General features: G+C 41.8%; 3 protein-coding genes across 3 annotated transcripts in view; 2 read left to right on the forward strand and 1 right to left on the reverse strand.

Moving 5' to 3' along the window:
* Positions 1–74, forward strand: part of LOC311100009 (very long chain fatty acid elongase 2-like) — a gene marked incomplete at both ends in the record, with an annotated part of 18,897 nt that extends 18,823 nt beyond the window's left edge. Inside the window, one exon of the mRNA XM_084140741.1 lies at positions 1–74. This exon is cut by the window's left edge and continues 52 nt beyond it. Within this exon, the coding sequence (XP_083996867.1) occupies positions 1–74 (74 nt within the window).
* A 5,576-nt stretch (positions 75–5,650) lies between these two features.
* Positions 5,651–22,309, reverse strand: sycp2l (synaptonemal complex protein 2-like; the record flags this gene model as incomplete). Its single annotated transcript, XM_084140750.1, has 31 exons — positions 5,651–5,752; positions 6,062–6,137; positions 6,270–6,328; positions 6,783–6,882; positions 7,135–7,229; positions 7,535–7,644; positions 8,520–8,654; positions 8,994–9,048; positions 9,587–9,663; positions 10,124–10,229; positions 10,604–10,888; positions 11,241–11,289; positions 11,571–11,623; positions 15,531–15,591; positions 15,693–15,736; positions 15,920–15,953; positions 16,054–16,090; positions 18,290–18,350; positions 18,446–18,594; positions 18,723–18,783; positions 18,938–19,030; positions 19,254–19,299; positions 19,460–19,512; positions 19,665–19,807; positions 19,909–19,943; positions 20,405–20,493; positions 20,773–20,858; positions 20,965–20,986; positions 21,621–21,721; positions 21,841–21,961; positions 22,163–22,309. 31 exons carry the CDS (start codon positions 22,307–22,309, stop codon positions 5,651–5,653), a joined length of 2,685 nt encoding a protein of 894 aa, XP_083996876.1.
* Positions 22,310–24,728: 2,419 nt separating this feature from the next.
* gcm2 (glial cells missing transcription factor 2) lies at positions 24,729–29,099 on the forward strand (the record flags this gene model as incomplete). Its single annotated transcript, XM_084144378.1, has 5 exons — positions 24,729–24,824; positions 25,220–25,472; positions 26,253–26,365; positions 26,902–27,027; positions 28,179–29,099. The coding sequence occupies 5 exons, from the start codon at positions 24,729–24,731 to the stop codon at positions 29,097–29,099; spliced, it is 1,509 nt and encodes a 502-aa protein (XP_084000504.1).
* Between the last annotated feature and the right edge of the window lie 42,990 nt (positions 29,100–72,089).

Raw genomic sequence — 72,089 nt, forward strand, 5'->3', positions numbered from 1 at the left:
GCCACATCAAGTCCAGTCATCCAAATGGCCACTCCGTCTTCACCAATGGCACCAGCCTCAAGAAGAGGCAGTAGTCTTTGGACCTGGCTGTTGAGACCACGACAGACTTCAACTACCACCAGAATCTATATATACTGTGACACTACTGCTATAAAGCTCAAAAACAGGGCTGCACTTCAGTACATATGTTGCGTTTTTGTATAGAATACTTTGTACTTCATTTTTGTATCAAATTCTTGTTTTGGTTTCCTTGAAGCTTTACACTGAATATGTGTTACACTACTGTACACAATGCTCATTTCCACTTTCCGGAAAAGTGGTGCTTGCATATATATTCACCCCCTTTGCTATGAAGCCCGTATATAAGATCTGGTGCAACCAATTACCTTCAGAAGTCACATAATTAGTTAAATAAAGTCCACCCTTGTGCAATCTAAGTGTCACATGATCTCAGTATATATACAGTGGGGGAAAAAAGTATTTAGTCAGCCACCAATTGTGCAAGTTCTCCCACTTAAAAAGATGAGAGAGGCCTGTAATTTTCATCATAGGTACACGTCAACCATGACAGACAAATTGAGATTTTTTTTCTCCAGAAAATCACATTGTAGGATTTTTTATGAATTTATTTGCAAATTATGGTGGAAAATAAGTATTTGGTCACCTACAAACAAGCAAGATTTCTGGCTCTCACAGACCTGTAACTTCTTCTTTAAGAGGCTCCTCTGTCCTCCACTCGTTACCTGTATTAATGGCACCTGTTTGAACTTGTTATCAGTATAAAAGACACCTGTCCACAACCTCAAACAGTCACACTCCAAACTCCACTATGGCCAAGACTCAAATCCTGCAGTGCCAGACGTGTCCCCCTGCTTAAGCCAGTACATGTCCAGGCCCGTCTGAAGTTTGCTAGAGTGCATTTGGATGATCCAGAAGAGGATCGGGAGAATGTCATATGGTCAGATGAAACCAAAATATAACTTTTTGGTAAAAACTCAACTTGTCGTGTTTGGAGGACAAAGAATGCCGAGTTGCATCCAAAGAACACCATACCTACTGTGAAGCATGGGGGTGGAAACATCATGCTTTGGGGCTGTTTTTCTGCAAAGGGACCAGGACGACTGATCCGTGTAAAGGAAAGAATGAATGGGGCCATGTATTGTGAGATTTTGAATGAAAACCTCCTTCCATCAGCAAGGGCATTGAAGATGAAACGTGGCTGGGTCTTTCAGCATGACAATGATCCCAAACACACCTCCCGGGCAACGGAGTGGCTTCGTAAGAAGCATTTCAAGGTCCTGGAGTGGCCTAGCCAGTCTCCAGATCTCAACCCCATAGAAAATCTTTGGAGGGAGTCGAAAGTCCGTGTTGCCCAGCGACAGCCCCAAAACATCACTGCTCTAGAGGAGATCTGCATGGAGGAATGGGCCAAAATACCAGCAACAGTGTGTGAAAACCTTGTGAAGACTTACAGAAAACGTTTGACCTGTGTCATTGCCAACAAAGGGTATATAACAAAGTATTGAGAAACTTTTGTTATTGACCAAATACTTATTTTCCACCATAATTTGCAAATAAATTAATAAAAAAATCCTACAATGTGATTTTCTGGATTTTTTTTTCTCATTTTGTCTGTCATAGTTGACGTGTACCTATGATGAAAATTACAGGCCTCTCATCTTTTTAAGTGGGAGAACTTGCACAATTGGTGGCTGACTAAATACTTTTTTTCCCCCACTGTGTATATATATATATATATATATACACACACACACACACACACACATACATACACACACACATACATACATACATACATACATACATACACCTGTTCTGAAAGGCACCAGAGTCTGCAACACCACTAAGCAAGGGGCACCACCAAGCAAGCGGCACCACCAAGCAAGCGGCACCATGAAGACCAAGGAGCTCTCCAAACAGGTCAGGGACAAAGTTGTGGAGAAGTACAGATCAGGGTTGGGTTATAAAAAAATATCCGAAACTTTGAACATCCCACGGATCACCATTAAATCCATTATTAAAAAATTGAAAGAATATGGCACCACAACAAACCTGCCAAGAGAAGGCCGCCCACCAAAACTCACGGACCAGGCAAGGAGGGCATTAATCAAAGAGGCAACAAAGACACCAAAGATAACCCTGAAGGAGCTGCAAAGCTCCACAGCGGAGATTGGAGTATCTGTCCATAGGACCACTTTAAGACATACACTCCACAGAGCTGGGCTTTACCGAAGAGTGGCCAGAAAAAAGCCATTGCTTAAAGAAAAGAATAAGCAAACACATTTGGTGTTCACCAAAAGGCACGTGGGAGACTCCCCAAACATATGGAAGAAGGTACTCTGGTCAGATGAGACTACAATTGAGCTTTTTGGCCATCAAGGAAAATGCTAGGTCTGGCGCAAACCGAACACCTCTCATCACCCCGAGAACACCATCCCCACAGTGAAGCATGGTGGTGGCAGCATCATGCTGTGGGGATGTTTTTCCATCGGCAGGGACTGGGAAACTGGTCAGAATTGAAGGAATAATGGATGGCGCTAAATACAGGGAAATTCTTGAGGGAAACCTGTTTCAGTCTTCCAGAGATTTGAGACTGGGACGGAGGTTCACCTTCCAGCAGGACAATGACCCTAAGCATACTGCTGAAGAAACACTTGAGTGGTTTAAGGGGAAACATTTAAATGTTTTGGAATGGCCTAGTCAAAGCCCAGACCTCAATCCAATTGAGCGGAACCCATCCAACTTGAAGGAGCTGGAGCAGTTTTGCCTTGAAGAATGGGAAAAAATCCCAGTGGCTAGATGTGCCAAGCTTATAGAGACATATCCCAAGAGACTTGCAGCTGTAATTGCTGCAAAAGGTGGCTCTACAAAGTATTGACTTTGGGGGGGGGGGGGTGAATAGTTATGCACGCTCAAGTTTTGTTTTTTGTCTTATTTCTTGTTTGTTTCACAATAAAAAAATACTTTGCATCTTCAAAGTGGTAGGCATGTTGTGTAAATCAAATGATACAAACACCCAAAAAATCAATTTTAATTCCAGGTTGTAAGGCAACAAAATAGGAAAAATGCCAAAGGGAGTGAATACTTTCGCAAGCCACTGTATATTGTCATAGAGTACAATCAGCAATTTTCACAATACTTTATTTGACTTTTTACTTTGTATTGGCACCCTTGCACAATTCTCAAATAATTTCCTATTTCTTCTAAAATAAGTTTAAATTATAAACAACTTATCAGATTTTCAACATTGCAGAACCAATTTTATTTCTTTAACAAAATGGCATGGACAAAATTATTGGCACCCAGGAGCTAGTACTTGGTTGCACAGCCTTTGGCCAAGACAACTGCCAACAAATGCTTCTTGTAGCCAGCAATGAGCTTGCTGCACCTTTCTACTGGCATTTTGGCCCACTCTTCAGCAGCAAACTGTTCTAATTCTTCAACATTTGAGGGGTGCCCTCCAACTGCTGTTTTCAGCTCTCTCCATATGGATGGGATTTAGAATCTGGGCCAGGTTTCCCAAATGCATCTTAAGTTTAAGTTCGATAGAACCATACGTCCTAAGATGAACTTAGCCTTAAGATGCTTTTGGGAAACCGGGTCCTGGACTCTTCACTGGCCACTCCAGAACAGTCCAGTGTTTCTTCTTGAACCATTCCAGGGGGCTTTTTGTGTGTGTTTGGGGTTGTTGTCCTGCTTTGAAGAGAGTTTTTGGACACTGTCGAACGTTGCACTCAAAGAACTGCGGATTTCATGATGTCTTGCACACATTTAAGGCCTCCAGTACCAGAGGCAGCAAAGCAACCCCACAGCATTAACAAACCTCGCCCTAATTAATTGTAGGGAGGGTGTTCTTTTCTTTGAACGCTTCATTTGGTTGATGGTAAACACAGGAAGACCCCACTGCTGATGGAGACACAAAAAAAGCCTACTTCAAAGAAAACTACCGAAACAAGCCTAAACACTGCAATGTTCAAATGTTCTGTGGACCAAAGAAACCAAATTAGTGCTCTACGGCAATACAGATCAGCACTGTTTACTGACGACCAAATGAAGCGTTCAATGAAAAGAACACCCTCCGTACAATCAAAGACGGGGTTTGAGAATGCTGCAGGGTTCCTTCGCTGCCTTTGGTACTGGGGTAAGGCATCATGAAATCAGCAGATTATTAGTGGTGGAGTCCAATGTTGACAAAACTAGGTCTCCATTAAAGGTTGTGGATCTTCCAGCAGGACAACGACTCCAAACACATAGCAAAAAGCACCCAGGTGATGCTGGACTGTTCTGAAGTGGCCAGTGACGAGTCCAGATCTGAATCACATCCAAAACCTATGGCGAGATCTGAAAACAGCAGTTGGTGGAGGGTAACCCTCAAACATTTAAGAATTTGAGCAGTTTGCTGCTGAAAAGTGGGCCAAATTGTCAGTAGAAAGGTGCAGCAAGCGTATTGATAGCTACAATAATCATTTGTCTGCCGTTATCTTGGCCAAAGACTTTGCAATCAAGTACTAGCTCCGGGGTGGCAATTTTGTCCATGCCAATTGCCTGTATTTTCTAAAAACATTTTTTTTGTAAACATAAGTTTACAAAAATAAAATTGGTTCTGCAATGTTAAACAAATCCAATAACATTGGGTTGAACATTGCAAAAGTTTCATAATTTGAAAAAAACGTATTTTATAAGAAATTAGAAATTTAAGAAAAGTGCAAGGGTGCCAATATATTTGGCCACAACTATGCCTTTATAGAATATAGCCTCATGTATATGGTGTACTCACCAAAAATATCACTCCAGAGCATTCACTCAAATTATTGTTAAACTAAAGATGCCTTAGAAACACTGCAAAACCTACCTGATATCACAATGTATTTGAATGCAAGTTTGTGTGCAAAACATGGTGAACATTTGACTGGTTCTTTAGAAAAAAACTATTCTACAGGTTTTCCTGACGTCTTTCGTAGACTTTATACATTGATCGAGAAATGCAACCACTGATCAATGAATGTCTTTGAATGGCTATCGACAAACATGACAAAATAAAAAAATTCATCAACAAAAATAAACAAGCATGGACTGCCTTGCTCTACGATGTCCAACCAAGTCCCTGAAATTCATCAGCCTATTATCCTTTAGCTATTAATGTATTAGCTCTTATTTTGTGTATTTTGAACAATGCCAGAAAGGAAAAAAATTAGCAAGATGGAACATTGCCTGGGTGAGAACCTTGGTCACGGTCTATCAGCCATTACACATCTGTATGACGTTACTCATGGTTCAATGTCAATATAAAGGTCCAAAGTGGTGTTGGTTTCATCAGGAACTGGAGTGTCTTGGCTTCTATTTCCTTTGTCACCAGCTCTCTACATTGGAGGTTCCTGGGGAGAGGAAGAGAGAATAAGTCATATTTTTTGAAGTCTTAAAGAGATAAGTCACTTTATTGAAGTTGTACTTGCCTATGATATTGTTGAAGTTCCATCAAAACAATTTAAGATAATTGGCTGGTTATTTAGCCACATCCAGAATCTCCCAACTTCAAAAAAGTGAACTATCATTTCACGCCACCGTAATCCCATGTTGAATATTGTTACAGACCTAGAAATCCAAACAGCCATAGCTACACAGACTGTGCTCAGGCTGGGAATATTGTCTTTGATACTCTAGGAGTCAGGTGGGTTATGAAGTGCTGCTGCTGGCTCAGTTCTGCTTGGTTCAGTGTGGTCCGTAGTTCATCCTGGGGAGCCCAAGTACATCCGAGGTCCACTAACACAGTAACTCTGTGACCATGATTCACACCACAACCAATAACACTGCTACAGAGATGACTAGTTCTCCTGCTTCACCCTGGCTAGATTTGCAGTGTACAAAGTGTTTTTACTCTCGTTTTGAGTGATCCGTGTCTGCGATTATAGGTTATAATACAATATCTCATTTGCCATTTGAAAAGACGACAAGAATGATGTCCAAGGACAGGATGGACAGCCTACTCCACGGGGACATGCCATGTGATGTATGTTATAGACTGTGTGGGTCAGAAGGGTACCGGTGGTGCTGCAGCCTCCTCCCTCTGTGACATGCTGCTCCTCCACCCCTCTCTGGGCTCTCCTAGTGACTCTAACCTGGAAGGCGATGGGAGAGCATGACTTTTCAGCTGACATGGCTATTATTTTCATTATTAGATACATGTGATGTGACATGTACCATCTCCCTGCATTAAGGTTAGGTCAGTTGGCCGTTTTGTGCTTACTTACCTCTGCTGCTGTCGGTCACAGAACGACCGCACGGACTGAGACTCGCTCTGCCAAAAGTTCTGAAAAATGAAAGGAGTTAACAAAACAATGTTAACCCTTTGAATCCTTTTGAACCAAACCCTAACTCTTAGGAGTGGGCCAGAAAGCATTATGGTGTAGTGGAAGCAAGAGTGAACCCTAGTGGGAGGAAGGCAGTACTGTCAACTGGTTCTTGTGCAGTTTGCCTGCCCTACTTTCCAAGTAATCTCTGTAGCAGTACATACATCAGCCACAAACTCTCTCATTATGAACATAAGGCAGCCTGGGTCGTGTTCATTAGGCACCGGATGGCAGAAAACAGGAGTTCAACCACCCATCCATAAGAAATGTAATTTTTGTTATCTGTTACAAAATCTTTTCCGTTGCTTGCCCTAACAAACACACGGCCCAGGTTTAAGTAAGGGTAACATCAAATGAAGTAATGCGTTTCAATGAGGACGGTGTGCTAGTCAGAGAGACAGAAGAAAGACAGACCACAGTTTCCCTCTCGATCTCTTTGAGCGAGATGCAGTCGTTCTCCAGGCGGCCCAACTCCTGGACTACTGTGGCCTGGAAGCGCTCCAGGTGGACCAGCCTGCACAAACAGGAAGAAAGTCACTGTAAACCACATCCTCGACCAATCACAGGACCAGAGAGAATCTCAGCGGAATCTTCCAACAATCATAGGACACAAGAATAGGTGGCATGTCCAATCACTATGTATAAACATCACCCATGGATGAGACGAGCTCCCAAGTGTAAAGCGATTTGAGATTAATCTAAATGAATCCATCAATTATTAATTAATCCATTATTATTTAAGACTGGTCCAGGTGATGGTCTTTACCTGTTGTCATGGACAGCACCCAGGAGAGAGGTGACGTTTTTCTGACAGTCCGTCAGAGACTGCAGGGAGCGGGCTTCAATCTTCTTGTATCTGGACTGTAGGAACAATAGGAAAGGGGGATTAGTCAACTGAAACATGAATGGTAGCAACCTTTATCAAATAGCTCCATAGTCAAATGTTTTCTAGTGTCTAGTTTTAAAGGTCTTGATGGGTAAGCGATTGGAGGAATCGTGTGTTAGTGCCGGGCTGATCTCTGGTGACAGTAGCTGGCCAGCGCACGCAATATTTTTTCTTCTGGGTTCGAGATTAGAATGGGGCAAGCTGTAGCTCTCCAGGACCAGGGTAACAGTAGTGACCATGATTGTATGTTGTGTTGCATGAGTCCGTGTGATGTGATCACCGAGAAGTGCGCTCTCAGCTGGCTCTTGAAGGTCTGGAAGGCAGCGATGACTCCAGAGCCCATCTCCATCTCAGACTCCACCTCCTCATTCAGCACTCTGCTCATGGATTCTGGAGAGCAGGAAACAGATGGGGTTGGAACAAAAGCCTGCACATCCAGTAGCATACAGTGCCTTTAGAAAGTATTCATACCCCTTGACATATTCCACATATTGTTGTTACAGCCTGAATTTAAACTGGATAAAAATAAATGTCACCCATCTACACACAATACCCCATAATGAGAAAGTGAAAACCTGTTTTTAGAAATGTTAGCTAATTTTTTTACAATGAAATACAGAAGTCTAATTTACATAAATATTCTACGGACAATTCTGTCGACCTCATAGCTTGGTTTTTGCTCTGACATGCACTATTACATTTGTCATTTTAGTCATTTAGTAGACGCTCTTATCCAGAGCGACTTACAGTTAGTGAGTGCATGCATTTTTCATACTGGCCCCCCGTGGGAATCGAACCCACAACCCTGGTGTTGCAAGCGCCATGCTCTACCAATTGAGCTACACGGGGCCCTTATATACACTATCAACTGTGGGACCTTATATAGACAGGTGTGTGCCTTTCCAAATCAAGTCAAATCAGTTGAATTTACCACAGGTGGGCTCCAATCAAGTTGTAGAATCATCAAGGATGATCAATGGAAACAGGATGCACCTGAGCTCAATTTCGAGTCTCATAGCAAAGGGTCTGAATACTAATGTAAATAAGGTATCTGTTTTATGTAGTTTTATAAATTTGCAAAAAAATCTAAAAACCTGTTTTCACTATGCCATTATGGGGTATGGTGTGTAGATTGCTGAGGATTATTATTTTTTAAATCAATTGTTGAATAAGGCTGTAACGTAACAAAATGTGGAAAAAGTCAAGGGGTCTGAATACTTTCCAAATGCACTGTATGCATGTGTGTACGATTTACGATGTATTACCAGCAGCCTCCTCTAGAGGGTCTGAGGGGAAGAGGGCCCTAGGTCTTAGCCTTGGATCCGAGGGATCCCTTTCTAGCTTCCTCTCTGGCAGCACACTCTTCTCCTCCGCTGCACCTCCCGAGTCAGCACGCTCTGCTGAGTAATAAGACCACAACATGGCCATTGACCACGGTCAGCACCAGTCCACACCTTTATGCTAATTTCTCCTTCACTGAGGGCCATGTTTTATCAAGTGTTCTATCGTATTCATTAGGTTGCATAATAGTAAAACATTTTGCAATTGAAAACGAACGCAAGCTCTTCTTATAGGACAAGTTCAGGTAGTCCCTCCCCGTTTGTCCTTTTAATTCAGTTTGATGCCTAATGAATACGACCAAGGTAAGTATTTGAAAACAAATGCTCTTTTAGACATATAAAGACCAGATTGGTCAACAGTACATGTCAATTCATTGCAGAGGGACTTCAGAGACATACCTGAGGCCCAAGGCCTCTTCCTAGGAGTTGCAGCCTCCTGATTGGGAACATGGTCCTGAAATAATGATTTCACATTATGACCAGTGCTTGACTTGGACTAAAATAGGTGCCGGTACTGTTTATATTTAGGTGCAGGAGCTCCACAACACTTTTGAGCTAATATTCTACTATAGGAACAGGAGCTCAAGCAGTAGAAAATGGAGGTGCCGGTACTCAGCTCCGGTGAGCTCCTGCCCAAGTCAAGCACTGATTATGACAGATTACATTTATATTATAATAACATATACATGTTATAACATGTATTACATATGTTAGAACCAACAGTACAGTAAACACCCAACAAAACAATAGAATAACTAGCACCAGGGTACAAATGTAGGGTTTCTGTTAGTAAATCTTCCAAGAGAAGATTTCGGAATAGGAGAGGGATTCTCCTATTGGAGAGGTGAAACATATTTTGTGTTATTGGGATGTACCATGATAGCCTGGTGCCAGATCTGTTTGTGCTGTATAGCCAATGCTTACGGTCGTAGTCTATGGCGATGGCTAAACAGCACAAACAGATCTGGCACCAGGCTAGTACTACGGGGTACCTGAAGTGTAGATTCATCTTGTTCCTCCCGGTGAAACACAGATTTGTCCCAATCCTCACCAGTCACATCAGGGAAGCCTGCAAGAAATGCAATGTTGTTAGCTAATGTGACACCTGTATGGGACTTTTATTTTGACACGCAGTGGTCTAAGGCACTGCATCTCAGTGCTTGAGGCGTCACTACAGACCCCCTGGTTCGATTCCAGGCTGTATCACAACCGGCCGTGATTGGGAGTCCCATAGGGCGGTGCACAATTGGCCAAGCGTCGTCCGGGTTTGGCGTCATTGTAAATAAGAATTTGTTCTTAACTGACTTGCCTAGTTAAATAAAGGTAAAATAAAAAATACCTGTATTGAAGGGAAAGTCCCATACAGGTTTCACATCAGCTACAGGTCTCAAACTATAGCACCATGATCCATGAGTTCAAAATTCAACCATAGTTAACATTGCCTCTATGAGCCCAGGCAAAAATAGTGCACTATATTGAATAGGGTGCCATTTCAGATGCAGCCTTGTTCTGATGAATGTATAGCTTGCCTGAATCTCGTGAAATCAGGTTGGACGGAGGAGAAAACTCCAGAGTTTCTTTCTCTTTGAGCTGGTCGAATAGCTGCTCTGCAGTGCTTTTACTTGGTGTACGGTGCTGTTCAAAACAGAAAGGGGATGTGGTGGACATCAACTGTCAAACAGCAATAACATTTCATATCACAGTCCCGAGGTAAAGAGGCACACCAAAAACTGGACCTATGCTATTAAAGCTACATCCTAGGATTCATTTTTCACTTTATATTCTTCAAGAATAAATGACCACAGAAGAGATTCCTAGATCCCATACAGTACCTTTAAAACACTATGGCATAACCAATAATTTCATCCAATTTGATAACTGCCCAAAATGTTACTGACAGTCAGTTTGTTTTAAGGGGTGGTACTGTCTGGTAGCCTAGGTGAAATAGGGCTATGGCTGCCACCAGCTATAAAATTACTAACCTAGAATAAAGGAGAGACGCGTGTTACCTTGACGGGGGAGGCCTCTTCCGTGCTGCTGGGAGAGGACAGGGGGAGAACTGTAGAGAGAGTGAGGGGGATACTGGCTACAGCAGGGTGTCTACTAGACCAACGCAGCTCAGAGCACTCAGACACAATGAGTGGGTGTGAGGGGAAGCGGGACGTGGCATGCTCACTCTTCAGTTTGCTCTTGGTTTTGGGCTTCTTCCTGGTGTAGTCGTGTTTGGCCCGTTGGGACAGGGTCACACTGCTGCCAGCCTCGGGAGGGGGAGGAGGAGAGGCCTTTGATTTGGACTGTAGAGGATATCAATAAAGTTCAATACCTTTATTCATTCATACGAATATGAGATTTCAAAACAACGCCACTGGCTACAGCAGTGTTTCCCAACTCCGGTCCCCCATACCCTCAATAGTACATATTTTTGTTGTGGCCCCGGACAAGCACACCTGATTCTACTAGTCAACTAATCGTCAAGCCCTTGACAAGTTGAATCAGGTGTTTTTGTTTACAACAAAATGTGTGCTGTTGGGGGTCCTGGAGGACTGAAGTAGTTACGATACCACAAATGACAAATGGTTAGCAGCGAATCCCATTGAGTGCAATACCCTAATACTTTGATCAAATCGTGAAAATTGTTTTGCAAACCTTTTGCTTGTGTTTCTCCTTGTTGGTTGGGGTGGAGTGTGTTGATGACCTGAAGAGGACACGAAGACATGGAGATAGAAATCAATTAACTATAATTGCACTAGTCCTCTGCAACTAGTAGTGTCCATTCGATTACCAAGGGGTTTTCTTTGGTCTTGCTATTTGTGAGACAACATCAACTATAGATACAGTTTAACAGTTTCAACAGACATGATTACAGACAACCGACTAATATAACTGAGTGAACATTGAACTGGTTTGTGAGTTAACAGGAACAGAGAGGTGTCCTGTAGAGGTCTTTCGGACAAGTGTTTGGGACTGTGGCTTTACCCGCCAGAGGAGAGACACTGACTGCTGAAGAGCCTTGTTTTCGCCCTGGCCACCTGCAAAACAGACAGACAGCATAGAGACACTGATGTTTAAATGTAGAGGGAAATATGGCCAAACAGATACCCTTGAGAGGAAAGTGGTTTAGTACTTTACCCTCTAAACATACACAATAGACAGTCTATAGACATTTCTCCATCTACAAACTGACCTGGTACCTCTTCAAAGCAGTCAAGAATGTAATACTCTCTTGCTTCCTGACATGTGACAAGTCTGTATACGTGGCACCAATAGTCTCAGTTACTTCAACAGTGACCTGAGGCAGTCAGACGTTAACACATGCAGCGATGGTAATGCCAAGGCCCAAGACATCACAGACGTTTTCAGTGACATGATCTGACTGCACAAGCAGTGTTCCTGTGGTCTCCAGAAGGTGGCAGGTTTTCATCATGATCTTGGACATACACTCCCCTCCGTATTTATTTTGACAGTGAAGCTAAATGTAAAACATTTGAGATCAAAATGTTCATACGATACGACAGTACAGAATGTCACCTATTTGAGGGTATTTTCATAGATATCCATTTAACCGTTTAGAAATTAAAGCACTTTATGCATCTAGTCCCCACATTCTACGTTTTTTCATAAGCATTTGGACAAATTCACTTATTGTATTAAAGTAGGCCCAAAAAATATTTGGTCCCATATTTCTAGCACGCAAAGACTACATCAAGCTTGTGCCTCTACAAATTTGTTTGATGCATTTGCAGTTTGCTTGGGTTGTGTTTCTGATTATGTTTTGCCCAATAGGAACTGAATGGTGAATAATGTAGTGTCATTTTGGAGTCACTTATTGTAAATAAGAATGGAAGACGTTTCTGAACACGTCAATATTCATTTGGATGCTACCTACCATGATTATGGATAATCATGAATGATTCTTGAATAATGAAGAGTGAGAAAGTTAGCGGAACAAAGATCATACCCCTCCAAAAACCGCTACCCTCCCCTGTTACTGGTAATGGTGAGAGGTTAGCATTTTAGAATAAGCCTGTAACAAAATGTGGAAAAGGTCAAGGGGTCTGAATACACATATACATACATACATACCTACGTCAAAAGTTGACACCTACTCATTTAAGGGTTTTTCTTTATTTTTGCTCATTTCTAAATTAATTATTGAAGACATCAAAACTATGAAATAACACATGGAATCATGAAGTAACCAAAAAAGTGTTAAATCAAAATACATTTTATATTTGAGATTCTTCAAAATAGCCACCCTTTGCCTTGACAGCATTGCACACTCTTGGCATTCCCTCAACCAGCTTAACCTGGAATGCTTTTCCAACAGTCTTGAAGAAGTTCCCACATATGCTGAGCACTTGTTGGCTGCTTTTCCTTCACTCTGCGGTCCGACTCATCCCCAACCACCTCAATTGGGTTGAGGTCGGGGGATTGTGGAGGCCAGGTCATCTGATGCAGCACTCCATCACTCTCCTTTGTAAAATAGCCCTTACACAGCCTGGAGGTGTGTTGGGTCATTGACCTGTTGAAAAACAAATGATAGTCCCACTAAGCCCAAACCAGATGGGATGGCATATCACCGCAGAATGCTGTGGTAGCCATGCTGGTTAAGTGTGCCTTGAATTCTAAATAAATCACAGACAGTGTCACCAGCAAAGCAATCCCACACCATAACACCTCCATGATTTACGGTGGGAAATACATATGCGGAGATCGTCCGTTCACCCACACCGCATCTCACAAAGACATGGCGGTTGGAACCAAAAATCTCCTATTTGTTTCTTGGCCCAAGCAAGTCTCTTCTTCTGATTGGTGTCCTTTAGTAGTGGTTGCTTTGCAGCAATTCAACCATGAAGGCCTGATTCACACAGTCCCCTCTGAACAGTTGATGTTGAGATGTGTCTGTTACTTAAACTCTGTGAAGCATTTATTTGGGCTGCAATTTCTGAGGCTAGTAACTCTAATGAACTTATCCTCTGCAGCAGAGGTAACTCTGGGTCTTCCTGTGAAGGTCCTCATGAGAGCCAGTTTCATCATAGCGGTTGATGGTTTATGCGACTGCACTTGAAGAAACTTTAAAAGTTATTGAAATGTTCCGTATTGAATGCCCTTCATGTCTTAAAGTAATGATGGACTGTCGTTTCTCTTTGCTTATTTGAGCTGTTCTTGCCATAATATGGACTTGGTCTTTTACCAAATAGGCTCTCTTCTGTATAACACCCCCACCTTGTCACAACACAACTGATTGGCTCAAACGCATTAAGATGGAAATAAATTCCACAAATTAACTTTTAAGAAGGCACACCTGTTAATTGAAATGCATTCCAGGTGACTACCTCATGAAGCTTGTTGAGAGAATGCCAAGCGTGTGCAAAGTTGTCATCAAGACAATGGGTGGCTATATGAAAAATCTCAAATATATTTTGATTTAACACTTTTTTGGTTACTACATGATTCCATATGTGTTCTTTCATAGTTGAGATGTCTTCACTATTCTTCTTCAATGTAAAAGAATAGTAAAAATAAAGAAAAAACATTTATTGAGTAGGTGTGTCCAAACTTTTGACTGGTAGTGTACATACATTTACACACACAGCACATTCAGAAAGTATTCAGACATTTTTGTTCAGTTACAGCCTTATTCTAAAATGGTTCTGGCTGGGCCACTCAAGGACATTCAGAGACTTGTCCCGAAGCAGGTTTTCATCAAGGATCTCTGTACTTTGCTCCGTTCATCTTTCCCTCGATCCTGACTAATCTCCCAGTCCCTGCCACTGAAAAACATCCCCACAGCATGATGCTGCCACCACCATGCTTAACCGTAGGGATGGTGCCAGGTTTCCTCCAGACGTGACGCTTGGCATTCAGGCCAAAGAGTTCAATCTTGGTTTCATCAGACCAGATAATCTGGTTTCTCATGGTCTGAGTCCTTTAGGTGGCTTTTGGCAAGCTCCAAGCAGGCTGTCCATGTGCCTTTTACTGAGGAGTGGCTTCTGTCTGGCCACTCTACCATAATGGCCTGATTGGTGGAGTGCTGCAGAGATGGATGTCCTTCTGGAAGGTTCTCCACTCTCGACAGAAGAACCCTGGAGCTCTGTCAGAGTCACCTCCCTGACCAAGGCCATTCTCCCCTGATTGCTTAGTTTGGCCGGGCGGCCAGCTCTAGGAAGAGTCTTGGTAGTTCCAAACTTCTTCCATTTAAGAATGATGGAGGCCACTGTGTTCTTGGGGAACTTCAATGCTGCAGACATTTTTTGGTACCCTTCCCCAGATCTGTGCCGACACAATCCTGTCTCGGAGCTCTTCGGACAATACCTTCGACCTCATGGCTTGGTTTTTGCTCTGACATGCACTGTCAACTGTGGGACCTTATATAGATAGGTGTGTGCCTTTCCAAAGCATGTCCAATCAATTGAATTTACCACAGGTGGACTCCTGTCATTATGGGGTATTGTGTGTGTAGATGGATAAAAATACATTTTAGAATAAGGCTTTAATGTAATAAAATTTGGAAAAAGTCAAGGGGTCTGAATACTTTCTGAAGGCACTGTATATATACATAAACTTTTTCAAATGGAGGGACTACATACATAGCTGTTTTACTATTTAGTAATGAAAGCACTATGAAAATTCCTTCAAATAAAAAAGGTGACATTCTGTACTGTCACCTCATGAAACATGGTCAAATCCAAAACGCTGAGTATAGAGCCAAATGTACAAATTTTAGCTTCACTGTCCCAAATAAATACAGAGGGGAGTATGTACCCAGACAACCAAGCATTTTGAATGTATATTTTTAAAGGCATCTACAGTCATTAGATCCACTGACTTGATGATTAATACTCATTGTCTCATTGAAAGCATTGCTCAAATAGCATCACAGCAGACATTGGGGGAAGGCCTGTGACATAAGATGACAAGAATCAAATAGCCAACCTCAGTGTCAGAGCTGCCACACAGTTTGAAAATGTCCTCCGGTGAGGTTTCACTTCTTTCCCTATGATATGAGAAAAACAATGACTTCACAGGATTTGATGGAAATACTGGAAAGAGTATAGTATTGGTGAACCATTGAAACATTTTGTTGTGATCACTCACCGAGTCTGAGATGTTGTCAGACTGGTCTGGTTTACAGCAGGGATCTATACGACACAACAATCATTAGTACTCTCATACTATATGTGCAACATTCAACTCTTTATTACCACATGCAATATAATGATATAGCTTGAAAGAGTTGGATACAGTTCATACAGTATGGGACTAGGTTAAAGGAGCCCCACTGAGTAGGGTTAAGTTACCCCTTCATGTGGGTTAATGCTTACCTCTGTGCTGCCTGTTGTTGCCAGAGTAGGGGACCTTGGCGGAAACAATCAGTTGCTCATCTTAAAAACCCCAATGTAGTCCAATTTATCATAAATAACCATATAGACTGCCACATAAAGCATAGGGTACTTACAGTGATGAGGTCTCCATTGCAGCTAGCACGTCGAGATCTACAGTGGAGAAATACATTCCATGAATTCATACATTATTTTACAGCAGCCTGGCCTCAGACTAGATGTAACATAGTAAAGTAGGGTGGTTGGTTAGGGTGGATGGGTGGGTGGGCATATAACGCGAAGTCTAGCAAACCAAATATTGTGTGTTCTAATCTCATCAGGGACAACTTTAGCAACTTTAGCATGTTAGCTAACTCTTCCCCTAACCTTAACCCCTGCCTAGCTAATGTTAGCCACCTAGCTAACTTTAGCCAAAACAAATTGGCATTCGTAACATATTATATACGAAATGGATGATGAACATCCACAAATTAATACATACCATACAAAACATTTACCAAATTGGAGTGGCCCTGATTTACATTTACGTCTACCCCCAGAGTACAGGTTATTTAAAGGAATACTTCGAGATTTTGGCAATGAGGCCCTTCATCTACAGTCGTGGTCAAAAGTTGAGAATGACACAAGTATTGTTCTTCGCAAAGTTTGCTGCTTCAGTGTTTTTAGATATTTTTGTCAGATGTTACTACGGTATACTGAAGTATAATTACAAGCATTCCATAAGTGTCAAAAGCTTTTATTCACAATTACATTAAGTTTATGCAAAGAGTCAATATTTGCAGTGTTGACCCTTCTTTTTCAAGACCTCTGCAATCCGCCCTGGCATGCTGTCAATTAACTTCTGGGCCTCATCCTGACTGATGGCAGCCCATTCTTGCATAATCAATGCTTGGAGTTTGTCAGAATTTGTGGGGTTTTATTTGTCCACCCGCCTCTTGAGGAGTGACCACAAGTCCTCAATGGGATTAAGGTCTGGGGAGTTTCCTGGCCATGGACCCAAAATGTCTATGTTTTGTTCCCCGAGCCACTTAGTTATCACTTTTGCCTTATGGCAAGGTGCTCCATCATGCTGGAAAAGGCATTGTTCGTCACCAAACTGTTCTTGGATGGTTGGGAGAAGTTGCTCTCTGAGGATGTGTTGGTACCATTCTTTATTCATGGCTGTGTTCTTAGGCAAAATTGTGAGTGAGCCCACTCCCTTGGCTGAGAAGCAACCCCACACATGAACGGTCTCAGGATGCTTTACTGTTGGCATGACACAGGACTGATGGTAGTGCTCACCTTTTCTTCTCCGGACAAGCTTTTTTCCGGATGCCCCAAACAATCGGAAAGGGGATTCATCAGAGAAAATGACTTTACCCCAGTCCTCAGCAGTCCAATCCCTGTACCTCATGCAGAATATCAGTCTGTCTCTGATGTTTTTCCTGGAGAGAAGTGGCTTCCTCGCTGCCCTTCTTGACACCAGGCCATCCTCCAAAAGTATTCGCCTCACTGTGCGTGCAGATGCACTCACGCCTGCCTGCTGCCATTCCTGAGCAAGCGCTGCACTGGTGGTGCCCCGATCCCGCAGCTGAATAAACTTTAGGAGACGGTCCTGGCGCTTGCTGGACTTTCTTGGGCACCCTGAAGCCTTCTTCACAACAATTTAACCACTCTCCTTGAAGTTATTGATGATCCGATAAATGGTTGATTTAGGTGCACTCTTACTAGCAGCAATATCCTTGCCTGTGAAGCCCTTTTTGTACAAAGCAATGATGACGGCACGTGTTTCCTTGCAGGTAACCATGGTTAACAGAGGAAGAACAATGATTTCAAGCACCACCCTCCTTTTAAAGCTTCCAGTCTGTTATTCTAACTCAATCAGCATGACAGAGTGATCTCCAGCCTTGTCCTCGTCAACACTAACATGATGTCAGCTGGTCCTTTTGTGGCAGGGCTGAAATGCAGTGGAAATGTTTTTTTGGGATTAAGTTCATTTTCATGGCAAAGAGGGACTTTGCAATTAATCTGATCACTCTTCATAACATTCTGGAGAATATGCAAATTGCCATCATAAAAACTGAGACAACAGACTTCGTGAAAATTAATATGTGTCATTCAAAACTTTTGACCACGACTGTACTTCCTCAGATGAACTCATGGACACCATTTTTATGTCTCTGTGTCCAGTATGAAGGAAGTTCAAGGTAGTTTCTCGAGCCAAAGCTAACTACTGACTGGAAGTGTATGGGTATATGTTAACAGATACTGCCAAAATCCAGAAGCGTCCCTTTAAAGTGGAAATTAATATAGTTAACCTATGTGCTGTATCAGACCAGATCACAGTCTATGTGATTAAAGAACTGAACATATCTGAATGGAAGGGTTCCATGACGTGTTGTATCGATGGCTGGTCAGCTGAAGGTACACTTTGCTGGGGGAAAAGGAAGAATAGGGCGTAGCCTACTTTCATAAGTTAACAATGGGCTTCTCATGTCCTCATAATTCAACTGTCACGTTAGGGGTTACCAGTAGTCGTTTGCTTTCAAAGACTCTCTGGGCAGCGTCCAGGATGTCATGCTTGGAATCGAAGATGATCTGGACAATCTTTCCCTTGGTCATGCGATGGGTGATGGGGTTGGACAGGTGAACAGTCAGAATGGTCTGATCATCACAGTCTGGAGGGAGAATCACAGTAAACATAAATTAATGTAGCTAGTTACTTCTCAAATAAAGTAAAAGTGCCATATCCTCATTTAAGCATCAAACTGAAGGGGTAATGATGCAAGAGGCATTCTCCACTCACCACACACACTGAACCTAAAGACGTCCGCTCTTATCAAGTGAATTGATTCCCACAGTGAACCCTGTAGCACCAGAGGACATGGCAAAGGGGGAAAACACAAACTTAAAAGCCTCATTTAGGACATTGTTAATCAAGGAGTGACCCATTAAAGTAAACACTACTGACATTAATTTAGCGCTGACATACACTGGTGTGTGTGGTCTGGTCAGTCTCACCTCAGGGTCGTTGACAAAGAGGCTGATGCAGGACGTTCCCAGGTTGAAGTCAACCCAGAAATGTTCTAGTTTCTCGTCCTCTGGCATGAACAGCTGAAGACAAAGACAGTAATTTGTAAGTGTTACACACATCATTGGCTGAGGGGAATATAAGACCCAATTAGAGGTACCCATGCATGACATGAGACAGTTAGCTTCAAATAGGACACATTTATGAGTCATAACTGCCACACATTTATCTTTATATTATCTGTAGTGTCATCCATGTCCCCTTATGACTTTGGAGCAGTTATCCAGGGACTATTGCTGTGCTTACCTCAGTGGTGTTCAGAAACACACTGATGCAGGGGAAGCTGAAAACCCTATGAGAGACAGGCCATTATCTTACCATGTGAAACTGTTGTGTTTGATGCGATTTATTCTTTACACAAAGATTCTCTATTTAAATAATTTGAAATGTGATTTTCATTTGAGAATCATGAGGTGGGTGTTTGAAATGTAGAGAAAATAGTGTGGACTTGCCTTCTTTCATCTCCAAAATAGATGTTCACATCATTGAGAAAAGTTCTGCAGTCCTATTTTGCAACAGAGAAAAAATTAAGGCTAGCCTTTGACAGTTAAGACATGCATGCATGTTTTACCCCAAATAACATGAATTTTTGAATACCACTATCAACAGTTACTTTATTTATGGGTAAGTGAAGAACGCAGACTTAGAGAAACGTACTATCTCAAATTCTCTATCGTTTATTGCGTTGAAGCCCTCTGCAAAAGCTGGGTTGGCAAACCACTTGTTTGCCAGCTCTTTCCTGGACCTCTTTACGGTCATTCGACAGAGTGCTTCTGATAGGGCCACCTGCATCTCATAGTCTGAACAAAACCACCACCCAAGTCACATTCACAGACAACTATGCATTTTCCATACAGTGAATTGCATGCCATAAAAAACAACTGAAAACAGTGTCACTCACCACCCACGTTGAGAATGACTTTTGCAAATTGCTCACTGGAGGAAAAAAAACGTCAAACTGCGTTACAATTCTGAGGATGTGCGAGTGATGTCATGACTATTGGTAAATGCTGACGTGAACACTAAATGAAAGGAGGGAGATTAAACCTGTGATCTGCATCGACACAAGGTTGGAGAATACAGATCCTTAGTCAATGTGGTAATTGGGTCATAATTAACTGGGTCATGTTAGTTGGTGCATGCAATGGGAAACATTTAAGCGTTTTGCAACGGTAAACGAAATTGAGCATTTCTTATGGGAGAAGTCCATGTAGTCACTCCCTGTTCTTCTGCTTGGTGCCTAACGAACACAATCCTGCTAAAGAAAATACAAATGCGGTGTAGACTACATCTATCCACTAGGGGGCAATGCATTCTCAGACACCATATTCAATGTTGGAAAGGCCTCCTCTCCATGTTCTCGTATTTACAGGAATCTGTCATGACTGAAAACGTACAGGAGTAGACAATGTTCTTTGGACAGGCTTAGTTTCCTCCTCTCTTCTTTTGTGGTATTGTCGAGGATCGAGTTAATCGTTCTTATAGCCTGAATGGATAAAAATAAAATAGTGAAGTATTCGTTTTATAATTTTGGAGACAAGAACAATGTAACATCCAATAGAATTGCATGCAGGGTGTTAATGTTTAGAAAAATATATTCCATTCTTTATTAAGGATCATCAAATGTACCACATTGATGAACACACTATAAAAAAAAGTTTTTCCTGCTTTCCTATTAGACAGTCTCCCTTTTTAGTGAACAAAATGGCTTTCTTCCTAACCTTCTGAGCCAACAACATCTCTCTCAATGACTGTACAGCCTTACCTCTAATCTCAGACCAAACGTGACGTCTGGGTCGGTCCCAACCACTCCAACATGCAGCAGGAAGACGCTGGTGAGCTGACCTCTGTCTTCCCCCCCCCCCAAAAAAAATAAACAGCATTACTGTAGCTACCAGCATAAAACAAAACAATTGATGGAAATTGTGGAATGATCAAAATTATGGAAATAGTTCACCTTCCACAGAAGGCGGCAAACGCTGAAAAATGAGGTGAAAAAACATTAGTATTTAGTTGGCTGATGTAGTGGATAACATTGGAAATGTATTCTGAATTCCAAATCGACCCTAGACCAGAGCTCTCCACCACTGTTCTTGGAGAGAAGTCTCCTGTAGGTTTTCCACTCCAACTCCAGTTGTAACTAACCTAATTCAGGTTATCAATCAGCTAATTATTAGAATCAGGTGCGCTAGATTAGGATTGGAGCGAAAACCTACAGGACGGTAGCTCTCCAGGAACAGGGTTAGAGAGCCCTGCCCTAGACACTTCTGTAGATCTGAAATGATTTGATACAGATACGGTTCCTGTAACTTTTCGAAAATTCCCAGGTTTTCCAGAATTCCCGGTTGGAGGATGCCCGGATTTCCAGTTTATTCCAGGAATCTTCAAACCAGGATTTCTGGAAAACCAGGGAATTTTGAGAAAGTTTGGAATTTTGCAAACCTAGATAGGAAAGCAACATGGCAAACAACCCACCCAGCCTATCATAAGGCAAGGTGAATTAATTAACATATTGGTAAGATCTACATGGTAAGGTTTTACAGGATGTTCTACAGGAGTGCCTAGGGGGTAGGGCCAGGGGTTGATTTAGAATTTGGCCAACTCACACCTTACCAGGAAAAAATCAAAGAAGGCCTCAATAAGGCTGAGCAGGTCCTTCACGCCTTTGTATTCCTCCATTTTCAGAAAGTCTACAGCTCTTTCAAACCACGTCAACATGTGGAAATGAACAAACACACAGTCAAATAGACACATCAGAACCCGATAGATGACATTTATGAATGTTAAATAAATCTTTGGAGATTTTAAAAATATTTTTTGCTTGGTTAGATACTTATCTTGTAAATGAGACCTTGCCTGGCCAGGCAGTTAAAGCAGTCTTCATCACTCTGGCATACATCTTCAATGCCTCTCAAAAGCAAAGTGACACTTTTGAACACACTTCTGTCAAGTTCCTGCAATCCACAGAGGAGAAATGGGGAGAGAAAATGTTTACAATTCTAACAAAACTGTTCAGCACGTTTATTGTGGAACAAATGTGCTTTGGTAAGGTTTTACTGATAATTTGTTATAAATAAATAGGCTACTTCAAGCAGGAATTTCATACCCACAAAAATGTAATTTGACGAATATGTGGATGTGAGAAAATAGCCTACCTTGTTAGCGACTTTGTTCAATCTGTTAACCAACGACTTGGAGGCTTTCTCCCTCAGAAGTGCTACTGTGATGGCTCCAACATTATTGCTGATGAAAGCATCCTCCAAAATTATTTCGAACTGATAGAAAATGTGAAAAAGACGCATGGTTTTGATATATGTAATGGATAGGCCTATACTGTAGTTAACTTTACACCGCTGATCTCTTCAATGGGGTCCTATTCACTAAGGTGTTTAATTAAACCCATAGGCTAATCTAAATACATTTTGATATTTTACGATAATATTACCAGTTTTTCGGCAGCTAGGCTATAATTATTGAAGATACGATTACATTTCATTGTTAAAAAATAAACAAACTTACGCTCATAATTAGCGGTGTGCGAGTGTAGCTATAGGGACAATTTTGCCACAGGTGAATCTAATTAGTGAACTAACGCTAGAAAAGACGCTCATGAAGGACCATAATCTGTCCAAATATATACACACTGTAGTAATCTCATTCCTTTTCGTTACGGGTTAATTCAAACTAAACTAAGTGAAAGTTTTCTTGATAACAGCAATTTGAATTCATTATTGTGTTTGAAGACTTTTTTTGGTGGAAAAACATTCGTTTTTTTTGTGAGGAGCCATTCGATCTTATTTACATAAGGAGGATACACAATGGCCAAAACAAACATTCGAATTTTTATATATTAAAATGGGACTTTCACAGTTAGTGGTAAAAATTATTCATATGAAAATCCCCAATAAAAACATAACCGATCTTTCAGCATTGTGACTGAGTTTGTCTTACTGAGTTGACAAATTAAATGTTTGTACTTCATTCAAGTTGTATACGCAGTAGCAATTTTGTTTTTCCTCAGTTGCTTTATGACGCTAAAATCTAATTAAATGTAACATATTTGAACCAAAATTCATATTCTAGTTTAACCTATCAGGCAGATGGAGTTGACAGTTTCTGGTTGTGACCATGCTGATTCCAATATTATTTGTTAAATCTATCAACAGTAGAGAACTTTACAGAGTGGTCTTGTTGCGATACATGTAATGAGGACATGAATAAGGGGTCTTTATGGTATAGCTGACCCTACTCATTACTGATTAATTTTGGACTTTAGACAAATCTGACAGTTGACCAAATCCAGACACATCTTTTAGGAATCACAGTTTTGAGATAAATATTCCTTAAAGTCACAGAGGGCTATTGCGAGAAACTACATAAGATCATTTTTCAGTTAATATCCATTTAGGCCAGTTTTACCTATAATAATAATAATATGCCATTTAGCAGACGCTTTTATCCAAAGCGACTTACAGTCATGTGTGCATATATTTTTACGTATGGGTGGTCCCGGAGATCGAACCCACTACCCTGGCGTTACAAGCGCCATGCTCTACCAATTGAGCTACAGAGGACCACAGGGGCAACCCTAAACAAACAAACAAACAAATAAATAAATAGCCTAAAACTGCTATGCCAGTGGTTCTATTTAGGCCTTCTGGTAATTCGTTCAATTAATAGCCTAATTGACAGCAATATATTTTAATTTCACTTGAAGGAAAATAATAATCTAAGAAAGTGCATATAACCGTATACAGTAGCCTATGTTTTGAAAGAAAAGTGAATAACATTCCACAATAAAACGATAGGTAAAGACATGGGTGTAGCCTACAAAAATCTATAAAACATGACATTCGTTAACAATGCCGCATGATTGATGCTTTGTTTGTTGTTAATGTGCAGCCCCAGCTGTTTTGATGTTTACACGTCAGTGTGGCTTTAGGTTTACATACAACAACTCCTAATGATCTCAGATAGATCACTTGTTGACACCTGTCAATGTAGGTTACTTGTGTAACCGTTGAATGTGGCTATTTCACATTCAGATTTTTCACATATATTTTTTGCTGATTTAAGAGCTCAGAGGACTTAATCCTATCCAACAGGTTTGAAATTTACACCACAGATAATAATCACAGATAGACCTACAGAAACAGCCTAGGCCTATTCCCATCGTTTGTGGGCGGCCTGTGGTACTTTCATGACGTCTGTGTGTGTTCAAGATCAACATAGACACAGTATAATAGCCTAATAGTTTTTGATGTTTCATACATGCACAGTGCTAGAAAGAAATGCTCGGGGAAACGGACACGCAGTAAGTGGAGGTCAGTGCCACGGATCAGGTGAACTGAAAGTGCTCAGCCTCAACAGAGCTGAAGCTAGACAGATTTCCTAGTCCTGCCTCCTCCTTTACATAGACGAGACAGACCTTACCTGTAGTCATTCACCTTGCTACTCCCGTGGCATCGCGTGACACACTCCCCAGGACACAAGGGAATTTTGGATTAACACCGAGAAAAGACAGAGAAAATCGGATGAAGATCATGTACTTCTGGACATATATTCTCTAATTATTATCATTTTTAGCGTTGTCTGTCATATGCTTTAATTTTGACAAAGAAAGTGATTTCGTATGGTGCGCGGCTACGGGACGGTACCTGTATTGGTGGGTCCTGCTATGAGTCAAGTTCAAAACGCGTAAAATTGTGAGATTCTAACAAGATGTCAAAGTCCTCGGATCAGTTTGAAGACCCCGACTGTGTTTCTTCCTTTGGTATGAAGTTAACGTGGGATATCAACGACCCAAAGCTGCCTCTGGTAGGCTAATGTAAACGTTTTGCATACGCCAGTTGACGCTATTATTTAGAAAATATTCAATGACAGCTATTTAAAATACCAAATTATATAGCATTTGATAGCCTATGAAATAAAATTAGGTCACGGTTGAATTGAATAAATCAGTTTCAATTTGTAAAGATATGCAGAGTTAATGATAATTAGTTGTCACGCATATTGTCATGATTTGCCTTATAGCCTACGCTTTCATTGCTCAGATATCAAATAACATATATTAATTTGCAGTTTGTGTGCATATCTCAGGAATATTCTATTCATTGGCCTGTAGTTTTCGTTTTAACCTTATTATCAATTTTAATAGAAAGCACTTAAATAATGAATCTATCAAAATCTATATTTTTCCGTAATTCTGACAGGACACAAAGCAGTATGACGCTTTCCAGGAGTGGACGGATGGGTATGTTCGTTACATCTACACCGGCGAGGATAAGAACGCACAGCGGCACCTGAGCGGATGGGCCATGCGGAACACCAACAACCACAACTGTCAGATTCTCAAGAAGTCCTGCCTGGGCGTCGTAGTCTGTGGCCGAAACTGCACCCTGGCTGACGGAAGCAAACTCCAGCTCCGACCGGCTATCTGCGACAAAGCACGACAAAAACAACAAAGTGAGTAAACGCATTATGCACAGCTGTCATGCATGGTGTACACTTGCCGACGCGTCTCATCGGGAAAAAGAAGGAAGACATTAATGCAGTTGTTTATGTTGAATCAAGTAATTGCCTAATGTCTAAATAAACAATGTAATTATTATCAAAGCTTAGTGAGCTCAGTTAAATTATTCATAATGGTAGCCTAATTATTGGGCCTGTCGATATTGTAGACTGTTTTTGAGAATTAAACTTAACACCTGGTAACACTTGGTACATCTGACTCATTGATTCAGCATCGTCATGACCTTGATACACTATAGAAATGCGACACATTGTGCTTCATCATCATACCCCGTAGATAGATACTCAACCCGTGAGAATAGCCTACAAGAGCATCCAAGATGTATGAAAAACGGCATAGTATTTACTTTGTAAAAAGTGTACATAACAAAATTATAATAAAATAATAAACTCAAAGCTTTATATTCAGAACACCTTCTTATTAAACAATTTCAGATATTGTTGGTCTGACAAAAAAAAAATATATATATAAATAATTAAAAATAATAGCCCTCATAGTAAATGTGTTTTTTTTTGTGTGTAAAAAATGTATTAATCAGTATTCACTTTTAACCACTCTCCACATAATAGCCTATTCTTCTCCTCACATCCAGCACAGTATAATATTTCATAAATAAACTTACAATACTTGAATACAAAATCACTTCTATACTATTAGCCAACATGGCTTTGTTTAAAACTGTGTGGTTGTGTGTATTGGTGGTTGTTCTCCAGAGAAGCTGTGCCCCAGCTGTAACTCTGCCCTGGAGCTGATGCCATGCAGAGGACACAGTGGCTATCCCGTCACCAACTTCTGGAGAATAGATGGAAAAGCTATATTCTTCCAGGTTTGTGGGCTAATATTCTGAATTGAGAGGTAACATGTTTGCAGGTCTCCCTATTAACAGTTAAGCATTGTTTAATAGTCTGTCACCATTAATAAACTGTTTGTTAATCATTGCATATCAATTGTTAATACAATACAATTGTTCATACAATAATGAATGTACAGTAATGTAATGTACAGTACAGCAGATCTTATACATGTATTTACTTAACAATGTATGTTTATTAGCTGTTTATAAGCAGACCTTCAAGTACTGTAAACTTAAGTGTTGAGTTTTTAATATTTCTATTTTGTGATATTAGGCAATAAATTATAATTTAGCATGCCTTCATGGATTGGATTTTTTGTTAGTGAAATCTAAAGACATTAGTTAATTAAAGTAAAAAACAAACAAACCATTTTTGGTTATGAGCTTCTGTGCAAAACATTCCCACACAGATATTACAATTTATTTAGTTAAGAGTAATCCTAAATGTGACCAAAGATGTTTCTCATTTCAAGAAAGTAACATCCTAGTATGTATTGATGTGATTGCAGGCTAAGGGAGTCCATGACCACCCCAGACCAGAGAGTAAGTCTGAGACGGAGGTCCGGAGGAGTGCAGTGAAGAGGAGGATGTCTTCTCCACACTTCTCCCAGAAGAGGAGGTTGATGGAGCCAGATGTAAGAAACTTTGACCTCAATAGTCATATATCTATACTGAACAAAAATACAAACGCAACAAGCAACAATTTCATTGATTTTACTGAGTCACAGTTCATATGAGGAAATCAGTCAATTGAAATAAATTCCTTAGGCCCTGATCTATGGATTTCACATGACTGGGAATACAGATATATATCTGTTGGTCACAGATACCTTAAAAAAAAGGGCCTCACAATGGGCCTCAGGATCTCTTCACTGTATTTTTGTGCATTTAAATTGCCATCGATAAAATGCAATTGTGTTCATTGTCCGTAGCTTATGCATGCCCATAACATTACCCCACTGCCACCATGAGGCACTCTGTTCACAACGTTGACATCAGCAAACCGCTCGCCTACACGACGCCATACACGTAGTCTGCGGTTATGAGGCCGGTTGGACGTACTGCCAAATTCTCTAAAACGACATTGGATGCGGCTTATGGTAGAGAATTGAACATTCAATTATCTAGCAACAGCTCTGGTGGGCATTCCTGCAGTCAGCAAGCCAATTGCATGCCCCCTCAAAACTTGAGACATCTGTGGCATTGTGTTGTGTGACAAAACTGCACATTTCAGAGTGGCCTTTATTGTCCCCAGGACAAGGTGCACCTGTGTAATGATCATGCTGTTTAATCAGCTTCTTGATATGCCACACCTGTCAGGTGGATGGATTATCTTGGCAAAGGATAAATACTCCCTAACAGGGATTTAAACAAATTTGTGCGCAAAATTTGAGATAAATAAGCTTTTTTGCTTTAGGAAAATTTCTGGGATCTTTTATTTCAGCTCATGAAACATGGGACCAACACTTTACATGTTGCATTTATATTTTTGTTCAGTGTACTTTGAATCTTTACCTGCTCAGCCAGAGGTGGATGGTTCCTCTCAAAGTTTTTTCCTTGCCACTGTTGCCTTTGCTTTCTCGTTGTGGTGGTTTAGTTTGGGTGGCAGATACAGTAAGCGCTTTATGACCTGCACTTCTAATACTGTAAAAGCCCTTCTTTGCACATACAATGTGATTGAAAAGTAAAATACTCACAAAATACCCACATGCCATTTATTCCATTGGTAGATGCAGTGGACTTTCTTTGCCTAGCCTATCACTAATATGTACTGTTTCTTCTTCAGACCGGGAGATACCACGACCTGGGCGCTCCTTTCCCCAACCTGCACCAGCTGTCCTGCATGGAGGGCCCGGACCGTTTTAGCATCATTGCTGAGTCCAACTTCCCCATCCAGACCCAGCACTACCCGCCCTTCCAGAACCCTGAGCCCTACAAGTTTGCCTACGACTCCCACGCCAACATGGGCGAGGCCCCATCCACACTCCAGAAGCAGGCCAACCACCGTCTGTACATGCCCCGGCCTCCATGTGGCTACGACTTTGCCGTGCCGAGCTATTTAGGCTCGGGCTCCTACACGGCCCTCTATAAGGACCCCAGTAGCCCCCAGGCAGAGGCCCCTGAGCCCAGCAAGGTGAGCTCAGGTCTGGGTACCAGCACTGCCACACCCCACACCACCGGTGCCCTCTCGGGCCACGACCGCAACAGCTACGACACGACCAGCAAGCACCACGGCTGGAAACAGATCTTGGGCAAGGGGACGTACAGCGAGCGGGGCGAGTACGGACAGTATCCTGGCAACACCAACCACCACTACTACAACAGTGAGTACCCGTGCAGGTACCCTGTCCCAGCGCCAGCCACGCCCGCTGCCCTGCAGACCATCATCACCACCACCACCAAAGTGTCCTACCAGCCTTGCCCCAAGCCCTCCGTGGTCAAGTACGGCGACAACATCTACGACGTCAAGGGCCTGCCCAGCTGCAGCTCCCTGCTCGAGGACACCTCGCCCACCTCTTACTCCGATCTCAAGATTCCTGAAGATTCCGGGGTCATCAAGTCGGCACTGTCGTACCAGCCGGAAACCCTGCCAGCCAAAATCGAGAGGGCTGAGAACTTTGACACTTACCGTTACGGCAACTACGCGTCCAACAGCTATCCTGACAGGGTTTCTCATCCATTTAGATATGACGGAGGAGACTACTGATGGAAGAGGAAGCCACCAAAACAAAGACTGTGATTTGATAGTTATGCAAATGATCAGAAAGAACGCTTGGAACAGACTTTCTGCCACCTTTTATCAGGTTTGTAAAGCTCTATTGTTATTTATATATTTGAGGTGTTGGAATGCTAGTTATGACACTACATTGAGTCTAGACTCTTCAAGGATGTTCCCAACATTTCCCCATTTAATGCATAAGGAAAATCAAAAAAGTAGTTATTATTGCCATTGGATAAAAATAAAAATAAACAGATTATTGTGTTTGTAGAATATGAATAATATGTATTCTTAAGGTATTTTGTCTGTGTTACAATATCACATCATATTCCTATGGCACTGAAATAAATGTTCTATAGACTGGGAATGGCCAACAAAGTATCATGAAAATGCTTGTGGTACAGTGCAACTGTAAATGCAGTCTTAAACTGTATAGTTAGTGAACATTGTTATGTGACATTAAAATTCAATGAGCTCCCACCATAGATTTGACACATTCTGATGCTGTGGTTATGGATGTTGCCTTTGTTTTGGTCAAATTCACTTCCAGCCCTTTGAAAGACCTTGCAGTTTAAACAAAGTCATTACACTGTTATCGACTGTCTTAAAATACTGGGGGGGGATGAGGAACATAAGTCAAAAACATAGGCTCCTTGCCACCCCACACACACACACACTCACTCACTCAGAAAAGGATGTACTCGTGTCAAAAGGGATGAAGTTGGGCAATTAATTGTCAGGTTTGTCATCGGGTCGCTTTTAATCTTGTGGTTCAGAGGCACCCTGACAAGTATTTCCCTCCATTCTGGGGTAGGATGAGAGAGAAAGAGAAAGATAGAGGGAAAAGAGATTAGTTTTTCTCCCCCTCTTCGAGAATGCCGGTAATACCTGACGCTGACAGTATCTCTCCTCACGGCCGGTTCAGCGGGGAAGCGGCGCCGCTCCATTTCGAAGCTCAACACTCTGACTCCGCCGGGGAGTTTTCCTCTGATGTCCCGTCTAGATAAACAAATGACTCTCTATTATTCTAAAAGGACAGAGGTGGTTCGAGCCATGAATCAGTTTCTCCATTTGTGTGATCCCTGTGTGCTGACAGGAGACATAATCGCAGCCTTGTCAGACAGACTGATCACAGACAACTAATAATGGCTCTGTCTCAATATTTCAGAAAGCTGTTACCTTGTATTGGCTTAATTCTACAGAGATGTAGCCTCATCTATATAATTAAGCTGGGTGTGTAGGCCGGCTACACCTAATACGCAACGTTTTGACAGCAAAAACGTTCATATACAACATGTTTGTAAAAACGTTGAAATGTAATGTAGAGCTCATGAGACTGGATAGCCAGGACAATAGGTACAGACTGTTAGCCTATTTCTTCTCTTCAAGATTATAGACTTGGCTGATTATAGTATATTACAATCATAGACGATATTACAGTGCATGGTACAGTGCATGGTATTATTTGTAGGCCATACTTACACAATTAATGTACTGCAGTACAACACAAAACAAGATTAGCTCATTGAGATTTGAGTGATTCATCAAACCTAACTTATTTAGCTGAGAGGTACATCCATACATCTAATTTACAATAGGATTCCCCTCTGTATGACTGTATGACTAACAAAAACATGGGTCCTGGCTTTATTTCACAGTCCTGTTTCAGCTTGTAGTTGTTTAGTTCAGTATTTACAAGGAAATTGTGACAATGGATACTTTCTAGCACTTCTCAAAAAATGAACTAGTGGCTCTATTAAATCTGTAACGCTGAAGCATTACAGATTCCACAATAGACATTTAAAGGTAATTTCCAATTGAGTGGACATATGCAGCGTTTACCGTGAATGCAGTCTCCGCTAAAGCGGGAACATTGCCTTTAAATTTCAATCACACTGTAAAGCTGAACTTCCGCGATGCAGATTGAATAGAGCCCTAACTTGGTAACCTGATACCAAATTGTGGACCTACATACTGTTGTTATAGTGCTTTCTTCTAATGAGTGGTCAATCAATCAATCAAATGTATTTATAAAGCCCTTTTTACATCAGCAGATGTCACAAAGTGATATATAGAAACCCAGCCTAAAACCCCAAATAGTGACTAGGAAAAACTCTCTGGAAAGGCAGGAACCTAGGAAGAAACCTAGAGAGGAACCAGGCTCTGAGGGGTGTGTAACTGTATTTCACTGTCCAGTTTTAGATGGTTTCTGTAGGGTACAACTTGGATAGTAGTCAGTATTTTCTTTAAAGCTTTGACTCAAGCTGTGTTTAAACTCACATTCACACTGGATGAAAAACAAGTGAAATTGTTCTGCTTTTTCACCCTCACCATATAATCATCATCATATCAACATAACTTTCACCACTATCAACGATTTGTATTCAAGTACATGTACTACAAATAGTAGTAGTGGTGGTGTTGGTGGTGGTGGTAGCTAATAATAATACAATTACCCTCATTAGTGAACATTCTAGAACGTGGATTCCAACCCATATAATACACACCTGCATGACATTTTTACTCTTCACCCAAACATGGCAAACTTTTACTTTAGGCCTCCCTGACCCCTGCTTGACCTTTGATCTTTCTCTCTCATGAAACCTGTCTTGATTTCCACTGAGAGGTTGACTACACTAGTATAATCCACTCAGAAGGTACAGAACCATGGTACTACTGTCAGGGCTGTAGCACTGGCTGTCTGATGGGTGCCTGATTAATGTTGGTGACTCTGCAGCCACCCCTATATTCCTCCCACAGCCCTCATCCTACACCATCATACTTCAAGAGGTTTTGTTTACAAACAGTGGTATAGAGATACGCCATGCTTAAAAGCAGGTGCCCGGTTATCTCTCCAACCATATAGCGCTTCAAAGGGATCCAAAAGGCACTCAGAAGTGGGACGGTGCCTTTGACTGTTGAACACATCATGGGCCATGGCAAGCATTGCCAACAACAAGGGTTGCAGTGCCCAGTACAGAACATGTATATTGGGAAAGCTAAAGTAACTTAAAGGGCCAATCTGCAGTTGCTACATCCATTTATGGATTTACAGTGGCTTGCGAAAGTATTCACCCCCCTTGGCATTTTTCCTATTTTGTTGCCTTACAACCTGGAATTAAAATTGATTTTTGGGGGGTTTGTATCATTTGATTTACACAATACGCCTACCACTTTGAAGATGTAAAGTATTTTTTATTGTGAAACAAACAAGAAATAAGACAAAAAAACAAAACTTGTGCGTGCATAACTATTCACCCCCACCCAAAAGTCAATACTTTGTAGAGCCGCCTTTTGCAGCAATTACAGCTGCAAGTCTCTTGGGGTATGTCTCTATAAGCTTGGCACATCTAGCCACTGGGATTTTTGCCCATTCTTCAAGGCAAAACTGCTCCAGCTCCTTCAAGTTGGATGGGTTCCGCTGGTGTACAGCAATCTTTAAGTCATACCACAGATTCTCAATTGGATTGAGGTCTGGGCTTTGACTAGGCCATTCCAAGACATTTAAATGTTTCCCCTTAAACCCCTCGAGTGTTGCTTTAGCAGTATGCTTAGGGTCGTTGTCCTGCTGGAAGGTGAACCTCCGTCCCTGTCTCAATTCTCTAGAAGACTAAAATAGGTTTCCCTCAAGAATTTCCCTGTATTTAGCGCCATCCATCATTCCTTCAATTCTGACCAGTTTCCCAGTCCCTGCCGATGAAAAACCATCCCTGCAGCATGATGCTGCCACCACCATGCTTCACTGTGGGGATGGTGTTCTCGGGGTGATGAGAGTTGTTGGGTTTGCGCCAGACATAGTGTTTTCCTTGATGGCCAAAAAGCTCAATTTTAGTCTCATCTGACCAGAGTACCTTCTTCCATATGTTTGGGGAGTCTCCCACATGCCTTTTGGTGAACACCAAACGTGTTTGCTTATTTTTTTCTTTAAGCAATGGCTTTTTTCTGGCCACTCTTCCGTAAAGCCCAGCTCTGTGGAGTGTACGTCTTAAAGTGGTCCTATGGACAGATACTCCAATCTCCGCTGTGGAGCTTTGCAGCTCCTTCAGGGTTATCTTTGGTGTCTTTGTTGCCTCTCTGATTAATGCCCTCCTTGCCTGGTCCGTGAGGTTTGGTGGGTGGCCCTCTCTTGGCAGGTTCGTTGTGGTGCCATATTCTTTCCATTTTTAAATAATGGATTTAATGGTGCTCCGTGTGATGTTCAAAGTTTCAGATATTTTTTTATAACCCAACCCTGATCTGTACTTCTCCACAACTTTGTCCCTGACCTGTTTGGAGAGCTCCTTGGTCTTCATGGTGCCACTTGCTTGGTGGTGCCCATTGCTTAGTGGTGTTGCAGACTCTGGAGCCTTTCAGAACAGGTATATATAATACTGAGATCATGTGACAGATGATGTGACACTTAGATTGCATACATGTGGACTTTATTTAACTAATTATGTGACTTCTGAAGGTAATTGGTTGCACCAGATCTTATTTAGGGGCTTTATAGCAAAGGGGCTGAATACATATGCACACACCATTCTTCCGTTATTTATTTTTTATACTTTTTTGAAACAAGTTATTTTTTTCATTTCACTTCACCAATTTGTCCATTACATGAAATCCAAATAAAAATCCATTTAAATTACAGGTTGTAATGCAACAAAATAGGAAAAACGGCAAGGGGGATGAATACTTTTGCAAGGCACTATATACATTAATTTTACAGTTGAAGTCAGAAGTTTACATACACCTTAGCCAAATACATTTAAACTCAGTTTTTCACAATTCCTGACATTCAATCCTAGTAAAAATTCCCTGTCTTAGGTCAGTTAGGATCACCACTATTTTAAGAATGTGAAATGTCAGAATAATAGTAGAGAAATTGATTTATTTCAGCTTTTATTTATTTCATCACATTCCCAGTGGGTCAGAAGTTTACATACACTCAATTAGTATTTGGTAGCATTGCCTTTAAAAATGGTTTAACTTGGGTCAAACGTTTCGGGTAGCCTTCCACAAGCTTCCCACAATAAGTTGGGTGAATTTTGGCCCATTCCTCCTGACAGAGCTGGTGTACCTGAGTCAGGTTTGTAGGCCTCCTTGCTCGCACACACTTTTTCAGTTGTCCTTAAGCCATTTTGCCACAACTTTGGAAGCATGCTTGGGGTCATTGTCCATTTGGAAGACCCATTTGCAACCAAGCTTTAACTTCCTGACTGAGATGTTGCTTCAATATATCCACATAATCTTCCTTCCTCATGATGCCATCTATTTTGTGAAGTGCACCAGTCCCTCCTGCAGCAAAGCACCCCTACAGCATGATGCTGCCACCCCCGTCCTTCACGGTTGGGATGGTGTTCTTCGGCTTGCAAGCCACCCCAATTTTTCCTCCAAACATAACGCCGGTCAGTTATATTTTTGTTTCATCAGACCAGAGGACGTTTCTACAAAAAGTATAATCTTTGTCCCCATGTGCAGTTGCAACCCGTAGTCTGGCTTTTTATGGTGGTTTTGGAGCAGTGGCTGCTTCCTTGCTGAGCGGCCTTTCAGGTTATGTGGATATAGGACTCGTTTTACTGTGGATATAGATACTTTTGTACCTGTTTCCTCCAGCATCTTCACAAGGTCCTTTGCTATTGTTCTGGGACTTTTCGCACCAAAGTACGTTCATCTCTAGAAGACAGAACGCGTCTCCTTCCTGAGCGGTATGACGGCTGCGTGGTCCCATGGTGTTTATACTTGCGTACTATTGTTTGTACAGATGAACGTGGTACCTTCAGGTGTTTTGAAATTGCTCCCAAGGATGAACCAGACTTGTGGAGGACTACAATTTTTTTTCTGAGGCCTTGGCTGATTTCTTTTGATTTTCCCATGATGTCAAGCAAAGAGGCACTGAGTTTGAAGGTAGGCCTTGAAATACATCCACAGGTACACCTCCAATTGACTTAAATTATGTAAATTGGCCTATCAGAAGCTTCTAAAGCCATGACATAATTTTCTGGAATTTTTCAAGCTGTTTAAAGGCACAGTCAACTTTAGTGTATGTAAACTTCTGACCCACTGGAATTGTGATACAGTGAATTATAAGTGAAATAATCTGTCTGTAAACAATTGTAGGAAAAATTACTTGTGTCATGCACAAAGTAGATGTCCTAACTGACTTGCCAAAACTATAGTTTGTTAACAAGTCATACGTGTATGTAAACTTCCAACTTCATCTGTATTGATTCTCTAAGAATTTAACTTACAAATGCATCATGAGCTTAGTTTAACTGTCGTACCCCATCAGAACCCAAAATATAAGCTTGTTTTACGCCAATGTTTGTAAACAAAGTAAATGTAAACAGTCACTCTATAGCCTCAAAACATGGTTAAAAATATAATTTTGATATTATGGATGATAACTCCTTGCATCCATAGTTCTATAAATTTGAGAGTGGTTACATTTCTCCAGCCCGATCCCTCAGCTTTTTACAGAAATTGCAGATTGCCGCTTTAAAGCTGGTAAACACAGACTACCAGTAGGAAAGCATTGTACTCTACCTTCATGGTTCAATTTTCCATTTCAAAAACACCAAACATTCGCTTTCTGCATTGACATGTCTCTTTTTTACTGTTGCACATTTTCAAATTCCCCCACCCCCAAAAATAATGGGGCTTTGAATATTTTTCCAAACAGCATTCCTGTGAAAATTAAGATGGAAGGTCCCAGGTGGTGGGCTCACTGAAACAGCCTTCCAACAGCCTGAGCGACAGCCTTTTACGCTCCTCAACAGACCCTCTACTACTTTGACATTAGCTGCTGAGCGGTAGTGGTAGTGGTAGCCCAGGCAGGCTAAGTGCTCTCTGGCTCTGTAGGCCTCTCTCTCTCTACAGGTCACTCAGGCTGATTAGTGCGGGGCCTCAGCTGCTCCTGGCCAGAAAGAGAGGCCATTTACACAGCCCCTTTTCTCTCTGTATGAGTGTACCTCACACACACACACTTTGATGTACGCATAAATAAATAAAAACACACACACACTGATGGGCGCATAAACATTTTGGGGACCAACAGTCGATTCCCATTCAAAATCCTATTTTCCCTAACCCATAACCCTAACCTTAAACCTAACCCATAAGCCTAAAATAGCCTTTTTACAAGTGAGGCCTGGCAAGATGTCCTCACTTCTCTGAATTGTAGTTGGTTTACTATTCTTGTGAGGACTTTTGGTAGATTAAAACGTGTACACACACACACTGATGGCCGCATAAAAACACACACACACACACACACACACACACAGGGCCTCACACTCTCAGAGCCTTTCAGCCTTTCTGATCCCTTTGAGTGAGAACCATTGATGAGTGACTTCTATACATTTTGTTCTTGAAGAGCCCAGAAACACATTCTGTTGCTCCTATAGATTACACAAAGCTGATTCATCACACCACAGCTACCTCCAGTCAAATCCAGACATAAATGCAGATGGAATTGATCAGTGACACAATAATAATTAACTAAAAACCCATCAATCTCCAAGAAGTTTAGTCTCACTGTTTTTTTTAGCTTCTTCTTCAAACAACAACAGTCAACGACAATCATGCCACGGTTCACACATCTGGTCTTCAGACACGTACTGTAAGTCTGCTAGCCTAGGAAGCTGTCGCACCTGATGGATTCTGTTGTTTTGCCCTTAGCCGTGAACCGAAGCAGGAATCTCAGGCATGCCAGTCTGAAGATGTCACATAATTGTTAAGAATAGATAGTTAGGGACAGGTTATTCTTTATACCAGGCCTCGATATCTGTGCCTGAAAGGCTGCTGGAATGCTGGTGCTTTACGGAATTCTGCGGCCATGTAGCATTAACATAAATCAGTCCATGTCACCACATCGCCTGCAATAACAAAACTTGCTGCCATTCTTTCCCTTTAAACCTTCATCTGCCGCATTGGATTGTAATAATAATAACTGCTGTTGACAGCAGACATCCCAGACTGGCAGCTTAAGTGTTGTGTCATTTTTAAGAGTGCAGAGCTTGTCCGATGTAACTGGCAGTATTCAACATCTCCACTTGGGCCCCCCAAAAGGAGTTTAAATGGTCAATAGGAAATGGATACAAAGTCATGTATTTTCACTTGAATGACTGTCACTACAATATAAGCTATATCAGTTATTGAGTAATATCTAAAAAAAACGTGCATGGAACATAGTACACTCTTAGACTAGGTTTCCAAAAGGGTTATTCGGCTGTCCCCATAGGACAGTGGTCACTAACAGGTCGATTGTGATCGACTGGTCGATCTCCAAGGCATTCCTAGTCGATCTGCAAACATTTCATTAAAGAATCCAACGATAATTTTTTACATTTGTCTCGCGCGGTAGGCACACCCGATTCAGCAGCCCTGCGTGCCGGGTAGGCGAAGTGTTCCCATTTTGAACCATTTCATGTGTCTGAAGGTACAACCTCTGCCTTCCTGGCGGGCCTGGAGAGCAAATCAAGTGCACTATAGGCCAGTGGAGGCTCCTCAGGGGAGGACATCCTCCTCAGTGAATTTTGAGATAAAACTATACTAAATATATTCACGTCATCAAATAATTGAGTAAAACATACTGTTTTGCAATGAAGGTCTACAGTAGCCTCAGCAGCACTCTGTAGGGCAGGGTTTCACAAACTCGGTCCTGGGGCCCCCCCTGGGTGCACGTTTTGGTTTTTTCCCTAGCACTACACAGCTGATTAAAATAATCAAAGCTTGATTATGAGTTGATCATTTGAATCAGCTGTGTAGTGCTAGGGAAAAAAACAAAATGTGCACCCAGGGGTGCCCCATGACAGAGTTTGGAAAACCCTGCTGTAGTTTAGCACCATGGTGTAGCCGGAGGACAGCTAGCTTCTGTCCTCCTCTGGGTACATTGACTTCAATACAAAATCCTAAGAGGCTCATGGTTTTCACCCCCTTCCATAGACTTACACAGTAATTATGACAACTTCCGGAGGACGTCCTCCAACCTATCAGAGATCTTGCAGCATGAACTGACATGTTGTCCACCCAATCAAAGGATCAGAGAATGAATCTAGTACTGAAAGCATAAGCTACAGTTAGCTAGCACTGCAGTGCATAAAATGTTGTGAGTAGTTGATTCAAAGAGAGAGAAAGACAATAATTGAACAGCTTTTGAACAAGTTAATTTCTTCCAAATTAAGGAAAAGGGAGAGAGAGTTAGCTATATTTGGTTGTGTTTTTTTAAACTTTCACTTTCACTTAGCTCAAATCAAATCACATTTTATTTGTCACATGCACCGAATACAACATATGTAGACCTTACAGTGAAATGCTTACTTACAAGCCCTTAACCAACAATGCAGTTTTAAGAAAAATAAGTGTTAAGTAAAAAATAGATGAGTTAAAAATGAAAAGAAATAACAAATAATTAAAGAGCAGCAGTAAAATAACAGTAGCGAGGCTATATACAGGGGGTACCAGTACAGAGTCAATGTGCGGGGGCGCAGGTTGGTCGAGGTAATTGAGGTAATATGTCTGCTGCCTCAGTTTATATGATGGCAATTTGCATATACTTCAGAATGTTATGAAGAGTGATCAGATGAATTGCAATTAATTGCAAAGTCCCTATTTGCCATGAAAATGAACTTAATCCCAAAAAAACATTTCCACTGCATTTCAGCCCTGCCACATAAGGACCAGCTGACATCATGTCAGTGATTCTCTCGTTAACACAGGTGAGAGTGTTGACGAGGACAAGGCTGGAGATCACTCTGTCATGCTGATAGAGTTAGAATAACAGACTGGAAGCTTTAAAAGGAGGGTGGAGCTTGAAATCATTGTTCTTCCTCTGTTAACCATGGTTACCTGCAAGGAGACACGTGCCGTCGTCATTGCTTTGTACAAAAAGGGCTTCACAGGCAAGGATATTGCTGCTAGTAAGATTGCACCTAAATCAACCATTTATCGGATCATCAATAACTTCAAGGAGAGAGGTTCAATTGTTGTGAAGAAGGCTTCAGGGCGCCCAAGAAAGTCCAGCAAGCGCCAGGACCGTCTCCTAAAGTTGATTCAGCTGCGGGATTGGGGCACCACCAGTGCAGAACTTGCTCAGGAATGGCAGCAGGCAGGTGTGAGTGCATCTGCACGCACAGTGAGGCGAAGACTTTTGGAGGATGGCCTGGTGTCAAGAAGGGCAGAGAGGAAGCCACTTCTCTCCAGGAAAAACATCAGGGACAGACTGATATTCTGCAAAAGGTACAGGGATTGGACTGCTGAGGACTGGAGTAAAGTCATTTTCTCTGATGAATCCCCTTTCCGATTGTTTGGGGCATCCGGAAAAAAGCTTGTCCGGAGAAGACAAGGTGAGCGCTACCATCAGTCCTGTGTCATGCCAACAGTAAAGCATCCTGAGACCATTCATGTGTGGGTTTGCTTCTCAGCCAAGGGAGTGGGCTCACTCACAATTTTGCCTAAGAACACAGCCATGAATAAAGAATGGTACCAACACATTCTCCGAGAGCAACTTCTCCCAACCATCCAAGAACAATGCCTTTTCCAGCATTGATGGGGCAATGCAAATAGTCCGGGTAGCCATTTGATTAGCTGTTCATGAGTCTTATGGGGGTAGAAGCTGTTAAGAAGACTTGGTTCTCCGGTACCGCTTGCCATGCGGTAGCAGAGAGAACAGTCTATGACTAGGGTGGCTGGAGTTTTGACCATTTTTAGGGCCTTCCTCTGACACCGCCTGGTATAGAGGTCCTGGATGGCAGGAAGCTTGGCCCCAGTGATGTACTGGGCCGTACGCACTACCCTCTGTAGTGCCTTGCGGTCAGAGGCTGAGCAGTTGCCATACCAGGCAGTGATGCAACCAGTCATGATGCTCTCGATGGTGCAGCTGTATAACTTTTTGAGGATCTGAGGATCCATGCCAAATATTTTCAGTCTCCTGAGGGGGAATAGGCTTTGTCGTGCCCTCTTCACGGCTGTCTTGGTGTGTTTGGACCATGATAGTTTGTTGGTGATGTGGACACCAAGGAACTTGAAGCTCTCAACCTGCTCCACTACAGACCGTCGATGAGAATGGGGGCGTGCTCGGTCCTCCTTTTCCTGTAGTCCACAATCATCTCCTTTGTCTTGATCACGTTGAGGGAGAGGTTGTTATCCTGGCACCACACAGCCAGGTCTCTGACCTCCTTCGTATAGGCTGTCTCATCGTTGTCGGTGATCAGGCCTACTACTGTTTTGTCGTCAGCAAACTTAATGATGGTGTTGGAGTCGTGCCTGGCCATGCAGTCATGGGTGAACAGGGAGTACAGGAGGGGACTAAGCACGCACCCCTGAGGGACCCCCGTGTTGAGGATCAGCGTGGCAGATGTGTTGTTACCTACCCTTACCACCTGGGGGCAGTTGCAGAGGGAGGTGTTTAGTCCCAGGGTCCTTAGCTTAGTGATGAGCTTTGAGGGTACTATGGTGTTGAACGCTGCGCTGTAGTCAATGAATAGCATTCTCACATAGGTGTTCCTTTTGTCCACGTGGGAAAGGGCTGTGTGGAGTGCAATAGAGATTGCATTATCTGTGGATCTGTTGGGGCGGTATGGAAATTGGAGTGGGTCTAGGGTTTCTGGGATAATGGTGTTGATGTGAGCCATGACCAGCCTTTCAAAGCACTTCATGGCTACAGACGTGAGTGCTACGGGTCGGTAGTCATTTAGGCAGGTTAGTGTTCTTGGGCAGAGGGAATTTAGTGGTCTGCTTGAAATATGTTGGTATTACAGACTCAGTCAGGGACAGGTTGAAAATGTCAGTGAAGACACTTGCCAGTACACGTCCTGGTAATCCGTCTGGTCGCAGGGCTTGTGAATGTTGACCTGTTTAAAGGTCTTACTCACATCAGCTATGGAGAGCTTGATCACACAGTTGTCCGGAACAGCTGATGCTCTCATGCATGCTTCAGTGTTGCTTGCCTCGAAGCGAGCATAGAAGTAATTTAGCTCATCTGGTAGGCTCGTGTCACTGGGCAGCTCGCGGCTGTGCTTCCCTTTGTAGTCTGTAATAGTTTTCAAGCCCTGCCACATCCGACGAGCGTCGGAGCCGGTGTAGTACGATTCGATCTTAGTCCTGTATTGACGCTTCGCCTGTTTGAGGGTTCGTCAGAGGGCATAGCGGGATTTCTTATAAGCATCCGGGTTAGAGTCCCACTCCTTGAAAGCGGCAGCTCTACCCTTTAGCTCAGTGCGGATGTTGCCTGTAATCCATGGCTTCTGGTTGGGGTATGTACGTACGGTCACTGTGGGGACGACGTCCTCGATGCACTTATTGATGAAGCCAGTGACTGATGTGGTGTACTCCTCAATACCATCGGAAGAATCCCGGAACATATTTCAGTCTGTGCTAGCAAAACAGTCCTGTAGCTTAGAATCTGCGTCATCTGACCACTTCTTTATTGACCGAGTCACTGGTGCTTCCTGCTTTAGTCTTTGCTTGTAAGCAGGAATCAGGAGATTATAATTATGGTCAGATTTGCCCAATGGAGGGCGAGGGAAAGCTTTGTACGCGTCTCTGTGTGTGGAGTAAAGGTGGTCTCGAGTTTTTTTTTCTCCTCTGGTTGTACATATAACATGCTGGTAAAAATTAGGTAAAACCGATTTAAGTTTCCCTGCATTAAAGTCCCCGGCCACTAGGAGAGCCGCCTCTGGATGAGCGTTTTCCTGTTTGCTTATGTCCTTATACAGCTCATTGAGTGCGGTCTTAGTGCCAGCATCGGTTTGTGGTGGTAAATAGACAGCTATGAAAAATATAGATGAAAACTCTCTTGGTAAATAGTGTGGTCTACAGCTTATCATGAGATATCTACCTCAGGCTAGCAAAACCTCGAGACTTCCTTAATATTAGATTTCGTGCACCAGCTGTTGTTTACAAATATACACAGACCGCCACCCCTTTTCTTACCGGAGGCAGCTGTTCTGTCTTGCCGATGCAGCATATATCCCGCCAGCTGTATGTTATCCATGTCGTCGTTCAGCCACGACTCGGTGAAACATAAGATATTACAGTTTTTAATGTCCCATTGGTAGGATATCCGTGATCGTAGTTCGTCTATTTTGTTATCCAATGACTGTACGTTGGCTAATAGGACTGATGGTAGAGGCGGATTACCCACTCGCCGTCGGATCCTTACAAGGCACCCCGACCTACGTCCCCGATATCTCTTACTCTTTCTCCTGCGAATGACAGGGATTTGGGCCTTGTCGGTGTCTGAAGTAAATCCTTCGCGTCCAACTCGTTAAAGAAAAAATCTTCGTCCAGTATGAGGTGAGTAATCGCTGTCCTGATATCAAGAAGCTATTTTCGGTCATAAGAGACGGTGGCAGAAACATTATGTACAAAATAAGTTACTAATAACGCGAAAGAACACACACAATAGCACAATTGGTTAGGAGCCCATAAAACAGCAGCCATCTCCTCCGGCGCCATTCTAACTCCTCCGGCGCCATCTCCTCTGGCGAATGCAGCTAGCTAGTTTAGCCACTCAAACACCCGGCTCAAACAGAGAGGGATGCTATTTTAGCTAGCTGGCTATGGCTATCCAACACTGGAACTCTTCCAAATCAAGGTAAGCTTTTGGTTTTAATCATTTAGTGCCACCGGGCCCGCCGATATAACTGCTAAACTGCTTTCTGACTGTACACTGTACTGCATGATTGTAGCGGGCTTACTAACGTGTTGGTTCTAGTAGCTACAGTGGGGGAAAGTCAGCCACCAATTGTGCATGTTCTCCCACTTAAAAAGATGAGAGAGGCCTGTAATTTTCATCATAGGTACACGTCAACTATGACAGACAAATTTAGAAAAAAATCCAGAAAATCACATTGTAGGATTTTTAATGAATTTATTTGCAAATTATGGTGGAAAATAAGTATTTGGTCACCTACCAACAAGCAAGATTTCTGGCTCTCACAGACCTGTAACTTCTTCTTTAAGAGGCTCCTCTGTCCTCCACTCGTTACCTGTATTAATGGCACCTGTTTGAACTTGTTATCAGTATAAAAGACACCTGTCCACAACCTCAAACAGTCACACTCCAAACTCCACTATGGCCAAGACCAAAGAGCTGTCAAAGGACACCAGAAACAAAAGTGTAGACCTGCACCAGGCTGGGAAGACTCAATCTGCAATAGGTAAGCAGCTTGGTTTGAAGAAATCAACTGTGGGAGCAATTATTAGGAAATGGAAGACATACAAGACCACTGATAATCTCCCTCGATCTGGGGCTCCACGCAAGATCTCACCCCGTGGGGTCAAAATGATCACAAGCAAAAATCCCAGAACCACACGGGGGGACCTAGTGAATGACCTGCAGAGAGCTGGGACCAAAGTAACAAAGCCTACCATCAGTAACACACTACGCCGCCAGGGACTCAAATCCTGCAGTGCCAGACGTGTCCCCCTGCTTAAGCCAGTACATGTCCAGGCCCGTCTGAAGTTTGCTAGAGTGCATTTGGATGATCCAGAAGAGGATTGGGAGAATGTCATATGGTCAGATGAAACCAAAATATAACTTTTTGGTAAAAACTCAACTCGTCGTGTTTGGAGGACAAAGAATGCTGAGTTGCATCCAAAGAACACCATACCTACTGTGAAGCATGGGGGTGGAAACATCATGCTTTGGGGCTGTTTTTCTGCAAAGGGACCAGGACGACTGATCCGTGTAAAGGAAAGAATGAATGGGGCCATGTATCGTGAGATTTTGAGTGAAAACCTCCTTCCATCAGCAAGGGCATTGAAGATGAAACGTGGCTGGGTCTTTCAGCATGACAATGATCCCAAACACACCGCCCGGGCAACGAAGGAGTGGCTTCGTAAGAAGCATTTCAAGGTCCTGGAGTGGCCTAGCCAGTCTCCAGATCTCAACCCCATAGAAAATCTTTGGAGGGAGTTGAAAGTCCGTGTTGCCCAGCGACAGCCCCAAAACATCACTGCTCTAGAGGAGATCTGCATGGAGGAATGGGCCAAAATACCAGCAACAGTGTGTGAAAACCTTGTGAAGACTTACAGAAAACGTTTGACCTGTGTCATTGCCAACAAAGGGTATATAACAAAGTATTGAGAAACTTTTGTTATTGACCAAATACTTATTTTCCACCATAATTTGCAAATAAATTCATTAAAAATCCTACAATGTGATTTTATGGATTTCTTCTCCTCATTTTGTCTGTCATAATTGACGTGTACCTATGATGAAAATTACAGGCCTCTCTCATCTTTTTAAGTGGGAGAACTTGCACAATTGGTGGCTGACTAAATACTTTTTTTCCCCACTGTATGTTGACTATGACGTGACAACAATGTAGGCTGTGTGTAGCAGTTAGCGGTCATGAAATGAAAGTTTGGCTTGGAAATGCTTTTTCGCCTGGTCACAGACAGCTGATATGTTGTGTCCACTGAAGTCCACAAGTGAAGGGAAAAGGTGAAAGGATGAGAGCGCGTAGATAGTTGCAAGAAGGAATTATATATACAACGAGGAAAGTGATCATGCTGTTTTTATGTGGCTGCTATGAAAGTGAACTGTGTTTGCGTGTGATCAGGGGTGTATTCATTCCGCCAAATCTGTTGAAAAATAGAAGCAAACGGAACGAAACGAAACAGGGATAAACATACCTGAATTTGTCCAATAGAAACTCTCATTTGCCACTGTTGGACTAATGTTTACACCCTAGATCAGCTATATGCAGGCAAGAGTGTGCAAGGTGGTATTGAATGTGTCACTGTCTGTCACCTTGTTTACTCAAAATTCTCTCTACCTGTGCACCTACGTTGTAAACTTTCATTCATAGGCTAGGTTGTAGCAACCTCATGATGGGTACAGGGAAAATGTGAGTATCATGCAGTTGCCTAAACCTATCGATGTTACATTGATCTGTGGGAATGGAATATGAATGACTGTCATCCAATATGCTGTAATAGAAATAAGGCCATGTCCATAAAAAAAAAATGTTTATCCTCCCTCTTCTGAAATGGCACTGACCGCCACTGCTATAGGCCTACCGCTGGCCAATCAGATGGCTCAGATTCCCGTGTCTGCAGTAACATAGCAGGCGTAAAAGAAAGCTACAGCAAAGTTGATACTGTGAGATTTCAATTTAAAACCATGACTAGAGGGAGACTGTCAACGAATACAGCAAAGAGCTGCAGTTTTTATGAGTGAGTTCATGTTTAAGTTCTTACTCAGCACTGTCAACACATAAAATGCACGTTCTCCCTACTTCCACTCTCGCTACAACCAGCACTGCAGCTGCAATGAATGAGTAGGAAAGTGTATCAATAGGCTTGCGTTGTTATTATTTGCGGCTTGGGTCTTTTTTAATATCGAGGAATATTTCACTTTCTATGTTCATAGGAGTAACAACATGAATTTGTCCATGAGGCAGAAATAATGCGGTGCGACAACAGTTTCGCCATCAGCTGGAAGACAGCGTCCCTTTTTGGTCAGTGTCAGTGGAGGAAAGGGAGAGCGGAGGGATGTTGTGAGGCGGACCCTCAGTCTGCTGCTTTCTCCCTCTGCTGAGACTGACCATCAGATACAGGCATCATCAGCCCAGTAAAATACAAATAAAAAGACAATTATTTAAACGTAAGCTCACTCAGCTGTGCCTCACAAGTAATACACAACTGATCTATTACCGGTGTGAACATATAGCCTACCTAAAAAAAAAATCGGAACAACTATGCATTGGCAGGTCAATTCAAGCAAAGCCAATATGCTTTGATAATGTATTGGGCCTATAGCCTACTGCAAAAAACCTCATTGCTACAGTACTGTTTTTAATAGGTTAGTGTTGCATAGGCTTACGTATTTTAAGTAATGTTAAAAAAGAATCTGAGCGGTAGATCTTGGCTTTCATTTTGACTGGTTGGTGACCACTGCCATGGGAGAACCCTTTTTGGTTCAAGGTTAAACTTTCTTGGGTTCCAGGTAGAACTATTTTGGGTTCCATGTAGAACCCTCTGTGGAAAGGGTTCTACATGGAACTCAAAATGGTTCTACTTTGAACTAAACGTGTTCTACATGGAACCAACCAAGGGTTCTTCAAAGGGTTCTCCTATGGGGACAGCCGAAGAACCCTTTAATGTTCTAGATAGCTCCTTTTTGTAGTTATCACAATGGATACCCAGTGTCGGATGTCTGACAGATTCAACTCAAGTCCCCCTCCCTTCATACAGTCATCCAGTATGAATGCATCTATCAAACTCTCCCGGATCTCTCCTCTACCTTTGCCAACGATCATGATGGAACCATTAAGTATTCCAGAAAGCTGAGAGCACCTTGAAGGCAAGGGGAGGGGGGGGGGGAAATGTTTGATTAAGGACAAAGCAGGCGGCCATGCTCGGTTTGCTCCATCGGGGCTGGGAGTAAACCAGCCTCAGATCTCCCCCTCTCACAGCTCTCCTGAACCCCAACTGAGCCCCCCAGCACGGGGAAAGATTAGCACCTGCAGTTCCCGAGGATCGTATGTATTCTCCCCTCCACCCCACACCTGTCGGAATATAAAATGCCCCGACGGATGAGTCCAAAGAGGCCTAGAGAGAGATGCGGTACAGGTACCTCTACCTATAAAATCAATGTGTCAATTTGTTTTCATTAGCTGAACAATGGCACAGAGAGTTTAAATCTCCATCTAACTGTAACAAAGTAGCCCAGCAGTGACAGATTTGTTAATGGATCTCGTATAGGGCCATGTGGACGGGTTTCTGAAGGTACGCCGAGACCTCACACTCAAAAATGTCAAAGGAGAATTCGGACTCCAATGTCAATGACTGTGTAAGTGTGGAAATATAATCCTTAATAATTCTGACCTCCCTCCATGATCGGGTTTTAACAAGAGGACCCAGAATGTAAAGCTATCATGTGTAGTATAAACTGCCAGAGGAAGATGTCCAACTGGTATTATCACCATCTGTTCTTGGGACCTGGGCAGAGTCAGGATCTGTTGTTTGTCTGTAAACCAATGACTGGGGTTACTGATCCCAAACAGGCACCAGGAACTAACTCAGAATAGACTAGAGAAGGGAAGGGCATCAAAATGGGGCCTATTTTCACAGGTAAGGTTAGAGCAGATGGACGTGGGAAAAATACGTCCTGTGCAGAGTAAGGATCAGAGTAAGGATCGGTTGTTTGTCTGTAAACCAATGACTGGGGCCAATGATCCTGGACGAGCCCCGAAAAAAGATTCCAGAAGGAAATGCCATCAAAAAGGAGCCCATTTTCCCAGGTGAGGTTAAATAGTAGTAAATATTTTAGCCAACCTATTTGTGGCTTTGATTAGTTACCATAATACATGGCATGGGGCTAAAGCTACCAATCATAACAGTTTGTCAACTAATTTACTGTCCCTCTGAATTAGAACAGAGTTAATAAAATAATGATTTATTAAACTTTATATCACATTCTTATAAATTGCTACCAGACAAGGTGGTTAAGCACTAGCTAACAGTGACAATGCCTGCGTAGGGTATTCTATGAGGCAGCACTGAGTATTTAGAGCATAAAGAATTTACAGTAACACCCTGAGGTGTCTAAATAATGGCTTTCCTCATGTCTCAGCACATAAACACGGCCCTCATTTCCAAATGACTGAACTAATCCCTAATCCCCATGAAGTTACATTTCCTGTGTTTACTAAATTAGCATTAGCGATAAACAGTCAAACTTATAAATGTGGTCCCAGATTGTATCAGCGTAAACCAGAGATTTGCATCCACACATTATTACATGTAGCTAACCATTGATGCATGAATTTTATTATGGGATACATAGCAAATACGATGAATGGCAGACTAAGATCGTTGACCAGTATCATATTGACAAAAGACTATGGGGCCTGGACAAGTCAATCAAAACCTCAACCTGGTTTCCAGGAACAAATTACATTTTATGCATTAGTTCAAATATTCTTTCATACACTGGTTAACAGCGTATGAAATAGGGCTCTATGCACATGTTACTGTATGTACTATGTACAGATGTAGGATCTTAATTTGATCCCCCTGTTCCAGGATATGTAACACTTGTAGTATATTTGAGGTTTAAAACGGCTTCTGAAGTTTGTAACTTCCACAAATTTAAGACTTGAATTTCCTTCACGAAAAATGCCTTAACCCCTACAAAAATGTCTACTTATAATCCACATAATAATTCACATTTCCTGTTGCTGCAGGATTATTTTCCTGCTGTAGCAAACTGGCTCAAATTAAGATCCTACATCTGTACTTGTATGGGCCTTTTGTACTGTCACTATGATTTCAAAATCTGAGTCCTATGACAAACTTGTACACCCAGTTAATGAGTTTCATATTATACAACAAGTGCTGAATTTACAGTACAATTGACATTGAGAATACAATGCTTGATAAAACCCATCAACGACCTAATGACTCTGAAAATCATTTTTGGTTGAGACGTGACCAAACACCATCCTGTATCCGAGCATCAAGAACGTCTGCTCTGCTTCATTTCCCTTGTATACTGTCTCGGGGTCAGCGATCAGTCATCCAATCCTTATCATGAGTTTAGAGGGATGATTAAATGTTTTACCAGAATATATTGCAGACATTAGACCTAGACTTCTGCTGCACCTACAACAACACAAAGAGTTTCAATCCAAAATGCTATATATCCATTTTCATAAATATTGGTAAATTAGCTTTTATTGTTTCAAGAAATTATGAAAGAGATCAGTGTGTTGTTTAACTATCTAATCATGGCATGTTCAATAACAGACGTATTTGTTTAAAATCTATCACTTGATGGTTTCATTCCAGAGACACAAATATTTATTTTTTTGCAAAATGCTATATATCTATCTGCCTCACTCTCAGAGAAATAAGTAGTACTGCTAGGTTTTACACAGTCAAATGTAACAAATAACTACATTTTTAATAAAGAACTGTACAAATCATAAATTTGTGACATCAATATAAACAAAAATTATTTAATAATAATTAAATACAGTAATATGAGATCTATGTGTAAAACATTAACATTTGACATTTAAGTCATTCAGCAGATTCTCTTATCCAGAGCGACTTACGGTAAGTGCAATCACCTTAAGATAGCTAGGTGAGACAACCACATATCTCAGTCAAATATACAGGATATGAACACTCCTTTCCAGCTAAACTTTATGCTATTTGCCTCATGACCTTGCTTGTTTACCCGTCCGTGGGACAGACTATATTTGTTCCCACACTCGGGACTCTGATTCTCTATTACACGGTCTCTTGGACTCCCATCCTATTCTAACCACCTCTCGCCGGCTTTGTATTCATGTTACCTGATGAAATTGCTGTACAATATGATCTTGTTGCCATCTGATGCACATTCAAATGTTATAAGAAATCAACACTGCAGAGCTCTCTCTGTCCTCGGCCATATTACTGCTGATGATATCTGGACATGTGCATGTATACCCTGGACCATCTACTGTTGCTAGCCCCAATTCTGAGTTGTGCTCTGATATCTGCTTCACTGATTTCTGCTTTCGTAAAAGCATGGGCTTTCTGCACGTTAACACAAGAAGCTCATTACCTAAAATGGATCAATTGAAGGTGTGGGTTCACAGCTCCAATCCAGATGTGTTGGTCAATACTGAGACGTGGTTAAGAAAGAGTGTTTTGAACACTGATGTTAACCTTTCTGGTTGTAACCTTTTTCGGCAAGACAGATCTTCCAAAGGTGGTGGAGTAGCAATTTTTACTTGTCTCCACCAAGTTTGTCCGCAAACAATTTGATTTGCTGGTTTTAAGTAATACACTTTCAAATAGCTCTTTGTTGACTGTTGCTGGGTGTTATCGTCCAACATCAGCACCGGCCTGTACCCTACCTGCCCTAAGCTCTCTCCTGGCCCCTTACACTAAGTCTGAATTTTTCCTGCTACGTGACCTAAGTTGGGACATGCTTAAACCACCTGACCAAATCCTAAAGCAATGGGACTCCCTAAATCTTTCTCAGATTATTACCAATCCCACAAGGTATGACTCCAAACCCCCAAAAAAGGCTACTCTCCTTGATGTTATCCTCACAAATAATCCTGATACTGTAGGTAGTCTGGTGTTTTCTGTAATTACCTTAGTGATCACTGTTTTACAGCCTGTGTTCGTAATGGCTACTCAGTGAAACGACCTGTCCTGATTTGTCATAGACGCTTGCTAAAAAACTTTAATGAGCAAGCCTTCCTTCATGAGCAAGCCTTCCTGGCCTCTGTAAATTGGTATAGAATCAGCTTGATCCCCTCTGTCGAAGACACTTGGACCTTCTTTTTTGATATTTTCAGTGGTATTGTTAACAAACACGCCCCCATAAAGAAAATGAGAATTAAAAACAGGTTCAGCCCCTGGTTCGACCGTGATCTGGCAGAGTTACTCCACCTCAAGAATTCCATTTGGCGAAAGGCTCGGCACACGCTTACTCAGGCTGACTGGCTCTCGTTCAGGCAAATGAGAAATAAGTGCACTCAGGCTATCCGGAAGGCTAAAGCTAGTTACTTTAAGGAGCAGTTCTCTCTCTGTGGGTCTAACCCCAAGAAGTTCTGGAAAATGGTTAAAGACCTGGAGAATAAACCCTCCTCCTCACAGATGCCCATGTCCCTTAATGTTGATGATGTAGTTGTTACTGACAAAGAGCACATGGCTGAGCTCTTTAATCACATCTTCATTAAGTCAGGACTGACTCAGCCATGCCTCCTTGCCCATCCAACATTTCCTCATCTCCCAGTCCTTCTAATGCGACCAGCCCCGATGCTCCTCCCTCTTTTTCCCCTGCCCTGCTACAAAGTTTCTCCCTGCAGGCGGTCACGGAGTCTGAGGTGCTAAAGGAGCTCCTTAAACTTGACACCAAAAAAACATCTGGGTCAGATGGTTTAGATCCTTTCTTCTTTAAGGTTGCAGCCTCTATCCTCGCTAAGCCTATCTCTGAACTTTTTAACCTGTCTCTCCTCTCGGGGGAGGTTCCCAGTGCTTGGAAGGCAGCCACGGTGCGTCCTTCATTTAAAGGGGGAGATCAAGCTGATCCTAACTGTTATAGGCCAATTTCTATTTTGCCCTGCTTTCTTGATGTCTATAGTATTCTCTCTGGTATGCAATCTGGTTTCCGCTCAGGTTATGGATGTATCACTGCAACCTTAAAGGTCCTAAATAATGTCACCATTGCCCTTGATTCTAAGCAATGTTGTGCTGCTATTTTTATTGACTTGGCCAAAGCTTTTGATACGGTAGACCATTCCATCCTTGTCGGCCGGCTAAGGAGTATTGGGGTCTCTGAGGGGTCTTTGGCCTGGTTTGCTAACTACCTCTCTCAAAGAGTGCAGTGTATAAAGTCAGAACATCTGCTATCTCAGCCACTGCCTGTCACCAAGGGAGTACCCCAAGGCTTGATCCTAGGCCCCACGCTCTTCTCACTTTACATCAACAACATAGCTCAGGCAGTAGGAAGCTCTCTCTTGCATTTATATGCATATGATACAGTCTTAAACTCAGCTGGCCCCTCCCTGGACTTTGTGTTAAACGCTCTACAACAAAGCTTTCTTAGTGTCCAACAAGCTTTCTCTGCCCTTAACCTTGTTCTGAACACCTCCATAACAAAGGTCATGTGGTTTGGTAAGAAGAATGCCCCTCTCCCCACCGGTGTGATTACTACCTCTGAGGGATTAGAGCTTGAGGTAGTCACCTCATACAAGTAGCTAGCGACTGGAACGAGCTGCAAAAAACACTCAAACTGGACAGTTTTATATCCATCTCTTCATCCAAAGACTCAATCGTGGACACTCTTACTGACAGTTGTGGCTGCTTCGCGTGATATATTGTTGTCTCTACCTTCTTGCCCTTTGTGCTGTTGTCTGTGCCCAATAATGTTTGTACCATGTCTTGTGCTGCTACCATGTTGTGCTGCTGCCATGTTGTGTTGCTACCATGTTGTGTTGCTACCTTGCTGTGTTGACGTGTGTTGATGCCATGCTATGTTGTTGTCTTAGGTCTCTCTTTATGTAGTGTTGTGTTGTCTCTCTTGTTGTGATGTGTGTTTGGTCCTATATTTATATATATATATATTTTTTTTTATCCCAGCCCCCGTCCCCGCCTTTTGGTAGGCCGTCATTGTAAATAAGAATTTGTTCTTAACTGACTTGCCTAGTTAAATAAAGGTTAAATAAAAATAAACAATGGATATATAGCATTTAGCAAAAAAACACATTTATAAAATCGATGAATAAAACATCTGAGAACAATAATATTTTACACACACATAAAGGTACCCATTAGCAATAATTTCTGATGAAATAACACAAATGTGAAAAATTGGTGAATATAGGGTTTTGGAAATAAACTCTTCACATATTTAAGCACTCAATCACTTCAACCACGGCGAACTACAGACAAGTTATGACAGAAAACAACCCCACACTTGTCTTGCGTCAAGATAAACTTTGCGTAAGCCAACTTCATTCTTCTCAACTGAACCAGAAAGACTTCCTCTGCTGTGAATGGAAGGTGAAAAAAATACAGACTAAGAAACTGCTCTTGACCTTTTGTGCCGTTTCTAAAAATGTAGCACTGAATGTCACCCTGTCTCGCAACCTATATTACAACATGGAAATTATTTTCATACTAATGTGACAACCATATTCATACAAAGTTTTATGGTATATTTAAACAGCATAACTTGAGGGATAATATCTGAATAACGAAAATAACCCTTCTACTCTATTAACAATTAGACTACAGGTATAAGGTCAAACCACAAAGTGACCTCCACTGTTAATAGTATGTCCTCTATGGCCTAGACCAGTGCTTGACTTGGACTGAAATAGGTGCCGGTACTGTTTATATTTAGGGACAGGATCTCCACAATACTTTTGAGCTAATATTCTATAAGAGGAACAGGAGGTCAAGCAGTAGAAAATGTGAGGTGCCGGTACTCAGCTCCGGTGAGCTCCTGCCCAAGTCAAGCACTGAACACTGTTTTGAAAAGCTACTTTCTGAAAAATTGTTTGGGGTGCATACTCTTTATGATTCCTTCTAAATCAAAGTTCATCAAATTGTTGTATTTATTACAAATACATTTGTGAAAGTACAAAGTGAACGCAACCCAGGCCTAAACCCCTATATACCAATGTAATATGTTATATTAAATATTATTATCGAGGTTGACAGAGACTGATGACTACAGTACTGTCTGGGGACAGACAGGACAGGTGCAGACGCTGAGGACACGGACAGGATGTCTCACAAATGGAGAAACTCCCACAGTGCCTAGCCTCACAAAGGCACCGGAGAGCAGAAACACTGTCATTTCTCTTTCAGGTCCTGACACATTTTTCCTCTCTATCGGTGTGATCTGAACAGCTTGTTACTATTTCATCACATTGACCTTTGTGTGTGTGTGTGTCTGCCTCTGTGCTCCCTGCCAACAGCCATGCTATTTACTGTGTCTACATGCATCAGAGTCATCATCACGAAGGTTGGGAAACTGAGCGTTGGCCATCAGTGTTATTATGCATGTCATGTTATCACAACGAAACAAAATTAAAAGTGGCTGCAAGGACACAGATCAAGGATACAACTCGCGACTGCCAAAAGTGGTGGAAAACAGAACACATTTCTCAAACGTGAAAAATGCCAACTCCTCTTACAGTGGGGAAAAAAAATATTTAGTCAGCCACCAATTGTGCAAGTTCTCCCACTTAAAAAGGTGAGAGAGGCCTGTAATTTTCATCATAGGTACACGTCAACTATGACAGACAAAATGAGAGAAAAAAATCCAGAAAATCACATTGTAGGATTTTTAATGAATTTATTTGCAAATTATGGTGGAACATAAGTATTTGGTCAATAACAAAAGTTTCTCAATACTTTGTTATATACCCTTTGTTGGCAATGACACAGGTCAAACGTTTTCTGTAAGTCTTCACAAGGTTTTCACACACTGTTGCTGGTATTTTGGCCCATTCCTCCATGCAGATCTCCTCTAGAGCAGTGATGTTTTGGGGCTGTCGCTGGGCAACACGGACTTTCAACTCCCTCCAAAGATTTTCTATGGGGTTGAGATCTGGAGACTGGCTAGGCCACTCCAGGACCTTGAAATGCTTCTTACGAAGCCACTCCTTCGTTGCCCGGGCGGTGTGTTTGGGATCATTGTCATGCTGAAAGACCCAGCCACGTTTCATCTTCAATGCCCTTGCTGATGGAAGGAGGTTTTCATTCAAAATCTCACGATACATGGCCCCATTCATTCTTTCCTTTACACGGATCAGTCGTCCTGGTCCCTTTGCAGAAAAACAGCCCCAAAGCATGATGTTTCCACCCCCATGCTTCACAGTAGGTATGGTGTTCTTTGGATGCAACTCAGCATTCTTTGTCCTCCAAACACGACAAGTTGAGTTTTTACCTAAAAGTTCTATTTTGGTTTCATCTGACCATATGACATTCTCCCAATCCTCTTCTGGATCATCCAAATGCACTCTAGCAAACTTCAGACGGGCCTGGACATGTACTGGCTTAAGCAGGGGGACACGTCTGGCACTGCAGGATTTGAGTCCCTGGCGGCGTAGTGTGTTACTGATGGTAGGCTTTGTTACTTTGGTCCCAGCTCTCTGCAGGTCATTCACTAGGTCCCCCTGTGTGGTTCTGGGATTTTTTCTCACCGTTCTTGTGATCATTTTGACCCCACGGGGTGAGATCTTGCGTGGAGCCCCAGATCGAGGGAGATTATCAGTGGTCTTGTATGTCTTCCATTTCCTAATAATTGCTCCCACAGTTGATTTCTTCAAACCAAGCTGCTTACCTATTGCAGATTCAGTCTTCCCAGCCTGGTGCAGGTCTACAATTTTGTTTCTGGTGTCCTTTGACAGCTCTTTGGTCTTGGCCATAGTGGAGTTTGGAATGTGACTGTTTGAGGTTGTGGACAGGTGTCTTTTATACTGATAACAAGTTCAAACAGGTGCCATTAATACAGGTAACGAGTGGAGGACAGAGGAGCCTCTTAAAGAAGAAGTTACAGGTCTGTGAGAGCCAGAAATCTTGCTTGTTTGTAGGTGACCAAATACTTATTTTCCACCATAATTTGCAAATAAATTCATTAAAAATCCTACAATGTGATTTTCTGGATTTTTTTTTTCAGTTTGTCTGTCATAGTTGACGTGTACCTATGATGAAAATTACAGGCCTCTCTCATCTTTTTAAGTGGGAGAACTTGCACAATTGGTGGCTGACTAAATACTTTTTCCCCCCACTGTATATAGATTAGTAGGTTGTCTGAGCCTCCACAAGTTAGCCTGGTCCAGTTTGGCATAACAACAACCATAGAAGTTGTCTAAACAGCACAAACAGAGCTGGGACCAGCGACCAGGGACCAGGTTATCCACAGATGTCATCGTCTTGTACCTTGTGAACCCCTCCAGATCCTCAAACCAAACAGTGACATGTTACTACCGGACCACTTTCCTCACAGCAGCCTATAAGCTCCTTGTGAACGCTAAATCACTGTAACTGGATTAGGCTGGCTGGTTGGGCAAGGGTTCCCCCCACTGGTCTTCCTGTTGCTGGGTGGGGGGTGTTGATTCCTGCCTGACCCTCCAAAGGAGATGAACCCCAGCCAAGTCAGCAGGTATGGGACATACCTGGTGTAAAACAAGAAGACGAGCAGGTGTGTGTACGTATGTGTGTCACACTTAAATATGAGTGTGTGTGTGTGTGTGTCATGCTTGTGCTTGGACACCCTTCTTGTTTTCAGGTTAACCTGCTCTTGTACCCCCACCCCCCCCCCCCCCTCTCCACACCCCCATTCAGCCATGGTAATCGTTGTTTCCTGGTTCAGGTAGAGAGCAGCAGAGCACATTACCCGTGTTATGTCTGTGTGCTAAAATGAAGTGCTAATGGATTTGACGGGGACCAAGTTCTGTAAGCTCTGAGCGACTACCATGTCTTGAGGACGTTTGATGTGAGAAGCTTTTCCATTTTTTTTATTTTAAACACTCAGGTGAGGAATGAGAGAGAGAGAGAGAGAGAGAGAGAGAGAGAGAGAGAGAGAGAGAGAGAGAGAGAGAGAGAGAGAGAGAGAGAGAGAGAGAGAGAGAGAGAGAGAGAGAGAGAGAGAGAGAGAGAGAGAGAGAGAGAGAGAGAGAGAGAGAGAGAGAGAGAGAGAGAGAGAGAGAGAGAGAGAGAGAGAGAGAGAGAGAGAGAGAGAGAGAGAGAGAGAGAGAGAGACCAGTTGGTTTGCCCTCTCGGCTGCCTTTTGTACGAGGCATTTCGTTCGTCTTTGTTGAAGATAAAAACATCACAACTCGTCAGTGTCATCCGCAGACACGCAACACTGGGAACATCTGTGTGTAGGCCACAATAGCTGGGGGAAATGAGTCGTGTGTTTAAAGAAACAAACTGGAACACAACGCAACAGCCTCACGTCAAGGATTAGGTAACCGTCCAGGCACAATACAATTGCCTATGTTCGGCAATGAAAGCGGTTTGCTTCGTGGTTTGCGTACGGTTTGTTGTCATATCGCCCAATTTATTCATTGGGTCGCCACTGTGCATTGTGTAGTTAGTACTTAAAAATGTTCCCGTCTTTCTGATTCAATGTAAGAAATCTTTTATTTAAAATTGTCTAGCTTTAAAGCATGAGCCTAAAGTCAACATATCGAGAGCAAAACACACATTACAAGAAAAGGAAAACAAATCCTATAAAAGTTGTAATAGCAAAAGTCTGCCTCTTAACAGTGAGCGCCGTTTGGCCCCCAGGGCATGTACACACAAGAGTGCAGGCACAGAGAACAATTTGCAAATGCATCTAGTTGATCTCTAATTTAATCCCGATGAAGGTGGTGAAAGGGTGTCTGTGTAGCTTGGCGGGGCAGAAGGGCACCACGAGCGAAGACGATGATGATGATGCACCACCAGAGAACACAGAGAGAGAGACAGAGAGAGAGAGAGAGAGCTGGAAGGGATGGATCAACGCCATGGGGTAATCCCCATATCAGCGGCACCTCATGAGCTCATGAGCAAGCGCCGCGACGCCCCTCTCATCACCCTTCAACCCCCTTATGGCTGACACCCAACACTAACAGGGATGAGTCTGTATGCTAACTCACATGTGGGTGGTAGGGTGGTGTAGCTTCTATGCGTCAGTCATTTACCTTAGAGACCTGCCTCAGTGTGTATTGATAGGTATGAATGAATGGTACTATTTTACAACAAAAAAAGAGTCATACGGTACGAGTCATGAACATATTGGAGCTAGTTGGATGAAGGAGACCAATCTCACAAAATCAGCACAATACTAATAATACACCTGCCTAAATTCATTCACACTTTCAATCTAATAAATGGACAGCGAAAATGGCATTAACAATGATACATACAGAGGCAGTGGTCTCCACTGTCCTCAATGACCTGTCAAGGCTAAAGGAGAAGTGATGAGGAGGAATGTAAAGGATGCTGCTGTGAGAGAGAGGTCCTTATAGACAGCCACTCACCTAAAACTGCCATTGGTCAAGGGAGGACCCTTAGACATTTGCCTCGAGGCTTGCAATGGAAAGTTTGGTGCATAAGAGAAGGGAATATTTATTTGCAAAATAATTTTATTGGAAATGTCTTCTGTCGTTTGAACACTAGAATGTGCTAATCCCTCAACAGATAATTAGCGAATAACAAGATCATCCTCATCATTAATCATGTCACTGATAATGGTCTCCAAGTTCTCAATGACGCACATATAAAAATAGTTTACAGACATTTTATCACAACATCAGTGCCCTCCACAGGTATCATAGCACTACCATATCTCAGAGATCTTCAGCATCTAAACATCATAGGTAGTGACATCAGCCGTTGGCGTCGTTGAATCATGCGATTCAGAGAAAACCATGTGATTTGAGTGTAGTAGGGTCAGGTGATTGTTGCCGCTGCATTGTGAGTGACACAACTCTAAACAAACGCAAGAGCCAGGGAACGGATGTCAGGAACGCATAAGCAAAGGGGGAGCCAATAGTTGAAAACCAACCACTGTGAAATCCTCTAGCATCCAACCTGACGGTGCCTGTGAAAAACTGTGTGACATCCCCATAGAGCCCCACAGTGGAGGTGTCATAATACCCATAAAACCTAGCGGTCAAACAGGGAATGGTTCCAATAGTTTTTCCATCATTCATTTTTCCCATAGGGATTTTAGAAACACCTAAATAAGGGCTGTATTTCGTGTAGGCTTACCCTGGCATGAAGTTTTGATAACCATGTAAATCTCTCTTGGACAAGCTGACTTTTATCAATATATTTGGCTCTATTTACTCTCAGATTCGAAAACTTGCAAAAGACAGTTCACAGAATTGTCCATTTAAATAAATTTAGCCAATTTATTCATTGCTACATTTAGCCAACATTAGATGGTAATCTCTGGATTAACTTTTGCCTCGATTCGGCAGTCTCGTCCAGATCATCATGGCATTTCTAGTTCTTTATAATATCCACATTAGCAGCTAATTAGCATTTCATTTTGGGGGGGGGGGTAAGTACAGGCCAATACATTGATAAAAGTCACCTTGTCCTAGAGCGATTTACACGGTTATCAAAACGTCACACCAGGGTAAGCCTACATGAAACCCAGCCCTTATTTTAAGTGTTTCTAAAATACCCTATGGGACAAATGAATGGTGTAAAAACGATTGGAACCATTTCCCTGTTTGACCGCTAGGTTTTATGGGTATTATGAATCATACTGTGGTACTCTATTGAACCATATACTCAACTTCACACATACTGTATTTTCTTCTTTCTATTCATCTTTAGATCTGAAACAAACAAGTATGTTCTTCACCCGCTACTTTAGTTTAGACAGTACGGGCTGAAGTCTCAAAAAGGTCTTCATATGCTAATAAAATAAAGTTGATCAACACTTATGAAATAACGAGATAGTGTGGTAAGAGTAACCTTATTCCGAATTATGAGTGAGAATTTTAGCTCCACTACCTTTGAAATCTTACAGGGTCATTGGTTTTGATATGACTAGTATTTATATGTTCTCTAACCTGTACGAAAGATTTATGAGAGGGTTTATGGGAGACAAACTGAGAATATAATTGAATAAATCAATGTTTACGGCAATCACCAATGGAATATATTTCCTGTGAATATATGAAGTGACATGACTGCATAACAGGCTACCCATGTTAAAACAGATTACATTCACCCCAAGCCTATTCATAGAATTTCTAGATTGACACAGATTTGACACATAGACAGCGGTGAAAAAAGTACTCAGTTGTCATACTTGAGTAAAAGTAAAGATACCTTAATAGAAAATCACTCAAGTAAAAGTGAAAGTCACCCAGTAAAATACTACTTGAGTAAAAGTCTAAAAGTATTTGGTTTTAAATATACTTAAGTATCAAAAGTAAATGTAATTGCTAAAATATACTTAAGTATCAAAAGTAAAAATCATTTCAAATTCCTTATATGAAGGTACATTTAAATTTTTTACAGATAGCCAGGGGCGCACTCCAACACGTGTACATCATTTACAAACAAAGCATTTGTGTTTAGTGAGTCCGCCAGATCAGAGGCAGTAGGGATGACCATGGATGTTTTCTTAATAAGTGTGTGAATTGGAACATTTTCCTGTCCTGCTAAGAATTCAAAAGTACTTTTGGGTGTCAGGGAAAATGTATGGAGTAAAAAGTACATTCTTTTCTTTAGGAATTTAGTGAAGTAGTCAAAAATATAAATAGTACAGATACCCCAAAAAAGTTACTTAAGTAGTACTTTAAATTATTTTTACTTAAGTACTTAACACCACTGCCCATAGAAACAAATGTTCTCCTAAAGCAAAAAAAATAAAGTGTACTTTCCTTGCTACCACTGAATGCCTTTTGTAAGTTACTCTTCTGTTTGTGGCTGCTTTTTAAAAAGCGTTCTGAATCAGATGGAATCTCTGTCTGTGCGCTGGAGAAGTATAAAATGTCTGTTTTTCAGATCGGAGGATAGCTTCCGAGATCTAAAGTCGGGATAAAATCCAGTCTTGGCATTCGACAGACGTGACATGGAGGACAATTCTCCCAAATATGTAAACTGAAGAAGCGCTCTGCTGCCCAGTGAAAACGAGTGCCTCCCCTGCGATTGCACAATGCAAATTCTGACATGCTCTGGTAGCAGTAGATTCATTAGCACCACTGTCTTGTATCTGAGATGGTCGAACTTGGACACTACAGCAGAGACTGGCTTCGTTCCAGAGGCACGCCAAGCCAACCTGAAAATAGTGTCAAAACAGTCCCTCCGATCCTTTTGAAATCCAAAACTCTGATAAACCTGATGGATATAATGCCCGCAAGTCCACACAGGAGCACAATGGCAAATTAAGAAACCGCTCTTCAAAGAAGATCCAAAATGACTGTTATTTGGAACCTTCGCTAGTTTAGGTCTTGGAAAGTTTGTATACAGTTGCATTCTTTACTATCTCCAGACGTTGCTGATGCATTCGGCACACACGTTTGTTTAGATGATGTAGAGAAACTGATACTTTATCAAAGCTACCAGCATGAGTTTTTTCCTCCCTCCATTTTGGCTCTGGTCCCACCAGTGTGAGAGATGCCTACGTGCAGTTCTTCTTCTGCAGTAGTAGTGTGAGCTGGCAGTCATTATCAGGCTGACCAGGAGATAAGACTTTCAACAGGTCTAACCTGTACAGTTCGGCATCAGTAGCTTCTGCGTTCAAAATAAACTTTTGCCGACCATATCGCTTATATGCACATTCTGCGAGGTGTGAGTAACGACCCTGCTAGCAGGCCACAGACAAATGCAGATGAGGTGTTGTGACAACCCGGTTCATGCCCCGGTGAAGCGCTTCCAGGTTGATAGAGGTTGGCGCCAAACTTGGGGAACATTGGGAAAGTGCTATCCACTCTGAACATTGCTGGTCCCTGGAAACTGTACCAAAAGTACCAACAAGATACACAGTAGTTAAAGATGCTGTCCGGGATCTTATGCACTTACAAATTCATAACATATTGTACGAATCCCCCCCCCCCAAAAATAAAAAATAATAATAATATCATATGAAATAGATGACGTAGTACACAATTGTGCAAAATTTTTGGGGACTACTTTCAAAACAACTACTGGCTGAAATTATACAACAATTCTGGAGCATCACTTTAATGTGAACTCAGATACTGCCCAGCTAGCATATTTGGTTCCTTGGAAGTTCTGGGAACGTATGTTTCTGCTTTCCCATTGGTTCTGGCAACAATGCCATAAGTTTCCTGACCGGTAAAATGAGAACGGAAGTGAACATTTTGCCTGTTCTGGGAACGTACATTTGTAGGTTGCAGGGAGGTTCTGAGAATGTTTTACTATGGTCCCGAAAGTTTTCCTGGGAGGTTTTAAGAACGAAAACTATAGGTTATTTAGAGAGTTTTGAAAAACGTCCTTAAAACGTTCACTGAATGTTTCAATATGACTTTTAATAACACTGCTAGCTTAATTTGGGTTAATTGTTTTAAACTCCAAGCACAGATATGACACACGGAAATTCATTTGCTTAGGCATTAGGCATTTGTATTGTGGCACGGCGTCAGTATGATTCTAACCTATGATTTTATGTTCTCTATCCATGGAATTAGTCCACTGTGCCACCAGGATGGAGCTAGCAGGACATGTTTTTTTTTTTACTCACACAAAGCTGTTCATTTTAGTCTTTTTTTTTTTAAACAGACCCCATTTCAAATGAAACAAGCACTCATTAAGATCAGGTGTGGTCAATTAGTGGGTGCAGCCAACACACATAACAAGATAGAAGATAGAGTTTTGTTGATGCTGAGAATGGAATGCATATGTTTTTAAATAACATTCTTAGAACATTACTGTTTTCTTGTTTTTTATGGAAAGTTTTCTTAATGTTCTGAGAACATGACTTTAAAATAGAACCACGAGGAAACCTGCAGAAAACGTTATGCTGAAGTACTGAAATTCCCACAGAAGAACGTTGTTTGTTAATGTTCTCTGAACTATTTGAGAACATTCCCAATGTCAAACCAGTTGGAGAACGTTCCTAGAACTTTACCTTTTTTATGTAACCATGTTTGGACTATTTGGAAACATTCTGTTAAAGTTATGAAATACCAAAAACATTACGTTATTTTGTTAAGTTCTTTAAAATGTGCTGAGAATGATCCAAAGCCAAGCAACTATCCTGCACCATTCCCAGAACGTTGTGGGAAGGTTGTATGCAAAATAATCATATGACGATCACGCTCTCATCAAGCTCTAAGAAACATATGGTTCTCAGAACGTTATGTGCTAGCTGGGTGTATACTTCCAAAAAGTCTGAACAAGATATACAGTAGTTAACATGAATTCATAAAACTAAACATATCATTTTTGTAGTCTGTTGATAGTCAGCAGATAAATGCATTACTGCCTCTGAATAGTTTGATTGACACGGAAGCTTGTGTATTCCCAGAGATGTATGATTCAAACAATGATTATGCTATTTACAAAAGGCAAAGAAAACACTTACAGGGAACTATTTTGAATGATAGCATGACAGCCACTTGTTTCCACCGAAAACCTGACACACAGGAAATACCCATGTGCTCCTGGAACTATTGGGTAATGTTTTGGTTTGGCACTCTCCAGGGGTGCATCTCAATAGTCTAAAATGGCTTCCTTTCCTTATATCCTTTCCATTTACACTGATATGAAAAAAATTGAAAAGTGAAAGCAACTCCCCAGTAATCAATAGATAGCCTATCCATCCAACATATTGCTCTCACATACCCTGCTTTTAGATCAGTGCTGATGAGGGATAGAAGACGAGGAGAGGGGACTACTTTAGACTATTGATATACTGTACACCCTGTGTCTCATACGGCTGCGTCCTGTAAGGATTTTTCTGCTGTAGCTAGCTGCCTGAGAGGACACCAGCTCGCCCCAACCACGAACCCCTCCCCTCAGGATAGCTCAGCTCAGGCAACTCATTCTGAGACGGCCCGATGCAGTGGGGTGATAAGGCCGAAGAGGACACCTTTCCGTGAGAATCCTTATCTGAGAAGGAAGCGAAAGCCAAAAATGTACTGTCTTCTTTAAGAGCCATGAAGCTGCTGGTTTAAGCCACCGCCTCCCAGATAGACATCTTATAGTCAGGATATTGTGCATCGTTCCCGATAAGCAATCTGCCAGCTGCCATGCACCATGGATTCCACTAGGCTCATTTGATTTCTCCCCGGCTTGCACCATCCCTCTCAGACCTCCTTCTGTTTTTGATCATCACCAAGTGGCCCACAAAGGAAAACAGCCATTAGTGCATAGCCACATCTGAGACACAAGCAAGGGGGAGGATGCATTTCAGCCCGATATGGTGATTTATTTATATGTAAGGACAGAAAATAATTTGCATGTAAAAAAAGAAACTAGAGATTTACTGATTAAACCTTGCCACGTTTCATCAACATTACAAGCGGGAAGGTAAAAAAACACAACTGCAAAACAATTCCCTTGTTTTGTAATTGATACCCTCTTACTAGGTTGGGCTGTTTTAGACTGCTCTTAGATTTAGGACACAAAAGGCTGTACTGGGTGTATGGATGAGGACTGTGTGATTTGTCTGGTTAAGTTCTCCAGCCATAGGGGCCATTAAGAACTTCAAGATGAAGGGAGAGCACAGATACCAGCTGTGCAGGGGGAATCCAACTAAAAGACAAAAAACAATGGACAATCAGATGCAGGCAATAAACCTGATAGCATATGTCCATACTGTAACTCCATGTAAATTGTAAATTCACTGAATATGTTAATACTGTGGTAGATTTTCTAAATAAACAGGGGCTTATAACTACCCTACAAGGTGTAAAAGAATAATGTTATTTTTCCCATGCACAATCAACCATACAATTGATCCCACAATAAGAGCTTATTCTATGGACCTGGGCTTTGATATGTTTTGTTGATTTGCACAGTTGCTTAGATGATGTTTTCCTGCGTGGCCCCTTGCACACGTCAGTCTCCACGTTATCCCTGCCGACCCACAGATAGCTGATTGCCAGAGATACCTGGGCTGATTTCAGCTAGAAGGCCTTTGATGGACCCGTTGTGATGGTTTCTCCCCTATTGTGATAAGCGTCTGCCGTGATCTTCTTCTTGTTGTTCATTCTGATGAAAGTCGACGTCGATACCTAATGCACAGTCAGAAGGATGAAAGCTGTCTATGAGGACGGTAGTGTGATGGTAGGGTGTACAGGGGAAGTTGTATTACAACGGTAGTAGGGTGGACAGGGGAAGTTGTACTCCAACGGTAGTAGGGTGGACAGGGGAAGTTGTATTACAACGGTAGTAGGGTGGACAGGGGAAGTTGTATATCGACGGTAGTAGGGTGGACAGGGGAAGTTGTATATCGACGGTAGTAGGGTGGACAGGGGAAGTTGTATTTCGACGGTAGTAGGGTGGACAGGGGAAGTTGTATTTCGACGGTAGTAGGGTGGACAGGGGAAGTTGTATATCGACGGTAGTAGGGTGGACAGGGGAAGTTGTATTTCGACGGTAGTAGGGTGGACAGGGGAAGTTGTATTTCGACGGTAGTAGGGTGGACAGGGGAAGTTGTATTTCGACGGTAGTAGGGTGGACAGGGGAAGTTGTATTTCGACGGTAGTAGGGTGGACAGGGGAAGTTGTATATCGACGGTAGTAGGGTGGACAGGGGAAGTTGTATATCGACGGTAGTAGGGTGGACAGGGGAAGTTGTATATCGACGGTAGTAGGGTGGACAGGGGAAGTTGTATTACAACGGTAGTAGGGTGGACAGGGGAAGTTGTATTTCGACGGTAGTAGGAAAGACAGGGGGACAAGGTGAAGCTGGTGATGGTTCCAGTGAATTTCATGATGGTTACAGTTCAGAATGGGGACATTGTCGCATAACATAAAGGTTCTCAATCTTGAACCTTTCTGAGAAAGACCCACTCAGATTCTAAGTAAGTCGGGGGTCCTCTTTAACAGTCTTTACCCTTTAATATGCTATATATCCAAACTTCTAGTAAGAATGGTACTGTTGACTCCCACAATGTTTTCCATAGAAAAAATGTAAGCATGGCTCAAGGTTTTTCATAAAAGTAGCATGACGACCGACTTTTGCCTTTCTCCCAATATTTTTATTTATTAGTTTGTATCCCGCTAACACATTACCGTAAATGATGCCCTTCATATGCCACAATACACTATCCCAACTCAAACATACAATGGTCTTTGAGAGAAACATCTTGCAAAAGACTAGAAAAAGCAGGGGTGAAAGTAAACCTGTACGGTCCGGTACAGCGTCCCGGCAAAATAAATAGTGGGGGTAGCCTACGCCGTACCGGTAAAACATGAGCCTATAACAATAATTAAAGCAAAAGAAAACTGTAGGATTTTACAACATTATTTATCATTATCGCATGAAACATTTTCGAATGGACTTAAACGGGTGGTAGCCTATACGCTCCAAAATGCAGTGTGGTTAGATGAGAACACTGAAAATGTTCCAAGGCAGAGCCCAGCTAACACATTTGGTTCTTTGGAAGTTGTGGGAACGTATGTTTTTAGTTTCCCATTGGTTCTGCGAACGAAGCCATACGTTTCCTGACCGGTAAAACTGAACGTTTTTTAAAATGTTCTGAGAACGGAAGTGAACATTTCACCTGTTCTGGTAATGTAAATGTTTAGGTTGCAGGGAGGTTCTGAGATTGTTTTACTATGGTTCCCTGAAAGTTTTATTAACATTCTGAGAACAGAAATTATAGGTTATTTTAAGGTAATTAAATAACATTCTGAGAACATATTTCAATAAGACTTTTAATAATTGCTAGCTTAGTTTAACTGTTTTGAACTCCAAGCACAGATAGGACACATTCATTTGCTTAGGCATTAATCATGCAAACACATTTCTTTATTATGGCACTGCGTCAGTGAAATTGAAAACTATGATCTTCTGTTCTCTATCCATGGAATTAGTCCACTGCGCCACCAGGATGGCGCTAGCATGCCATGTTTTTTAACTCATACAAAGCTGTTCATTTTAGTCTATTCATACAGATCTATTTAAAAGGAAATAAGCATTAATTAAGATCAGGTGTGGCCAACACACTTAACAAGACAGAGGATAGAGAGAGTTGATGCTGAGAACAGAATGTATATGTTTTTAAACAACATTCTTAGAACGTACGTTACTAATGTTGGGTTTTCATGGAAAGTTTTCTTAATGTTCTCGGAACAATTTGAGAACATGACTTTAAATAAAACCATGAGGAAACCTGTAGGAAACGTTATGCTGAAGTACTGAAATTCCCACAGAAGAATGTTGTTTCTTAACGTTCTCTGAACTATTTGGGGAACATTCCCAATGTCAAACCAGTCGGAGAAGGTTCCTAGAACATTACGAAAATTGAAATTAAATGTAACCATGTTTGAACTTGTATGACATGTTCTGTTAAAGTAATTAAATACCAAGAAAAAAAGTTCCTTAAATGTGCTGAGAATGTTCCAAAGCCAAGCAACTATCCTGCACCATTCCACGAAAGTTGTGGGAAGGTTGTATGCAAAATAACCATAGGACACCACGCTCTCACCAAGCTTTAAGAAACATATGGTTCTCAGAACATTATGTGCTAGCTGGGAGATGACTGTCAGAGACTGATGCACACTATGAAACAAAGATAAATGCCATAAAGAATGATAGTAAAAAGCTTTGGAGCACCTTAAATAAAATGTTGGGCAAAAAGGCAAACTCCGCTCCATCATTCATTGAATCAGATGGATCCTTCATCACAAAACCCACTGATATTGCCAACTAATTTAATAATTTTTTAATTGGCAGGATTAGCAAACTTAGGCATGACATGCCAGCAACAAACGCTGACACTACACATCCAAGTATATCTGACCAAATGATGAAAGACAAGCATTGTAATTTTGAATTCCGTAAAGTAAGTGTGGAAGAGGTGAAAAAAGTATTATTGACGATCAACAATGACAAGCCACCGTGGTCTGACAACTTGGATGGAAAATTACTGAGGATAACAGCGGACAATATTGCCACTCCTATTTGCCATATCTTCAATTCAATTTAAGCCTACTAGAAAGTGTGTGCCCTCAGGCCTGGAGGGAAGCAAAAGTTATTCCCCTACCTAAGAATAGTAAAGCCGCCTTAACTGGCTCAAATAGCTGACCAATCAGCCTGTTACCAACCCGTAGGAAACTTTTGGATAAAATGGTGTTTGACCAGATAAAATGCTATTTTACAGTAAACAAATTGACAACAGACTTTCAGCACGCTTATAGGGAAGGATATTCAACAAGCACAGCACTTACACAAATGACTGATGATTGGCTGAGATAAATTGATGATAAAAATATGGTGGGGGCTGTTTTGTTAGACTTCAGTGCAGCTTTTGACATTATCGATCATAGTCTTTTGCTGGAAGAACGTATGTGTTATGGCTTTACACCCCCTGCTATATTGTGGATAAAGAGTTACATGTCTAACAGAACACAGAGGGTGTTTTTTAATGGAAGCCTCTCCAACAAAATCCAGGTAGAATCAGGAATTCCCCAGGGCAGCTGCCTAGGCCCCTTACTTTTTTCAATCTTTACTAACGACATGCCAGTGTGTCTATGTATGCGGATGACTCAACACTATTCATGTCAGCTACCACAGTAACTGAAATGACAGCAACACTTAACAAAGAGCTGCAGTTAGTTTCAGAATGGGTGACAAGGAATAAGTTAGTCCTAAATATTTCAAAATGTATTTGGGACAAACGATTTACTAAACCCTAAACCTCAACTAAATCTTGTTATGAATAATGTGGAAATTGAGCAAGTTGAGGAGACTAAATTGTTTGGAGTAACCCTGGATTGTAAACTGTCATGGTCAAAACATATTGGATGGGGAGAAGTCTGTCTATAATAAAGCACTGCTCTGCATTCTTAACAGCACTATCAATAAGGCGGGTCCTACAGGCCCTAGTTTTGTCACACCTGGACTACTGTTCAGTCATGTGGTCAGGTGCCACAAAGAGGGACTTAAGAAAATTGCAATTGGCTCAGAACAGGGCAGCACGGCTGGCCCTTGTATGTACACAGAGAGCTAACATTAATAATATGCATGTCAATCTCTCCTGGCTCAAAGTGGAGGAGAGATTGACTTCATCACTACTTGTATTTGTGAGAGGTATTGACATGTTGAATGCACCGAGCTGTCTGTTTGAACTACTGGCACACAGCTCGGACACCCATGCATACCCCACAAGACATTCCACCAGAGGTCTCTTCACAGTTCCCAAGTCAAGAACAGACTATGGGAGGCGCACAGTACTACATAGAGCCATGACTACATGGAACTCTATTCCACATCAAGTAACTCATGCCAGCAGTAAAATTAGATTTAAAAAACAGATTAAAATACACCTTATGGAACAGCAGGGACTGTGAAGCAACACAAATATACAGTGGGAAAAAAAGTATTTAGTCAGCCACTAATTGTGCAAGTTCTCCCACTTAAAAAGATGAGAGAGGCCTGTAATTTTCATCATAGGTACACGTCAACTATGACAGACAAAATGAGAAAAAAAATCCAGAAAATCACATTGTAGGATTTTTAATGAATTTATTTGCAAATTATGGTGGAAAATAAGTATTTGGTCAATAACAAAAGTTTCTCAATACTTTGTTATATACCCTTTGTTGGCAATGACACAGGTCAAACGTTTTCTGTAAGTCTTCACAAGGTTTTCACACACTGTTGCTGGTATTTTGGCCCATTCCTCCATGCAGATCTCCTCTAGAGCAGTGATGTTTTGGGGCTGTCGCTGGGCAACACGGACTTTCAACTCCCTCCAAAAATGTTCTATGGGGTTGAGATCTGGAGACTGGCTAGGCCACTCCAGGACCTTGAAATGTTTCTTACGAAGCCACTCCTTCGTTGCCCGGGCGGTGTGTTTGGGATCATTGTCATGCTGAAAGACCCAGCCACGTTTCATCTTCAATGCCCTTGCTGATGGAAGGAGGTTTTCACTCAAAATCTCACGATACATGGCCCCATTCATTCTTTCCTTTACACGGATCAGTCGTCCTGGTCCCTTTGCAGAAAAACAGCCCCAAAGCATGATGTTTCCACCCCCATGCTTCACAGTAGGTATGGTGTTCTTTGGATGCAACTCAGCATTCTTTGTCCTCCAAACACGACGAGTTGAGTTTTTACCAAAAAGTTATATTTTGGTTTCATCTGACCATATGACATTCTCCCAATCCTCTTCTGGATCATCCAAATGCACTCTAGCAAACTTCAGACGGGCCTGGACATGTACTGGCTTAAGCAGGGGGACACGTCTGGCACTGCAGGATTTGAGTCCCTGGCGGCGTAGTGTGTTACTGATGGTAGGCTTTGTTACTTTGGTCCCAGCTCTCTGCAGGTCATTCACTAGGTCCACCCGTGTGGTTCTGGGATTTTTGCTCACCGTTCTTGTGATAATTTTGACCCCACGGGGTGAGATCTTGCGTGGAGCCCCAGATCGAGGGAGATTATCAGTGGTCTTTTATGTCTTCCATTTCCTAATAATTGCTCCCACAGTTGATTTCTTCAAACCAAGCTGCTTACCTATTGCAGATTCAGTCTTCCCAGCCTGGTGCAGGTCTACAATTTTGTTTCTGGTGTCCTTTGACAGCTCTTTGGTCTTGGCCATAGTGGAGTTTGGAGTGTGACTGTTTGAGGTTGTGGACAGGTGTCTTTTATACTGATAACAAGTTCAAACAGGTGCCATTAATACAGGTAACGAGTGGAGGACAGAGGAGCCTCTTAAAGAAGAAGTTACAGGTCTGTGAGAGCCAGAAATCTTGCTTGTTTGTAGGTGACCAAATACTTATTTTCCACCATAATTTGCAAATAAATTCATTAAAAATCCTACAATGTGATTTTCTGGAGAAAAAAAATCTCAATTTGTCTGTCATAGTTGACGTGTACCTATGATGAAAATTACAGGCCTCTCTCATCTTTTTAAGTGGGAGAACTTGCACAATTGGTGGCTGACTAAATACTTTTTTCCCCCACTGTAGACACATGCATAGAAACACACGATAACATACGCACTACACACGTACACATGGATTTTGTGTTATAGATATGTGGTAGTAGAGTAGAGACCTGAGGGCACACACTTAATATGTTGTGAAATCTGTTATGAATGCATTGTAATGTTTTTTTAAATGTATAACTGCTTTAATTTTGCTGGACCCCAGGAAGGGATCCATAATAAATACAAATGCAAATGAAAGGACAGCAGTAGAAGAATCAATTCAGGCTACAAGTATAGGCATAATGACAATCTTCTTTCCATTCATCAAATGGCAGGTGCACAGAACACTTTTTGTCTGCTGGAATTAATTTGTGAGTGGACAAACGTGCGCGGGTAGCCTACATCTCACTGGGCACAGACGTCAGTTCAATGTCTAGTTTTGATTTACATTTGGTTGAGTTGTCAACTAACGTGAATTAAAAGTGAAATCAACTAAACATTTCACCATGTCATTGGATTTAGGTTGGGGGGGGGGGGGGTATGAAATGCCTTTATGTTGACGACTGTTTGCAAATCCAATCAATTTTCCACGTTAATTCAACATGATCACATAGATTTGGGGGGTTTAAATGACATGGAAACAACATTGATTCAACCAGTTTCTGCCCAATGTGGATGAGCCTTTGATTGTTTGACAATCCGATGAAAACATCATGACTGGTTGAGTTTGTCACATTAAAAGGTAATACATTTTAGTTACAGTAAGTTAAATATAAAATCTTTACTACTAGGCCCACAGAGATCCTATTAAATTGATAGGTTTTCTATATGTAATTCTAATAGGCTTTTAAAAAAGATTCAAGCACATGCTCCTGCTCCCATGGTCCTGTACCGGGAAGAAATTAAATCTACTTTTACCCCTGAGAACAAGTAATACAAACATGCATCTGTAAAGAGACCAATTTTAGTCCACAAAAGGTCAGCGCGTTTAACATTCAAACAGTGTGCGGCCAATACTCTGATAGACAAGCCGGTCCCCACTGGGCAAAAACTGGTTGAATTAACGTTGTTTCCACGTCATTTCAACAAAAAGAATGTGATGATGTTGAATCAACGTGAAAAACTGTTTGGATTTGAAAAAAGCCATCAACTAAAGGGAATTTCCTATTTTTTTTAACCTAAATCCAATGACATGTTGACATTTTTTGGTGAGTTCATTGACAACTCAACCAAATGTAAATCAAAAGTAGACGTTGAACTGACGTCTGTGCCCAGTGGATCCTCTGTTTTGCACGTAAACAAGCAAAGGTGCCTTTTAAGAGTCTGTGACCACTCCTAGGTCCTCCAGCAAGTGTTTAGAGCACGGGTGTAATGAGGGAGAAAGAAACAAAACAAGCAGAGATACCCATACAAACACAGGAGGGGAAAGTATTCAGTGCAAACTATGTGCTGATTAGTGCTGAGCTCGACCAACGGACCCTAATTCTACCCTTTGTAATGTGAGACGCATCATAAACACTGCCAAACTCAGCAGGATCATGCACACCTGGCTACTGATATTTACCTCAGCCTGTCACTTAGTACCTGCCTGGCTGACACACTACTAAAGCTAAATGTCAATGAACTCTGGGCAATGTGATTCATTGTGATTACGTTTCATCCAGACCTTAGATTTCAGTTATTGTTTTGTTTAAAGGCCCAGTGCAGTCAACATTTTTTATTTTCATGTGTTTTATATTTCCACACTATGAAGTTGGAATAATACTGTGAAATTGAGTAAATTATGATTATGCCCTTTTAGTGTTTGAGCTGTTTGAAAAGACCGCCTGAAATTTCTGCCTGTTTTGGTGGGATGGAGTTTTGGCCTGCCTGGTTACATCACCAGGTGGTAAATTAGTTAATAGACCAATAAGAAAGAGTTCCAAACCTCTCTGACAATAACAGCT

This window comes from Coregonus lavaretus, assembly GCF_964263955.1.
Source record: "Coregonus lavaretus genome assembly, chromosome: 2".
NCBI classification, from domain to species: Eukaryota; Metazoa; Chordata; class Actinopteri; order Salmoniformes; family Salmonidae; genus Coregonus; species Coregonus lavaretus.